The sequence below is a fragment of the Melanaphis sacchari genome, unplaced genomic scaffold (genome assembly GCF_002803265.2).
Source record: "Melanaphis sacchari strain LSU unplaced genomic scaffold, SCAv2.0 Contig7_pilon_pilon, whole genome shotgun sequence".
In the NCBI taxonomy this organism is placed as follows: Eukaryota; Metazoa; Arthropoda; class Insecta; order Hemiptera; family Aphididae; genus Melanaphis; species Melanaphis sacchari.
Window position 1 is genome coordinate 2,638,194 of NW_020271560.1, and position 72,089 is coordinate 2,710,282.

The 72,089-nt window shown below is 23.8% G+C and overlaps 2 protein-coding genes and 1 long non-coding RNA gene across 4 annotated transcripts; 2 read left to right on the plus strand and 1 right to left on the minus strand.

The window, feature by feature from the left end:
* Nucleotides 1-6,424: 6,424 nt before the first annotated feature.
* Nucleotides 6,425-15,098, minus strand: LOC112601720 (alpha-tocopherol transfer protein-like). Its single transcript, XM_025349469.1, has 6 exons — nt 14,733-15,098; nt 14,006-14,168; nt 13,216-13,465; nt 11,868-11,978; nt 11,633-11,738; nt 6,425-6,780 (listed from the first exon to the last, which is right to left on the minus strand). The coding sequence occupies exons 1-6, from the start codon at nt 14,878-14,880 to the stop codon at nt 6,626-6,628; spliced, it is 933 nt and encodes a 310-aa protein (XP_025205254.1). The 5' UTR covers nt 14,881-15,098; the 3' UTR covers nt 6,425-6,625.
* Nucleotides 15,099-25,954: 10,856 nt separating this feature from the next.
* Nucleotides 25,955-35,412, plus strand: LOC112601895. Its single transcript, XR_003115066.1, has 3 exons — nt 25,955-26,250; nt 26,416-26,529; nt 35,249-35,412. It is a non-coding gene; the product is annotated as an uncharacterized LOC112601895 (long non-coding RNA).
* Nucleotides 35,413-40,752: 5,340 nt separating this feature from the next.
* LOC112601806 (pancreatic triacylglycerol lipase-like) lies at nt 40,753-45,302 on the plus strand. 2 transcript variants are annotated; one of them, XM_025349590.1, is made up of 7 exons: nt 40,753-40,883; nt 41,766-41,895; nt 42,040-42,179; nt 42,375-42,632; nt 43,500-43,676; nt 44,420-44,603; nt 45,151-45,302. In XM_025349590.1, exons 1-7 carry the CDS (start codon nt 40,865-40,867, stop codon nt 45,254-45,256), a joined length of 1,014 nt encoding a protein of 337 aa, XP_025205375.1. In that variant the 5' UTR covers nt 40,753-40,864; the 3' UTR covers nt 45,257-45,302. The 2 variants fall into 2 exon arrangements, with proteins under 2 accessions (XP_025205375.1, XP_025205376.1); XM_025349591.1 differs by having other exon boundaries at nt 40,753-40,871.
* Nucleotides 45,303-72,089: the final 26,787 nt, after the last annotated feature.

Genomic DNA, 72,089 nt, shown 5'->3' on the forward strand with positions numbered 1-72,089 from the left:
GCTAGATCTCGACATAGTACTTACCATCATAGTCAGTATAGCTTTTGAGAAAAAGCCACCATACTACTTTATAGCAAACCGGTTTAAAATAACATAATATTAATCATATAAGCGAATTAATTAATATTTCAGATTTATACAAGGATGTCAGCATTCAAATTTAGCATACTTCACTATAAATACGATGTGATATTGATTGTTTTGTTCTCTAAAAAAATAATTAGTATACCTAGTAATTATGTTGTAAGTTTTGAGTAAAACCTATATTGTTGGATGTATCAAGCATATCACAAACCACTATGATATCTAATAAGTAGCATATTAAGATGTAGTTCATTAATTTTATTATAATAGAACTTTGTTTTTTTTCAAATAAAATAGGTATTTCGGTAGAATATGTGTATGATTAAGGATGTTATAACTATGAACGATTTTTTGGTAATAGGATTAAAAGCACTAGGCTATATTTGTTTCTAACCTTGTAAAACTGACTACATTTTTTATCAAATAATTTAGAACGATATTTATTCTAGTAAATAGTGAAAATCAACTTCAAAATAATATGTAAAAAGTTGATGACCTAGGAAAATAATCCAAGTAGTTTTTTTTCTATAGTAAATATTTATGTCACTTAGAAGTTCACTATGAATTTTTAGTCGTTTTTAAAGTTAATTAATTATAGTAGAATAATGTAAAAAAGATGTTCCCCAAAAAAACTAAGAAAAAAAATAGTAAATATTAAAATTAAATATAATATAACGTCATGCAAAATTCTATTCATAAGATTATGTTGTCTGACGCTATCTAGGAATTTAAGTATAACTAACTTACAAAAATGTATTAATTATTACTAGCCCACAATTTAAATAGGCATATTTTTATAAAATTTTAATTATTATAACATATGATTATGACTTTTAACGTTTCATTAATACAATTTTCACCCCCCTCCATTTATTCTTTCAATAATACATTTATTAAAATTTTGATTTTTATAATTTTTAAATATACTAAAACACCATAATTTCAGATTCGTCGTATTATTTAAATAATTTTTATATCAGTGTAGATATAAATTTCCTTTATCCGAATAAAAACCTCGTTTTTTTCAGTAAGTTATTTAATTGATAATTTTTTTGAAAATGTTGATGTACCTAAGTCAAAATTTTAACAAGTATAGTTTATTAGTTTTTAAAACGTTTATACTAAAGATAATGGTTATAGTCAATAAAATGATCTTACGAAAATATAAAAATATAATATTGGATAGAATATAATATTTAGACCTTTTAAAATAATAATAAATGTTGATATATTAATATTAATCACTCACTTTTCAAACTAATCAAATCATCACAGCCTCAATATTTTTCAAATCTTTTAGCATTGACATCAATATATTAAAATAATATACATTATTATATTATCTAAATTTACGAAAATTATTTGACGTTCTCTAGTTATTCTATTTATTATTATTTTTTACAGTTAATATAAATTGAATGAAACACATGAATTATAAATAATATGTACTAGAAACAAAGTATAGTCAAAACATACTGTATTAAAGAGCTTTGAAAAAATTATGAAATTTTCTATTTATTTTTCTAAATATAATTGTAAAAAATTTGTAATTATTAATTTATGAATATGTTTCGTATTTTAGTTTGATTTGGATAAAAATAAAGCGATATAAGCACAATAAAAAATAAATATTTAAAAGTGTATCAAAATATAAACTTTAGTTATTTTATTTAATTTATCTTTTTTTTGTAAAAATATTTATTACTGAAATATGATTTGTACTAAAATGTAAGTACGTAATTTAACAAAATTATTTTACTTAATTTCAATACTTTTTAAATATTTACTAGTCAAAATAAAATATACAGCACAACCTTATAAATCGTAGCACATACATACAAATTATATATTATACCGTCTGATTTATAAAATTATTATTAAAAAAAACATATTTTTATATAGCTGTTAAACAAGATATAAACACACATAGTTATATATTCAGACATATCATTGCATATAATATTGTTATAGTAATAATTATTTTATCAATATATGTTTCAAGGCAAAAATCAGTCATTTAATTTTTCAGAAGAAAATGTTCATAGAGTTAATTCATTATGAACTATAATTAAATACATTGTTATAAACATTTTTGAATAATATTTTAATCGAGGTAGAAAAAAATAAAAATATATATTATGATTGTTTTAATTAATCAGTTACAAAAATTCTTACTTAATAATTATAGTATCTGCAAATCAGTTATCCTCTTTCCTATAACCTTAATTATTTTAAGTGTTTAAAACTCTAATTTTTGATTTTTATTGTTCTTGATACGATTAAATTCGTTGGAAAAGTAGGAAATACCTAATGTTATTTCTTACTATAAATCTAAAATAATTATTTAATGTATAATATAATAACTAATTCATGTAATCACTATGTTAACAAACTTTCTTGTTTATTTAGTTAAGATCCTAAAATTCTTGAACGTTTGAAGTGTATACTCACTGGTAGGGTATTTTCAGTTATAATTAAATAATTTGGTATCCCGTTAATTTATCATAAATAATTTACCGAACGACAATTTATCGAAAATTACCTATATTAGTACTTGTATAGTAACGAAATAAGACTTTTTCATAAAACTCTCGGATCTGCAAAATAATTACCAACATGACCTCGAGTTTTCATAACGAATTTGAACGCTACTAGAATTAGCTTTTTTCCAGAAACTGACGTAATAAAATGTTATAATACATGACTTTCCACAAACTATTGCACAGATAAATGATAATGAAGACCCACTGGCACCACTGTTAGATTATTTCTAAAATACTCGTATAGGAAAATTAGATAGGAGAGAAGAAAGAAAACTACTAAAATGTGCAATCAAAATATAGGATTGGAACTAACCAAGGTTTAGCTAATGCTATAGAAGGACGGTATACAATTGTTTCACATTACTTATAACTGAGTATTAAGTTATACGCATTCTTTGATTTGGCGTTTTATAGATGCATTACAAAAATAAGGGAGCATTAACAGATTTATAGTTGAACAACATGTACAGGATTACGACTAACAAGCTTCTTAGAAATAATATTTACTAAGATAAAGCAGCCAAAATAAAAAAAAATATATATATATTATATGCACCAATTATAACAATAATACAATAATACTAAGAATTTTCTTCGTGGCGCTGCATACAGTTATCAATTGAAGTATTTTTAGTATTTTATTTATAATAAACTTAGTTCAAGGTATTTTAATTTAATTGTGATAAAAATCTAAATCTAAATGTGTGATATAAATGGGAAACAATACATGTGTGACCAATCATTTGGGATAGATTGTTTACGATAAAGTGACGTGTATCCGAATAATTTATTTTTTTAAATTATTTTTAAGTCATTAAAATATAGTATACTTAAAAACTTACAAGACAATAACGATAATGAACACATTAAGTCTTGGTATTTATTCTATAAATAATTAACTGTTAGTTACACTTTAAAGCTAGTATAATGACAAAAATACGATTGAGTTTCGCTTCTGGGATGTATCGTTTATAGGTGATATTATATAATATAATATATGGTTTAAGTACGGACTTCGTAAGTATTCACAGTAGTAAATGTTTAATGTAGATGAAATTTCGTCATATTTTTATATAAAAAACTGAGTGGACATTGTTTTCAGCGGTGCAACATGATTGCGCCCGGCTTACTTTTTTTCATTCAAAAAATAAAACACCATTGCACCCAACCAATTAATATATGTGTTCCTTGTATAATATATCATATATAACACACACACACATACACACACACACATATATATATATACATATCAGTGTTTCTGAATTGCGCGTGAATATCATTATTTAGGATGAATAAAATTTATTAATTATTAGTGCATATTTTTGTTATTAGCTTCTATTTTTATGCACTCTTATTTAAATAAAAAATTGTAAAATATCGTCAAAATAAACATAAGTTTCAAAATTTTCCAACGTATAATAAAGTAAGCTAAAAATTGTAAATATATAAATAATTGTGTGTAGCAATACATTAAAATAATATAAAAATTTGATTAAAAAAAACTAATAAATATACAAATGATTTAAATATATATATTTATTTAAATCATATACTATTTATACATAAATAGTATAAAAAGTTATAAGTTAAAAGTTAACAATAAAATATTATCTAGATTATTCAAGTGCACGTTTTAATTAAAATACCTAATTATACATATTGGGAAACCAAGTTTAAGGAAATTTAAATCCGATTTTCAAATAGAGTATTGGAAAATTGTTAGAATATATGTATATATTGTATATGATATATATATATATATATATATATATACTATATATATATATTATATTGGAACTCAATCGTGTAAAAAGGTAAAACAGGTTCGACCGTGCTAATTGGTTGGGAGCAATGGTGTTGCATTTTTTGAATGGAAAAAGGTAAGACGAGCGCAATTGTGTTACAGCCGTTTTTAGATGATGTAGACATTAATTATGAAGATTATTATGTAATTTTTACAATGAAAAATAGTAAACGAAAAATCGTTTTTAATCTCCAATTTTACATTCGTTCAAAATCAGAACTTATAACGTAAATGAGTTACTAATAAAAGTTCTTGAAATTTACAAGTTAATCTTTGAATAAAGCTTTAAACGGTTATTATAGTAACTTTAAATTATCAATTTATTGAATATTATAGGTACATAATACATCATAAACGTTTTATTAATATCTTGTGCAGTGTTAGTTCTTTGTCGAAAACGGATATTGAAGTTCACAATGAAGGATTATAAATTTGAAATAATTAATTAAACATTAAAATCTATTGAAATTGAAAATTCGAGATAAAGACGGATAAAGATGTTGTCAAATACTTTATTTGATATTTTAGTATACATCATAATTGATTATTATACTTATTTCAAACTGTTAATACATGATGATTTCAAACTATAATATTAAGAACAATAATAATCATAAGAATAACAACATCGGTTATTTTATCGAGAAATGTATTTTTCTGACTCTAGACATCGGCTTAATCATTATGTCAAAATAGTACATAAAGACATTATATATTTAAATGATATGATTCCCATTGAATAATTTTACAGTAATATGTGATTGATTTTAGATAATATATTGTTATTATTTAAATACGTTCGATGCGTAATAAATTTTTGTCTGTGTTATTATTTCAATAAAAATTAAATCTTGTTTAATATTTCGCTAAAACGTTAACATTTTGATGGTATAAAAAATGAACTTCATAATAAAAAAATTTAATCAGTTGACAGTGACAGTTTTTATTTTATTTTTTTAAAGGAAATTGAAAACTCGATAAAAGGACGTATATATTTTTTTCAAGAATAAATATTGTATACATAAATTAGATTAACTGTATATTATTAACTGAATGAATCGAAAATTATTATTGTTCTAAGACGTAACAGTGCTGGAATTGGAAAAATAAATAAAGGTGAAAATTTGGAGTCTCGTTAAATGATTAAATTTGTCAAAATGTTTAAGGAGAACAACCATCAACCTTTATATAAATAACTCCTATATAGAAATATGTCAGTGACCATTTTTTATAAGTGATTAAAATAAATAATTCTGATCAATAGTAATTTATTCACTTTAAAATAAAATTGAATTAATCAAATATATCTACAGACATTTTTACATTTTTTTTAAATTAAAACTATACTATATTTTTTAGTTATAATACAGCATCTTAACAATAATAGTTTTTAAAACTACCAAATTGAATTTAAATATTTTATTAAATAAAATTTTTGGAAATAAAAATTACAAAAACGATTAAAAATATGTTTTGTAAAAGAAAACATATCATTCTACAGTTCTCATAAAAAGTATTAGTTGGGCGTGTTCTTAAAATAAATATTTTTAAACAACGGTGAAGTTCTTTTCCTTCTCCTCACGACAGTTTGAACTCCAATGTAGTCATTAGGATAAAAAAAAATAAATAAAATAAACATAATTATTAACATTCTAGAATTATCTTTTGAGTTTTTTTTGAGGTTTAAGACGATTTCAAACAAATATAAGTTTTCGCAGTAATTTAAAAAAATGTATTTCTCAAACGCACGTATAGTTGTTAAGTTGGTTTTTTTATTTATTTAAAATTATGTAATATATTGTGCTGGATCTTAGGTTGGTGCTTACGTGTTGAACCATTTGTATTCATATAAACCCACAGAAATCGTACAGCCCAAAGCTATAAATACTTATAACTGCATAATGGTTGAACGTAATAAAAATGAACTCAAAAAAAGTTAAGAATGGTACACACTATAATTTTTTTTTTTTTTTCATAGACAATCGTATACAGTTACTATTTAAAAAATAATGAAATATTGACTTACACCACTATGAATAAATTACATTAAAAACGTATGTTATTATCACCGACGAAAAAGAGTTACTGTATTTAACGTATTAAGTCTATGTCGGGTAAACTTAAAAATATCAATACAGAAACTAAAAAAGAAAAAAAAAAACATTGATCCTAAAAATAAAACACACAAATTTTAGTCAACTTCGAGCTTTCTAAATGAGCCTTCAACTCCAGCTAGCATGTTCATCTTAACGGCGGGTTTCTTTGTTCTTTTGTTTTCATCACAAACGACCGAATTTTGAGACAGGTACCAATCTCTGTGTTTTATCAATTCTTCTTTCCAGTCAACTGTAAATAAAAAAAAATATATTTATATATAAAATAATAAGATCGGTATAGATGGTTATATTAGAGTTTGGCATGTACCTATATACTTGTAAAACGTTAAATAGAAGTTGTTGTAAATTAGTTATTATTTTTAAGATACCATCAATATATTTCCATTGAAAAATACTGTAATGTTTTTTTAAATAATGTCAACACAGTTGTTTTTTGTTATGATATGTTTTGTTTTTTGTTTGATGAACGATCTAAAGTTATTAATTTTGAATTTATATGAGAAATCATGATTATGCGTTAGAGAAACATGTTATTGCATTATTATATTTTTATGATTCTAGTTAAATTATTATTTTCTCGATCGGGTCCACGTGCTGTTTGGACATATTCTAAAAACTAAATAAACGGATTGTAATAATGTCATGCGCACGAATCGCGTAAAAACGGCACGTTTCATAATAACGGCGTGGTTAAAAAATTCGAATACCGTATAATATATTTTATATATATATATATATATAATTGTGTACAATATATATATTGATATAGCTGCTAGTACCTATATACAAATGATATTGTTGTTAGGTTACACCGAAACGAGTAAAATAATATTGTCATTGTGGATACAATACAATATTATTGTTTTAACAAACAGGTATCCGAATTCTGAAGCTAATAAACTGTGACACGCTTTATTCTAGATGTGATCGTAAAAAGTTTATACACTGGCAGCGAAACAAATAGTAATGTATAGGAAGTGTATGAAACATAATCATATAATTTGGCGTCACGTGAATATAAAAATCGTAATACACTATTATTCACCACGTACCTAGCGTTTTGTTGAATTTAAATCCTAAGGAAACTTCTACCACTTCGTGCAAAACAACGAATAATTTATGGTAGGTAATATATTATATTTAAACCGCTATCAATAATACCGATTGCATGAAATACAATAATTCTAAATTTAAATTATCAGAATAATACCGCTATTAGCTATTAGATTTAAATAATTAAAAAAAAGGTTGTTGAAGCAAGCATTAGAAATCTAACATAATAAAAACCAATCGTCACATCGTAGTTTAATAATCCCCTACTCTCATTGTTGTTATCCAACAAAAAAAGTATATACACTTTAAATGATAATTTAAGTTGCAATTACACTGAATACACACAAAAAAAAAAATGTATTTTACTCATGAAAATAAAAACGAATCATTAGACCCCTACAGCTTAATTGATGAAAAAAAAAAAACGCACAAAAATATATCATTTATAATATAAGAAATAATTTTCTAAAGAACAGTGATTTTAATAATGGGTGTTGTGACTTTATGAATACGTCATGATAATCTATGCGCATTGCACATGTATGAAAATAATATTTTTTGATGTCATGAAGAAATTGATTATTTCATTTGAGGTCGTAAAACATTGTGAATCGCTAGTATTAGCCTATAGAGAATGTATCAAGCTAACATTTTTTTTCTCATCTACGGATAAATCACTTATTTTTTTTTATCTTTAATTGTTTTTTTGTTGGACGAGTGGCATCATCTGTGCTGGAACTGTCGTTTATCGCCTTTGTAACTACAAACCAAAACATGCAGTATTTATTGCATATTACATCCCCCTTGACCATTCAATCAAGTTTGATTTAATAATTATACATTTTTGACAAAACAATGTTTTGCGCACTCGTTAATATTTAATTTAGTACCCATAACAGACATCCAATAATAACGTTATCATGTCTATCTGAATTATTATAAATTCCGTAAAAGACAAGTAATATGTGGCAATCGTTATGGCGTGCATTGTTCTTGCGTGTGTATAACTTGGTCGATCTCATGTTTTTGTTTATGCGACCGGCGGCCTCGTCATAGATATACGTAATATAAAATTATTAGAGTAATTGGTATGCGGATTGCAAAGTCTATGTTTTGGTTTTGATTTTTTTAGAGGAGAATGCGGAAAAAATTATGAACATGCGTGAGTGTAAATTATGTAAACTCATAAGTAGGTGCATATCGTTATTATTATTATTATTGTTGTAGTTGTTCCGCGTTGTTAAATTTGCAAATGAACCTTGATCTTGGCGATTTTTAAAGATATTTTAGATATATTTATACTTGATTCGATAAAGCTTATTTAGTAACGTTATTGGAAAATATTATCATGCGATCACTATAACGTTGTAGTACGTAATATAACATTATTTATTGTTATAATGCATTTCAATGATTGGTACTTGCTATTAATAAAAATGTTTCCTGCACACTATCATTAAAGCCACTGTATAGCATAATAAATTTTAAATAGGTACTAATTCTTATGATGCGCACGTAGTTAAAATATATATTTAAGCGTTGTGGTATGTTTTGGTATTCGGCAAAGCAGTAAATACAAAATATAATCAAATAGGTACACACAAAAAAAAACACTTCCGCCCCGATACTATTTATGTTCTCTGCGCCTCTCAAAAAGTGGATAAAAAATATACTATTTTCAAGGACTTAAAATTATTATTTTCGTGATTACAAATACCAAAAACTAAAATAATCATAGTATTACAATCTAATGTGGAATAAATGACTGATTAATTAATATTGATGAGCAATCAGGCAGTCAGACGAAATAAACTTTATTGTACGTCGCAAAATATATGTAAAATCTAAAACCAAAGTAATTCTTCACTGTTATTTGTTGAAGTGTATATAGTAAAATATGGTTAGTATAATATAATGACTCACCGTCTCAAAACAACTGAAAAATGTAATCGGCGTTTGATGATTGTTGAAAAATATTGTTTGTTACGGAAATCATTAAAAATAACAGATATTCAAACACGTTAAAAAAGTAAAAAACGATATTTTATTTTATTTTTTATGATTCATGAACAGCATGATTTACAAAAGTAATACAATTCTTTGTCATCTACAGGTTAGTCTGGTTATTAGATACCGTAGCGTCATCAGTTCGTTGAAATCCGGTTTTTAGTTTACAAACGAGAATATTATTATTATTATTATTGTGGTAAAAAACAGCGAAAAAAATATATAGAAAAAATATATCTCATAATGTATAATTTTAAGTACGCAATGGCTGTATTTACTATTATTTGTTCACAAAGCAACAATAGCCATATTATTATACCTAAGTCGTTCCAATGAAGCGATACACATCATTATTGTGTTCAAGATACATGTCTCGATAAAATATTATCATTAAGGCACTTAGTAAAATACACTCAATAACAATTATTCTATCCTATAGAAATTTTATTTTTTTATTTTTCAAAAAAGGAAAATATTTTACAGTAGTTTACTATGTTTTTCAATATCTTAGTCTTAAACTGTAATACTATGTATTTTTAAAAATATTGAAGTTAAATGTGGGCTGTAGAAGTCTGAACTTCTTTCAGATAAAAAAAAAAAAAAAAAACTAACAAAATCAGACAATTTTACGGGTCTGAAAGTTTTTCGCGTGAATTCATTTTTGTTAATGTATATAATACTGCATCTATTTTCTAATCATAAACATATACCGGGGGTATTTGATCAATAGAAAATAATTATAATCAAGATTACAATTAAAATATAATACCTACTTGATTTTTAAATTGTATTAAATTGTGGAGAATTCTGAAAATTTGTAACGAGCTTATGGTGAAACCTATAAGCTGTCAAAAACAAATAGTCGATAACCCCATGTACGTTCATATTAGTATCTCGACAACCTATCGTTTTATATTTACTATGTAAAATATCAGTGGAAATAAACGGTCGATCGTGAATATTATAATCAATGCATGTGTTAAATGGTGTTATCGTTTGTCTGCGTGTAAAATATAACATGACATACAAATACATATCATGTAATATTATTATTATTTACAATAAGTACGGATTGTTAAACGTTTAATTTGTTTCGTCAAGTGGTCACGAAAACAACATTTTTCTGTTAAAATTATTATTGTCCAAACAATAATAATTTATAAATAATATTATTGTTATTGTTTCCACCAATTAATATTTAATTTAACGACGTAAAATCAATAGTAGGTAGTAGGTACTATACTGCAGTAAAATTATAATATGTAGGTAGGTCTATGGTATACGTGCGACTGTTTAATACCACCTTCGACACTCAATTGTAATGCGATATAACGTATCAACAGATTAAAATATTGTTAATTACACAGCGACACCGTTTTGATATGTATGGTACGAGGTACATGTTTTTGTTCTATTATTGTTATAAGTTCGGGAAAAATCAATTTGGTGACGATTAGTCAATAATACTGTTAACGTCCACATACAAGTATAATAATATACCTACGTTAATCATTAACATTGAAATAATATTATAATAATAATATGTTATTCACGGCTATATTATGAGGGGGAGGGGGTGGACTGAAGCTCAGGATCCTCTAAATTGTGTTATTATTTAATAGTGATCACTGCAAAAAATGTATATCTAACATAAATATGAAATTGTATTTTTCAATATAAAAATAAAGTCGCATATAAAGAAGAAATTATTTTATATTTTACGTATATCTAGTATACGTACCTACTTGTATTGTGTAATAACACTTATTAAATAAATATAAAGTTGAAAATAGTCAATGTTATTAATTAATAATCAAAATATATAGTATCCTGATTATTTATTTATAGCATCCACAATATACTCCGCCTAAAGGCAATCCATATTTAAATCTACACGTGTATTTACCATTACAGAAAGATTCAAAAATTGATAAGAAATTAAAATAAAATAAAAACTGTTATTGGATCTTTTTCTTATAATATAACTGTTATTTCTATAGAAATATTAAAAGTAGACTTACCGATTAATTCTTCACTAGTTTTCGGGAATGTACCACCATAGTCCAGTGGAAGAATGTCCGAATTAATGTGCTTCTTCAGGTCTTCGATACCGTTGTGAATTTTAATCTATAATGGGTGGCACAAAAAATGACGTTACTCAGGATAATAATTATTGTAAATTTTTTGCTTAAAAATACATTGAACGTTATTAGTTATTACACAGGCATTAGATAATGTCAAGTCGGTTTAACTCACTCTGTTGGCAATTTTCTTTTTCAAAACGCCCAACACCATGTTGACCATCGTTTGAGCGTAGCTGGGCATATTAAGTATGTGGATTTCTTGAATCCGTAATGGATAGGCCGTCTGAAAACACAATTACAAACGCATTTTTAATGATTAGTATGATAAGTAAACCATGCATTCTGAATAAATCACCAATTTTTCCTAGCGATATAGCGTGTTTATACAAAGATAATACTACTTATAATGTTTGCGAAAAAACTACATGAATATTGAGATACTTGAGATTAATATAATATTGATAATTAGTTAAAAATTATAACCAATTAATATTAAAAAAATTCACCCAAGTAGAATAGTACATTATTATCCATAGTATATTATTGAGTGTGACTTATCTAAAATTTGTATTTCTGGTAAAAAAAAAAAACAAGAAAGACTTAAAACTTAATATTATGTCCTAGCCCGTCATAATTATAAGAAGGGTATGCATAATACATTAGGCGGAGAGATTTGAAGCGAAAATATTTTATTATATTAATTATGAATACTGACGCTAATCAGATAACAATATTATTATTAAAAACTGGTAAAGCTATGCACTACGGAATAAGCCACCAAACAACTATTATTATTATTATTATGTAAAGCAATATGTTGTATTGCATTAAAATTATTCGCTTTCAACAGTAGATTCGTAACCTTGATAATGAAATCAACAAGTTCCGGTATACTGCAAAATTAAGGACGTAGCAAAACCGATCAAACTAGTTTCATGTTTCGATCCATACATTTATCACAAAAATAAGTGAATACTTGCAGCCGTAGAATTCCGGCAAGTTTATTCTCTTTGCGTACATGAATAATACTACTCGAATAATGTAATTATGACGATAAATCGTATTTTTTTTTTTACAAAATAATATTATTACCGCATTTTGCATATTATTATTATAAGTGAGCGTATTTAGAACAAGTATGACCTACGCAGCAGGTTTTTTTGAACTCGTGGAAGTAGATAACGATTATAGTTAGTTTACGTATAAGTTAAATCGAAAAAGATATAGTTATTTTTTGTCAATACGCTGACTAGGTAAATGTGATTTTATGGCGAAAATGATCTAATTATTATTGTATGTATTCTTATCCAACTCAAATACCATTTGGTAACCATAATTTATTATAGAACTCAATTAAAAATATTCAAAAACAAAACCATTATCTTTATACGTTGTTTAACATTTAGTTTTATATTTACCACCAGCCCTCTGCCCATTGTGAATATTTTTATAGCTCACGTGATGTTTATTTAAATCCATAACAATGTAATAATGTATAATTTTATTAATTGTATACTCACTGTCGCACAGTAAATGAACTTCTTCATCTGAGGTAACATAGCGGTCAGATGAGCCATGGTGATATCTTTCAAGTCGAAGACAAATATTTCCTTTTTGAACATATCCAATTTAGACAGCCTAATATCAATAGACATAAAGTTGACCTTCACGTAGTCCGCAAATTCGAAATTATCGATTTCTGGACATCTGATACGACTTAATGAGATTCTGTAGCCTTCTGGCGTCAGTTTTGGCAAAGGAATGAAAAGTCTAAACATCGAAAAAAAATAATTGTTTTCAATTATTTATTAATTCATTTTTAACAAATTAAATTTTTAGGAATTTACAAACTTTTATTTTTACAGTTTATTATTTTATATCAACTATCATTGTAGTAATTTAATGTTAGTATCTATAAATACTCTTCAGGTAGTGTTTAGCTACAATCTACTTTTAATTGTTAAAATATAGTACACAATGACACTAAAAATCGTTTAAAAATGATTGAAAGTTCATAAATATTATTACCTACCATTAAATATTTGTTAAGTAATAATATAAATTGTAAAATCGATAGTTTGCGCAATTATAAAATTAAAAAACAACAAATTTTAATATATTTTTAAAACTCTAAATATCCCACTGTGAATACAAAATTACACAATTATTATACGTAGTGAGCAAGAAATTTTGCGTTTAATTAGAAGTGTGTATTTTATGAAATTAACTTATCATTTTAATACATCATATTTATTAGGTCCATAGTAAATAATGGTAATTAATAAATGCACGTGTGATATATGTACTTACGATGTTTTCATTGATCTTAAAAGTGGTTCTGCAGTAGGATCTCTGTTACCGAAAAATTCTGGAACCATTGACTTTAATGTATAATATTGATCCAATGACTCTTTGGTCCTTTCCAAACTATTTTTGCACAAAATTAAGAACAAACGAATTCTCCGTTCGTCAACTAAAAATATATAATATACATGTTTTAATTAAATCTCATAAGAATGATTATTGGAAAATCAATTTTTTTTTTAAATACAATATATTTAACCATAAGATGGAATTATTGTAATTGTTTACTTTGAAGTTGTTTTAGTGATAATTTTAAAACATATTTTAGGAATTTGTTTTTTTTTTTTTGATTGTATAAAAAACTCGTTATAAAAAGTTCAAAGTTAAATTATTGACGGTTACACGATATCAACAAATATATTTTTAGTATTATATTATATGCATTTAAACATTTATTATTATTACAAAATAAAAAAAAAAAATGAACTATTTTATGATGTGATCGAAATTATTATTGAAAATTGACAAATTTTTAATGTAATATTATATTAAACTTATGTGTATCAATAAAATAATTTTATACTGATTATCACAGTAATAACAAAAAAAAAAAACTTTTAAAACGTAGAACACTTTTCAGTTATAACTAATTGCTTTTTTCACGATGTCATTAATTTTCATCATAATATAAACGTATTGTGGTAAAAACAAAAAATATTTTATAAATTATTACCGTCAGGATTGGGGAGATGTGGCTGTTTGCGCATCCATTCCATGATAGTCAGCACGTCTGCGTTTATCTTTTCTTCGGTTGTGCCCAAGTCCTGGTAAATTTCCTTCAACTTGTCCGGTGAGGGTAACAATAAGGTTTTTGTGGCCATTTTTGTTACTACGGGCTTAATGTGGGCTGAATGAATATGTTTATATTTAGACTAATATCGGCACAGGGCTTTGCGATACGGTTTCGAACGAGATCTGCGAGTCGGTAACGAGATTGATATTGATTTTATATTTTTGTAATTGATGGTATAATTGCTGGGGTACTCTTCGTGACCGTCGTCACCGTTGCCGTATCGATAACGACTTGTAATCTAAGAGTTCCAGCTAGGTTCATATATATATAAAATGCAACGGCGCGGGTACAACAAGCGGGTTTTGTCCCCTCCCAGTCACAGTTGTCGCGGAAAATCTACCACTTACCCCCACTATTCGTTAGCGATATGTAACAACTTATAACTAGTTGTGACGTGAGCGGTTTTCACTGTGTTTGATCAGCGATCTCGGCTTGCTTGGCTGAGACTCAATTACCGCACAAAGGTCTGGAAATGTTTTTAATTTATTATATATTTATTTTTTTTCACGACCAGAATGACGACGACGACGACGACTATACAACTACGACTTTACATATATCCTTGGGTTTTTATACAGATCGTACCAATAATATCACGTGAACGGGTTAGCTACACCAACTAGTAGCACTCGAACAAACCGATCAGATATAGGCGTCGTTAAGTCGTGCCAGTAATTCCAGACTCGATGGATCTATGGGTAAAATATTGTTTAAGTAGACATTATTGTCGGTGGTGCATATAGTTATGGTTATATTTTAATACATGTTATTATTATATTTTATATATTTTAGTCATGCTGTACTGGTGTGTGACGCGATATTTTATTAGTTGGACACCTTATTCATTATAATTAATCAGTAATAATTCATTTTTGCACGGACAGTAAAATTTAAATAGAACTTTATTCACTTGCATCAAACACAGCTAATGGTTGATTTTTTTTATTATTATTATTATTACTATTATTTAGACCCTCGGCACTCAGATCATTGAGTGAACATGATATCGTATAACAATATTTATACATATTTATTTTTTGCAAGAAGAAAAAACATTTTTAAATTTGGTTATGATGTTGGGCGGTGACAGTAAATTTGTTAACGGTAAAAATTGATTAGGATGATGATTACTCAATATTTCGGTATTTATCTAGAAGACTTAGATTTGGTTTGGTGTTGTGAAAAGATTAGTATTCTGTTAAAAATATATATTTGGGGGGTAATAAACTCAACGTGTGCATTTTATAATTTACTGAACTATTAAAATGTTGTTAAATCTATATTTTAAAATGGTATACAAAATTATATTATAAGTAATATAGTATTAATAAATAACATCGTCTTATTTTTAAATGTTTAAATATAATTTTTTTTCTATTTTTTTGCCCTTCAAAACAACTTATAGACTATTATTAATTTATTTCTACAAGAATAATATTGAGGTAAGCTGAAGAGTTAATATTATATTGAGTAAAAAAAAAAAAAAAAACAACATAAATATTAGTTATTAAGGTATCTGGATAGTATTACAATTGAATTAATATTTTGATTACGTACGATATAATACTATAATTTGTAATTAATATTACAGCTCGAATTGGTTTTCATTCCATATTTTCATGATACAAATTATTTCAATACATAATATATTATCGTTTAATTAAATATCATTTTTTTTTCTTGTTTGGGTGAAATTATTCGATATGAAATTTTATATGAAGATAATTGTGAACTATATTGCCTGATAGCTGAAGTCGTGTATCAAATTAATTTGATCATCTTATAACGATTTATACATGCATATAAGTAAAATGTACATATATATTACATGGATTATACTTGTAATAAATTCGAGAACTATAAATGAGTATATCATAATTTTTAGAATTTTCTAGAATAATAGATTGTATTGAAAACAAAATAAGTTAAAAAACCTAAACAAACTATTAACTATAATAAAGTGTAAAACTTAAGCAACTTAATGTTAAAAAATGTTGGGTACAAAATTATACAAAACTTATATTACATTTTAAAATTAATATTTTAGTATAAAGACAGAAAATGTATTGATGGTGAGTTTATAGGCGTCAAGGCTGCACAATTAAAAAATACCTAAAATGTTAAGCTTTAATTAAATTTTTAACTAAATGAAATTTATACATAGATGTAATTAATCAATTAATTATATTTTTATATTTGATAAAATGTATAAAAATTATTGTAATATAAACATTAAACAAGTATGTTTATTGTAACAAAACAATTGCATAGTATCAGTGTGGTATAAAATCCTACAACTGTATGTAAAACTATAGAAAATTAATAACATAATAATTGTACTTAATATAATATAATATACTACCTAACAAAGCTAGAATAAAACAGGAAATTTAACTCTTAAAGATTAATACAACTATAGTCATATTGATCAAACATGTATGTAATCATATTTTTTTCATATAAAACTTACGTAGTCATTTACATAAGAAAAATAGTATCTATAATAAATAAAACTGACTTAATAAGTGATTACATTCATATATATTTTTCAATTATTTTATACATTAATTTAAATAGATATTACTGGATTTTATCTGTATCAATTGATACAGTTTTTGTTGTTTTTTAGTTTTTTTAATATTATCAATCTGTATTTGTTATTAGCAATAATATTTTTTTACTATACCTAAAATAATAATGGAATTTTAAATTTTAAAATAATTTTAAACATTACTTATGATAGACATAGCTTGATTCATGATTTAAATATATTGATTTCTCATTATATGAATTAAAATTTAAAAAAAAAGTATCATCATTATGCGTGTTTAAAGTCAACTAATACTAGAAATAAATACTTAGCCAGCATCATATTATCTTACCCATATTTTATTAAATTATTATTTCTTGTAAAAATATTTTACCAATTAAAAATATTATAATAAGAAACGGAGGATTGATTCTAAAAATTGAATTGTATAAAAATTCAATCATTTTAGAAATATATAGATAAGTAAAATTTAAATATTTCTGTTGTTATTTATCTCATAAATGTAATAAAGCATTCACTAAAATAATCTCCAGAGTTATACTAGAAGTAAATTTTCCTATAGACGGAGGCAAAAATGAATATTTTACTAACCCTGGATCAAAATACTTAGATATTTGTTTCAAATTCTTTATTTGATCGTACTCGGTAATCTATAACAAATATGTTTAGATAACTATTCGAGATACTGGTATTTAAAATATTAAATATTATCATAAGTGTATTATATATGTATATTGTTTTCCTTATTATAATTAAATAAGTAAATGTCACAGCACAAAATACATTTAAATATTTAATTAAAAAATGTTTTAAATAATAATGTAAGATTTGTTTAGAATGAAAATAACTTATTTTGAAGATATATTATTTATAATCACTTTCATATGGCTATTTTACCATGATATTTTCATCTTCCACTATAAGCACCTTACCTAATTTATTCATATGGTTCATTTTTAATGATAATTATTATTAAACAAAAAATATCATTAGTTACTTACGGTCTGAAAAAAAAACTAGTCAAGTTAGAATAATATGTTAAACATGTAAATACAACTTGAATATTCTTTTGCAAATATCTTCACTAATAATTAAAATCATTTGTAAAGTAATATATAATGAAAATAACCTACGGTGCATATTAATTTGAAGGTTTTTCGCATAGTTCCATTGATTTTAATGAAATATTTATTAATTCCGGATTTCCGATGTGTATGTTAATATAAATAATAATAAATACACTAAAACAATTTTTGTATGTATATATTATTTATAACAAATATTTATTTTTTAAATATATAATAAATATATTATTAAAATCGACTTAAAACCACTATGTTTATTAGTTTATTACTATGACATATACAACATTATATAAATATATTATAATGCATAATAGCCTGTGCTCTTCTTATTTTATTATTTACTTAAAATAATATATTACAGACATTTTCCTTTTAGAGTTTAAACATTATGTGAATAGAAAACTTCAAGTTTTAAATAAAGTTGACCAATATTTTGCAGAATATCCTTGTACTATTTCGCTCATCGAATTAAAAATATTTAAATACTCGTTCAATTTTTGATTCTTCTGGTATAAAATTAAAATAAATAATAACACAAATATATGGTTTTTTTTTTCAATAATTTAAAACATTAAAAATATTTGCATGTTTCAGATAATCACTCCAAACAATCACTGTGTATTTTTAACGGTAATACAAATATAATTAAATACATAATTGTACATAAAATACATATAAATAGAATAAATTGCATTATATTTATTTGCATAGCTATATATCATAAAAAATAACCATAAAATGAATTTGAATACATTTATTTTATTTTTAAAAATTAAAAAAATATGTGAGTTTATGTAATTGATACTAATCTGTATGTTGTAGTAAACTGTTAAAGCCTTTGTTTCAGAAATTCCTGATTATTAGTTTAAACTTATAGACAATACAGATCCGCAAACATAAAAATTGTATATGAACAAAGAATTGGGAACTATATACGTGATACTTCTTACTATTTACAGAAGCAGTTTGACATTTCACAGTCCAAATGGCAATCTTGTGCGCGCATGTGAAAATCATCCCGTTAGAAACCCATTCTTGAAAAAATAAAACTTTGAAAAATTATTGTTTATTTTTAGGGGCTGTAAATAAGATTCTTAAGGATAGGACTAGACCTACATTTTTTGATTTGTCCAAAATCGATTTCACCGTATTTGAGATATAATCACTCTTAATTCATCATTATTATAATAATGAAATCACTGAATAAATATTTACATAATAATCTATTCGATATCACTGTGTATATATAACATCATAATAAAGTCATAAATAGTATTATGATTTATGATATGCGTTATAACACATTACTGTGGTACAATTATAATGTAGTATTATAATATTATTATTAAAATAATATTACAGACGTTAAATGTATTTGCTCATAATTATTATTACACATGGAGATACACCAAATATGCTACATAACCATTTTAAATTCTAAGTAAAGCTATTTATATATTGGTTTTAATGCCTTTTATACGAATAATTAATTTAATTATTGTCTAAAACATTTTAAATTGAATATTTTTTTTATTCAATCTTCAACTTGTTTTCTGGTAGAAAATTGAATCTTATTAGTATACTTTGGGAAATCAAAAATGAAAAATAGTAATAATTACTAGTAATATTTTATGAAATTATATACCTAATAATTATTATTATATAATATTATATGTGTTGTATTTTTGGCAAAAACCAGTTTTAATTACTATTATAGTACTTATGGAAAATACATTTTCAGTAAAAATATAAATATATAATGAAAAACCGTAAAATTATGTATTTTGGCAGATCGTATCCGCTCTGAATTATTTTTTTAATACAATAATTTATTAATTATTACTGAATTCAAATTAAACGTATGTTTTACAGTATGATCTACTTAATTACACTTAGGTGGTGATGGTTTTATTAATAATTAATTTACTTTCTTAAATTTATATTTTTTATGCTTTTAATAGCTAAGTGGATTAAGTAGGTTATATTTTCAAATACTTTGATTCTTTATAAAATTTAAGAAATGTCCTGTGGTGATTTAAATTTTTTATTTTCATTAATAAGCTTCTCTTTTTATTGAAAATAATAATGCATTTATTTTAAAGTTTCAAAGATTATTTTTAAAGTTATTAAGTTTTAAGCACTTATTGCTCTTAATTCATAAGGTTCAATCAGAGTGGAATCATATTAAAAAATAAATAAATTTTTTTTACTATATGATACTTCTTAAATTATATAAACAACCAAAACAAATAAGTATTTGAAAATATGATATCTATGTTTACTTAAAAATTAAATAATTGGAATTTTACATGTTAAATTGACAAAATCATTTGACAGGTAAAAGCATTATTAAAATAAAAATAATTATACAGTATTAGTTATACTGGAAAATAATACTGAATATTATCCCTTATTAATTTTTATCTATTTAAATAAATACAGCTAAATTGCTTATTGTTACTATGTACACACACATATATATATTAAATGCTATAGTATACTTTTTTAATAAAAAAAAATAATAATAAATAAATACATTTATACGTTATATATTTAAAAAAAAAAAACTTAAAGCGAGACAGACACCGAGGCCAACATGAAATTAAAAGATTATTATTATACTCTTAAATCTTAATAACTTATACACACACATCGGACATTTCATGATTTCTTGGAATTCTTCACTAATGAATGCATTGTTTTATCGATCGATTTGTCGGTGTATCTAAAACCTGCAGTTATTGTATTCTGAAAACGTACTAAAGAGGTTTGAATATTATCTTCTTGTGTAGTGTAATCAAATATTGTACACAAACTGCATCAGAAATTACAGTTGAGAAAGGAATGGATTTTATCTGTATGATAAAAAAACGTTTACCATATTGTGACGAAAATGTAGTGTTCGAGTTATAATATTATGTCAAAATTATCGGCAAAAAGATGAGCGCTGTAAGAACCTAACTTTTTATTACAACCATTTTTGCTATACCTATATACATTTATAAATCAACTAATAAAATTATTTTAAGACACATAATAAATACTTCGTAAATGTAATCAAAAAACATGAATTCAATAATGCGTTAGAAAAAAAAATATATTTTATAAGTTATATTAACAATATATTGCGGAAACACACTATATTAAAATAATATACACTATTGACGCATATAACACTTCCTGGTTTCTAAACGTATAATTTTATATGTACGGTTTTAAAATACGTTAATAATATAAATATTATGTTAATATAGTAGTCTGATCAAGTTAAGTTTATAGTCGAATTTACATGACAACATTAAATTAAACAGGTCTACCAAATGTAGATAAAATAATTTATAATGGTATATAATAGTAGACTATATGGTTTAGTTACCTACTGTTTTGGTATAACACTATTATGGCCACTTGGGAATACACATGGAAAACAACCTAAGTAGAAAATCAGTTTTATTTATATATCATACACATATATTGTATTTTATTAAATACTTTAGTATTCGTGATCGTGGTAATAGTTTACATTTCGTGACCGACCATCAAAAACTGGCATAATATTGCGAAAACTTAAGATTTAAGTAGTACCTACAAACCATTGAACCATTAGTGCGATTTATGCAATATTCTTTATAATTAGCATCGTATCTTGCGTATAGTCACCTATTTATATTACTTATTTTTTCTCTCTCACACACGTTGTATAATAAATATTTATTTGTATATGCGTACTCGGTGTCTGTCAGTATCATTATATTTAAAGTTCCTACTATACGGTAACGGTAGCGGTCGTCATCGGATAAAAAAATAAAAATGATGGATAATCTGTGTAATTATGCACATCGTATATGAATTGTTGACATAGTCAAACCTCTGATGCATGGTCAGTAGATACTAATGTATCTAATTTATTAACCTTAGTAATATCATAAAACTAAAACAAATAATAGCAAGAATAAATCACTAAAATGTAGTTGATTACACAAAGATAAATTGTGTAAACCGTGTTTGTTAATAATAGTCAATATAATTTTTTGTTTTTCACTGACAATTCTCAAAAATTTAAATTTACTTGTAACGATACGTGTTACATTCTATGATTGTGACCTTGATTAGTGTAGGTATAAAAAACTTTTTTACCGAAATAATTATATAGGAAATTTACTTTTAAGTTCCTATAATATTAATATGCACATATTTCATACTATATTATCTACTTACCTATACTCATATTGGACATCCAATATTATGACCATCGCGACTTTCATTGTAAATAGTATGTTACCAATGTCATCGTCGATTGTATCAACAAATAAAAGAACCGTAATAATTAATTATTACATGTATTTGATTCGTTTGAAATCTATGAAAATTAATAGTTATTCTGTAATATATAAATTTGTATAGTAATTTTAAAATATAACAGAAGTAAAAAACTATAATATTTTGTTATTATGTATTAATTTATCGTTATTAATATTACTAAATACTCGAATTTAAGTAAATTTATCTTCATTGTACCTGAACATTATGTAATACATTATTATGATTAAATACGTATTCCCGATGTAATATATAAGTCGTATGACTTAGGATGATTTATTGATATAAAACATACTCAAAACAAGTTCTAAATTGAACATCACATACTATTATGGTCTTTTTTGATACATTTTTATATTTAAATTTCCATTGTAAGCGTTATAATAAATAGGCAGATACTAATCAAAGGTATAAAAATCATGAACATTGTGTATGAAAAAGGACTATCATGTTTATATAATATATATTGTATTTTGGTATTTTAATTCTCTGAAAAGTTTACTATGATAGGTTTTTATAGTTTTAAAAATAAAAATAAAATATAAATTTTAACTATTTGGATCTACTTTAAATCTAAGATTAATATATATATATATATATATATATATATATATATATATATATATCTTATAGTGAGTAATACTCAATAACGAAATACAATTAAAACTTATTTAACAGTAAAGTATTTTTTCTTTTTTTTTAGAGCCATTATTTTGTTTCAGTTCAATAATAATTATTAATGAATATGCAATTGAAAACAAAATATTTACTAAAATGAATTAATATCAATAAAATAATTATAATCAGGAACCATAACAATATCAATACTGATGAATGGTATTCGAGAGGTAAGTATAATAAACAAATATGCAGCGTTCATATATTTGTTTATTTAACTTAGACCCAAATAACTTGATTAAATTCGGATGCGTTGGTGTGAGTTTATGAAATCTGTTACGACACCTTTTGGTTGCATTATATCTTCTATGTGAAATCATGTCGACTTTATTTTATTGAGTTTACTTTCACAGATAATTGCTATTATTGCTTTTTTATAATTTGTATACAATATATTGTATGAATGTACTAACTATTTTTGCACATTATTACCCATGATAAATTAAATAACCGTCGATTTATCTCTTCTTAAATTACACGTTATATTTTTAACATATTAATTTCGGTGATTATGATCAAATTCAAAATATAAAGTTGAAGTTATATCCAAAAATAATAAATAACTATTTAATTTTAATTCTTTGTAATCAATGGAAAATCTATTTAAACAAACAAATATTCAGTTTCTGTTTGCCTAAACAAAATCCTTGCATAAATCCATCTTTAAAATTCGAAATTCGTAAAATTCTGTTTTATTACATATTTAAAGAATTAGATGAATAACTAACCATTTTGTTTTTGAGAAGTTATAATTATTAAGTGAGTGAGTAGTATATTTGATTTTTTTACCTCTAGGTATAGATAATAAAATTATTATATATATTTAAGACTATTCAAGATATTATATACTATATTTTATTTTGTTATTAATTTTAGTTTGTCTATGATATTAAATTAGTAATTAAATCTTCTACATGGCCATTAATTGTTCCTGACAAAGTATAAATGAGAATAATTTAATCATGCGAATTTTACATAACTTACTTGCTTACGCATGATATAGAAAATATTTACTGTTATTTGTATCACGTTTCATTATTTAATAAAGTATAGGTTTATTGTTATCAACATAATTATTAGTTTTAATTTTATATTTTGAATCAGGAATTTGAAGCTTGATATATATTTATATAAAAAAAAATTATTGGTAATGTTTCATTGTAAATGAATTGTTACCTATAGTAACCAGAAACTCAATTTTTTATTGTTTACATGTTTTTGTTTAAATAAAACACTATTTTGTTCGAATAATTTGTGTATACGTAATAATTTTAATTAGAAAATGATATAGTTTACTGTAATAATTAATGATTATATAATTAATAACAAGTATGTTATGTTAAAATGAAGGTTATTAACGTGATGTTATACCTGGAGGTATACCATATTTATCTGTTCAAATACATCTGTGTTGACTTGTGTAACGCTTATAATTTTATTTATATTCTGTTTTAATCCAGGTATTCTATATTGTACTTAGTTTAAGACTATAATCGTTTTCAGTTTCAAACAAAATTTTAAAATTTGGAAATGAATCATTGCGTGACCAAAGTTATTCATTCGTTTATGAAATTGAACAATTCTAAACACCGTAATATGTATACTATAGGTTAATCCCGATCAACTTTTATTAACAATAGATATGTAACAGTGTCTCTTTCTATTTATAAATTTATTTTAACCTCGGATAGTTGGATAATGGATATATAAATGTTTTATTGGATACACATTATGTCACTATACGATCGAAACGCTTCCCATAGGAATAAGGAGCATGCATTAAGCTGTTAGTTCTCATTTCGGCGGTAAGCTATTTTCAGCGAATCTTTCTCCAACGGTCCCAATAAAGTCGTCGTTCTATTTATGAAACGTTTTTACATAGTTATATAACATAAATTACACAAAGTCTTAATTCATAATTACCAACTAATATTTCAATTTTTTGGACATGTTTTTGCAGTATTGCCGAGATTATTTTATCTGCGTTGGAGATTTAGCAGTGGGTTGAGATTGTTTATAGAATTATAATTGGTAAATAAGTTAAAACAATATCGACGCTTTTTTTTTTTGCATATCTTTGTAATTTTTTATATTCACATTATTATGCCACAAAGCTTTATAATTAAAAATCATAATAATATTATTCATCATTCATCTTAATGTTTAGTAAATAATAATCATATCCATAAACAATATTATTATAACAATTAAAATTATATCATTAACACTTATATTCATAATTATACTATATTATATTACAATATCTAATAAATTACCATTAACACCCAATAAACATGTGTATTTACAAACTACAATCATATATTAAAATAATCACCAAACAATTGGTAATAATATAATTTTCATTTGTCAAATACTTTATATCATAAAAAATATGTTTTTAGAATACGAATGCATTTATATAAAATAAACAATAACAAATTAAAATGGAAAAACAAGTAAAATATCAAGTCTATAAGTAGAACCTCCATTCTGACATTAAAGTCAGTCATGTCTCCATCAAGAATTCTGTCTCAACCGAGTAGTCTACATCCGGTCACCAGCCTTTCCTCACAGAAGCTCACCACCGTTATTCTCAAAAGCAAGAGAGTATTAATTTAACAGTCTAAATTGATTTTTCACTCGTTGTTAAGTTTTAAGATAGTGTCATAAACCTTATTCGAACTATTGTTTTTATTTAATTTATTTAATGTATGTTAAATTTACATTTTAATATTATTGACATCCGGTTATCAACGCCTATCAGGTAAGAAAATATATCTTTATACTAAAGTACATTAAGGATAGAAAGAATATTATCGTTTCAAGTAAAAATAACACACGTAGACTCCGGTGTTACAAAGAAGGTAAAAATAATCTATAATTATAAATCTGTATTCATGATCCTGAATTAAATCGTAATAATATATAGGCCCTAACACGTGATAAACGAAGAAGCAAAAAGACGTGCACACTCTTGGCTCCATCATTTATGTTTGAAAGGACCTAACTATAAACATCTAAAAAGTTAATACATTATTATAAGGTAAAGTTTCACTAAAAGCTTTGACCAAGCTTATTTTTGATTAATTACATCTTTTGACAAATTTGTATACAGATTTAATACTGTGGTCAAAGCTTGCTATAAATATTATATTTTATTAGTAGATATATTTTTTTTTACTTAATGCAAAAATGTATTTTTAAGTTATGAATAACTATATTAAAAGTATAGAACAGATTATTATATTAATAATAGTTAAAAATATTTAATTTTTATTGTTTTTAAATTAGCGTCTGATTTCTTGAAACTGTTCATTATTGAAAATATCCATAAATTTGGACAGTAATCTTGAATATGAGCTGAATATTCATACATCGTAAAGAAATTTGTTCAAATTATATCCATTACAGTTTTAATTATTTTTTAAATTATATTAATAACAGACATTAATTATCTTGAATATTGAGTACAAGCATCACTATAAAACTTTAAGATTGTCTTATTATTTAGATGACTCAAATTATATTATATTTTTTTTTGCATCTAATTCAACTATGTCAATATCTAGTGACTTAAAGGGGTGACAATACAACATTTATTAAACCATATGAAAGATAGGTAATACCAAAATCATAATATCTAGATGTAATAAGTGGGGCTTAATTAATACATGTAGTTTTAAATTGAACTAATATTTTAATTAATTTGATTAGCGTTAAAAAAATATATTTTCAAAATGTTCGAAAACATGTGATATATTTATAGATTGAACAACATAGCTTTTTTAAATTAAAGTCCAATTCAATCAGAATTAAGTCTTAATATTTTAATTAGTAATTTTTTTCATTCAAAATCTGAATATTTCTCGAGGTATGATGCAAATAGTTAGATAAATCAGATCTGATACCTTAAAGAAATTAATAACAAAAATAATTAATATTGGTTATTGATAAAAAAAAAACTACATTAAAATCAAAAATCTCTTTTATTTGAACTATGTACTATATACCAGGATAGAATAGTATTATGTATTATTATAATTACTCATAGAATAAATATTCCAAATCAATGCGCATTACAGACATGGTTAATTATAAAATATGTACGCTTTTAAATTGTATATCAAAATTATAATACGACATTTATAAAAAACGAATAAATGTAACTAGATCCATTATTGTTTAATATATCTAACCTTTAAGCGAATTATCTAATCTAATATAGAAGAGATTTGTTTAGTTAGTACCTTAGAACACGTTATCTACACAAACTGCGAAAATTCACCGGTACATAAAGCTCTTTGTGAAGTAAAATATATCTTGTTTCATAACTGCAGTATAAGTCATACAATATATTATAAAAAATTACTACAAAAGTTGGATTATTTACTTATTTTAATGATAAAAATAAATTAAACAAATTTCTTGGTAATCGAGGATTTGTTTTTTTTTGTATTCCAAAAAACGCATAAACGATAACGTACTAACTGAACAAATGTGTTATCCAAAATTATAATAATTAAGCACATTTAATTAAATTTATCGTGTTTTATTATATTAATAAAAATATATTGAATAATACATAGCTTAATATTATGTATTATAATAATATAGTTCTTATATAACTATAGTGATAGCACGCAAACTGTTGTTGATTTTACTTAATATATTATATACAAATACTACATAAATACAAAAAAAATAGTATATCTACTATTTTTTAAACGTAATTTTAACTATTTTTGGACATTTTAGTTTAGATGGTTAATAGTTTTAATATTAGATAAGTAACTTATTGTGCAATAAAAATATCATTATATTACTATAAGTACTTAAAAAAAAAACAAAATACTTGTAGGCCTTATAAAAATCATAATTAATATCGATTTTAATTCATCTTATTTGCTGCTTTGTTTGAGAAATTAGTATTTGTTGTAAAAGTATTCTTACAATTAATATTTTTGCTACCACTTATCAGTATTATATTATTTCAAATATGGTGTTAAGATTCCTACATACATATAAAATAGGGTGACCATTTTTATAAAAAATGAAAATAAAAAAACGGGACAAACAATTTTTTATTAATGTGATAATTTTTTATGTTTCCAATTATATTTAAGTTACAATTAATTAAAATAATAAAATAATAATTATGATATGTTGTTCTTTTTAAAATTTCTTAATTTTTTTTAATACATTGATATTTTTTTACAAACATTATTTATTTATATGGAAATAACGGGATTAAAACGATATAAAAACGGGATAAAAAGCGTTCTGTTCGAAGTTAATCGGGACAACGAGACATGATGATTAAAAAAGAGACAATCCCGTTTTAAACGGGACGTATGGTTACCCTAAATAAAGCCAACACAAGGCAAAGAACGTTTATAGAACTCATCCACATTGTTGAATACATAGCCAACCATAAGAAGAATTTAGCTACTGTCGTTAGTTCTAGAAAAATTCAAAATTATCAACTGTAGAAATATTTGATATCATTGATGCTACGCACATTATACAAGTTAGTTGACAACTAATTGAATTATAGTATAGTATATGAATGTACAATTTACAAAATTATAAATATAATATCATCCATGGTCTACTGTACTTGTAACGAAATGCGCACATATAATAATGTCAATTCTGATAGAATTAAAAAAAAATTGACTGAAAACAGGTAGTTTCAAAAGTCCTAATATATAGGTTTTAAATCAATAGTCAAGTTAGGATAGAAATGTATAAATAACCAAAACAATGAGGAACTAGATTTCAATGGGAAAAATAATTTCTGATATTTGTATAAGCTAGAGCAGTTGGACATAAAATTTACTAAACATTAAAAATAGTTATAGGTTACTATCACATTTTTAGATAGCACACTTTAAAGTTCTTGATTCAGCATCTAAACAGTACAGATCAAAGAAAAACTGTATGTGAAGAATGTTGACTAATATGACTGTATAAGTTATTTACATTTATTTAGTCATAGTTTGCGTTGAAACATAATTGAAATGGTTTATGTTCCAAATTTCAAAAACAATCAATTTTTCAATCAAAAAATATAAATTTATAATGCCAAAACCAAAAATATGGCTAAGGTCACTTTTAATTATATATATTCATAAAACATACTTTTTTCTTGGTATAATAATATCGAGATAAGCCATGTTCATATTAAAGAAACAAAGTGTGTGAATTCATGTGAGAAGTTAGAAATAAATTGCTTATAAAAGATATCACAAAAGTACAATACTTTTTCACTGTGTATATTTTTGAAATTTTAGTCTTTTAACTTGAGCACCGCATAATTTAAGATAAAGCAAGTTAAAAGATATCTTTGTGTATAGTTTGTGTTTTATAACTATATTTAATAGATATTATTGTCTATAAAACTTTAAAATAATAAAGATACTAAAAAAAAAAAAAAAATACTATGAAGATTATATATTTATACATTAAATAAAATCAAAGTAAGATTTTAAGCAAATCCCAACTTTAAACTTTAAATTAAATTTGTATTAATAGTTGAATGGTAAAATATGGAATGGGTCTAAAAGTTAATAGAATGATAAAGACCTTCCAAAAGATATTTGTATTCCAAAATTGTATTAAAGTTTTATCTCAAAGTGAACTTAAAATAAATGGACACTTATAGTTCATAGAAACGAAACTAAGATACTTATGAATAGCAGTTTTGAGACTTGTTCGAGAGGTTTTTATCAAGTTTCTTCATTCGCGTATGTAAGTAAATTATTTATAAAGCAAAAGCTTTATCCAATCGTTTGTGTAACTATACGTTTTGCTTTTGAAAAAGAAGTAATATCAAAATACACTTGATAATTATATTGTACTGTGATTGGCAATTTGTAATGTATTTACAGCGTTGAGTAACATTCCTTGCGGTTATATTATACAAAGTTACTTTATTATAGATATAAAACACATGAACATATGATAAGAATCTTCTAGTCTAAGTTACAAACAAAAAATGTTTTTAAGACGTTAGTGTGAATGTAATGGAATATTATCAACTTAAAATAATACATTCTACATGAGTTTTTAAAATATTCCAATCGATTAAAATATTATACAAACAAAGTGTTAACAATTTTTACACATAAAAATGTAACTTGAACTATGTCGAAGTATAATAAGAACCGAATTACAGCCTGCAGCCATAATACAAATTATTGGCAGACATTTTGACAGTTATTTGACATTTTAAAAGTACGATCGATATGCTATTTCACAACAATAGTTCTCGTTTGCATAAAAAGTTAATAATATTGAAATAACGTTAGTTTTATTTTTATTTTTCACTTTTATACAGAACAAATTGGTATGACAGATGCCCCGTACATAATGTCTTACCAATATAGCTATGGTAAAAATTATACACGGGCAGCAATAATATTGACGTGCTGTTAGTACACACAAAATAGTTGTATCTGATAATGCTTTTTTTTAATAACTGATTTATAACTGATTTCAAAAATAGAGTAAACAATGTATATACATTACAAAAAAAAAATAATACATATTTGTGCCAAAGTTAAATAATATGCAATAATATTGCTAGACACAATTGAAGGAAGTGAAAACGTTAAATACAATTAAATTAAATAAAAAATAAAAATGTATTTATTCTTAAAAAACTCTTTTAACTTCTTTAAGTTTGAATTTATTATTTCATGTAATAATGTAACTGATCTATTAGATAATTTTATTGTGTTTTATATGAACCATAAATAATTTAACGAATATTTCTTTTTGTAAAAATTAGTATTTTAAAAAAGAATAAAATAAAATAAATAATATTTATTCACGCAAAATTTATAATTTTGTAATATTGATATTATATACTGCAAATTCTAAATTTGAGACGATGGAAGTATTGAGAACACTATTTTTAAATTTAAACTCTGATAAAACTAACGAATATAAAATATATATACAATTTTATATAAATATTCGTATATAATCTTACTCAAACACATACATTTAAAATATCTTAATACTATTGATAACTAGGTTATATATTTAAAAGGAAATCGATGCCACATGACCTCAAAAAAAAAAAAAAAATTAATTTACCAAAAATAACTTAAATAATTAATTTATTTAGTTAGTAGAGTCTATTATTCTCGGTCAAATAAATATATTTTTTCAATTTGAATTTAACTTTTATTTTGTCTAAATTAACTTAACAAGTTAAAACAATTAGTTAACTGATCCATTTTTGATAATAATACGTATACTCTATTCACTATACAGATGACATAATATCATTACATCATAAAGCACACAATACACGCTACACTACTAAAGTATATTACGCATGGCAATAATTGTATTTAATTGCTATTATAGCATAGATTAATGACAATAAATTAGATATATTCATCGTAGAAGGTCACTTACTACTTTAACGAAATGGTTATTAAAATTATATAAGCTTCTGCGCAGTGACAAAGTGTGTGTGTGTGCACACGCGCGCACGCGTGAAAAGCTCATTTTAATATCGCGATTGAAACAATAAAATGTGAAGTTTGTTGGTATTTTATATATTTTACATTAGATTAACATCCACTGTTACATAAACGCAAGCAATTTATCAATTTTTGTGAATGTTTTCGTTTTTGTGTTTTGCACTCGGTGCTCTCATATATTATACATAAATCAAAACGTCCGAGACAGTTATTATTTATTTATTTATTTATTTTTTTTTTTTTGTCATCGTACACCGTATTTTTGTGTAATCCAACCTATGAAATTACTGTATACGTGGAAGTATAAAATTTTATATGAAGTCAGGTGCTCATGGCAATGCCATAAACATTGAAAAATTTACATATTATTTGTTGTTAAACAAGCCTGGTAATCAGAATTATTATATAAATATGAATACCAAAGCACAAGTTGTGTTTTAGAATTGAATTAAAAACCGACTATTCGGCAATGCAACATAATATGGTTCTGAACTAACTCAGATTTCAATAATTATATGATTATTTAAGAAAATAATTAAAATTCAAATATATCATAACATTTTTAATACAGTTTTAATACGACAAACTGACTAACAAATCATTGCGCTATCTGGCTATTTTTTTTTTAATTAATGATATTCTATATAAAACGGTAGTTCTCAAACTTTTTATGAAGTAACGGATGATTTTCACACCCACTGATTTTATCATCACTCTAAAAATATATCCTAGGTTATAGTTGTCCAAGGTAAATAACATATAGTAGGTAGGACATTTTTACTAGTGGTAAAATTATACTAGGTTATATTTATTCTCGGTAACTTTTATCTAGTATAATTTAGAAGGAGGAAGTAAAAACTATTGAGGGTTATAGAATCCTGATGTCGTGTGTACACTGATTAGCGTTATTTACATTTTTAAATTGCATAATATTCATGTTGCAGTGGTGTATTTAGAATAGAATGTTTTTTGGAGGGGTGTCCAGATAATTTAAGTATAAACTTTTTGTTAATTGGTTGCAATATATCTCTGTTTTAAATCTACTACCACTAAGCTCAAAATATACTCATCAAATATTGTAATGAAATATTTTTTATTTATTTAATTAAAAGTAGAAATGTTTATGTAATTTAAATCATACAGGTATAAAATACCTACTATAAACATAATTTTAATTAAAAAATAAAAGCAAATAATAATATGTTTTAAAATAAATATATATATAAATATTTAAAATCCAATGTATTTATATATTAAAAAAAAAAAAAAACATCATTGTAATTAATATCTAAATATACATAAATTTCCGCTGGAAAAATAAGTAACACAGACACATGAAGGCACGGAGCCGCAAAATAAATATATAAATTGTATGTTTACTGTAATAGGATAATAATAATACAAAATTATTATACATTATTATTACACATTTGTTACCATAATCGGTCACAATAATTTACTAATTATTACTATATATTTCGTTTGTTATATTCGATACCAGTGGTGCTATAAGAATAATAGTTGATTGAGCATTGTTGTTTCATACAATTATTGTTAAAATGCTATCAAGTGTGGAAAGATAATGATAATAAAAATTATATAAGAAACGCTGTTCCTAAGATCATATTTGATCACAGTATTCGGCTGTATTTTTTTATTTATTTTTTTTTAATTATTGTGTATAGCTTTTCTGTAGCAAACCTCTGTTTACTTATATGCTATCCTGATGCAATATTTTTAGTTCTTGACTATTGAGTATTGATTGAAATTTACTTTTATTACCTTTACAAGTACCTATAGTATATATATATGTTACTGGCATTATGGATAATTCAGGTATTTTGCAAAATGACTAGGTATTATGCATATTGCCGACCGGTTTTAGTCAATGTAAATAAAACATAGGATTTTAAATATTATTTTACATATAACTTAGGTATTTTTTTAAATACCTAGGCATTATGTAAAATTCCATTTTTTTTTTTTTTTTGGCAAAGTAAAAAATAAATTATTTAATGTTATTATATTGTGTATATATATATTATTATTGATATTATTATTATAGCTACTTATTACAACATGTTGTTGAAAAATAACATTTTGATGTGCATAAAACGTTATTTTTTAAGACAAATGCACTTTTTATTTTGACACTTGGTCTTACAAAGGAATTTTAAAAATCCTTGGCCAGTTCCTGTCGACTGTTCGTAACGCTACTTTCTGTGTCTGATGGGACTTCGTCAATTTGTAGTAGATTTTTTTGACATATTGTAAACTGACTTCTGGCATACAACTGATATACGTTTTAAATACGGCTCAAATATTTACATTTTGTATGGTCACCTCTTCTTTAGGCAGTTCTCAACAATTATTGGTATATATTCTTTTCGGTGGTGTAGTCATCGAGGCCGACCACTTAAATCGTAGGAGCTTCGTGACTAAACAAGATGGTACCCAATTTTGTTTATTTTTATCATATTTTCTAATTGACGTTTGGCATTATACATAATGCCTAGGCAAAGCTCGTATTATATATATTGTCGAGTGATTTTCGGCATTTTACATAATGTCTAGGCATTTAAAAAAATACCGGATTATTCATATTGTCAGTAACATATATATATATATATATATATATATATATATATAATATTAAGTATTTTTTGGCATTTAGTTTTATTATTTTATTTCTATGGCTAGCTGAATTACACTATATAATCTTCAAGATAGGATTTGACCACATTTGACCGGATTTTAACTTTAAAAGTATTTGACTCAGGACTTAAGATTTTAAAGTGCTAACATTTGAAACATAAAGTTGTTTTGTTGTAATCCAAACAAAATAAAAACAAAGAAAATAAAAGAATAATTGAACCAAAAAGCCTTGAAATGTATACACATACCTAAATAAATGTATAGTGTAAACACGTAAAAGTATCAGCATACCATTTACACTTGTATCTAAGCATATAATTACTATAGAAGGGAAACACGACTATGGTATTTTGTAAATTGCTTATACGTTAAAACTGTTAATCATCATAGATTAGGTCAATTAAAAAAAAATCAACAAAATAATTATAATTATAGTTGTATAGTTAAGTTATATTTTATGTGCTTTTTTTTTCTAATTATTTCAAAGTAGATTAGGTAAATTTAACATAAAAACAATTTAATTTTAGATATTGTTACAAATATTAATTATGACTTAAAAAAGCAATTCAAATATATTTTAATGTATGTAAATGACTTGGTTCTTTACAGGATTAAGTATCAAGTTCAAGAACTCTAGTGTTCTGATGATCAAGTTCAGTTTAAGGATTCAGAGGAAGAAGCACAGTTCTTAGGTTACAATGCTTGAGATTCTTTTGAAGCCTCTAATTTCATACCATAGATTTATAATATTGTAATTTGTACTTTAATATTGTGTGAAAAAAAAAATAAACTAATATGTTTAATTGTTACTATGAATACAAATATTTAGCATATTATGACAGCTCTTAATTTTCTTCTTGGTATTTTATTTTGTTGTTAGAGTAATGACAAATTTATGCAATATATATATAACTCGTGATCTAAAAAAAAAAAAAATAATGTATTTCTACTTTAAGCTAGACCAGTTTTATATGAATCATTTAATGTTTTATAAAAATAAAAATATTATATATTATAGAACATTTTTTATATTTTATGTAGGGATCTCTAAAACTTGATTCTATGTGCTCAATAATCTTAATAGGGTATTTACCATCAACATTCGGTCTGAATAAAAATCATGTGAATTAGTCAATTTTCTCACCTTACTCGACTATGATTATGTGTAGAGTTAGACAGAGACAAAACTGAAAAAAGTATAAGTTATTGTCAGAGAGTCCGTTTAACTAAAAATCATAACATAGTACTAATTGATAGCTGTGTGTGTGTCTATTTTTTTGTTTTTAAATGTATAATAAACAATTTCAGTTACGTTTTCTTCTGTATATTAATGTTTAAGATATATACATGTGATGATACCATTCGTATCATCACAGTTTATGAGTAATAGCATTTTAAGACCTGTCGCTTCTGATCACAAGAATAAACATATTAAGCATTTAAATGCTTGTAATGTTCGTCTTAAATATTGTGCTGAGATATGTACATACACTTAACTGCCATAAAAATATATTACCACAGTATTTTACTTTATTCGTAATATCCATTTTCTTCTTAAGTATTATAATCATCTAGACTAAAAGTGGATCATGAGATTGTTTTAGGATGAGGTCAATTTTCATAAATAAATTTAATGGTGAATAAGTACCTATAATATTATAATACATTAAAGAAGAATTTATATTATATATATATAAAATATGTCAAGTTTAAAATAGTATTGTAACCATATTATAGAAAACTATAAAACATTACAATTACATAAAAAAAAACACTGCTTGAAGAGTAGACAAACAATCGTTCTATTGTCACTTGTTTCATAGACACCACAGACCTGGACATTTGATTACGTAATGAATTGATTTAACATATTATATATTTTACAACATCTTTAAGTCATTTACAGGCTTATAATCCTGCAGTTTAAATTAAACATTTGTGGTATCATATACATAGTCGCATATGTGGCCCTTTTTAAAGGATTTCAAATAACTATTGTAACAGTTAAAGCAAAAATTGACATCTCTTCCTATTCACTTAGCGGCATAAATAATGTTAATAGTGGTGTTCTAATTGTTTTTTTTTCTTTAAAAATTGACAATGTTATCCATCAATCCAATAATTTAATACATCTCAAATGAACAACGAAGACCTGAAATATAAAAGGTACTTTATTGTAAAACTGAAAACACAATAAATAACGTAAATTATTGTTGGAACAAAATAATTGTCATCATTAGTTGACGTAAGTAAATACAAATATAAACAAACACTGGGCTATTCTCCAGATCAATGTATGGCACAATGTTTTGGAACACAGTTTGAAAATAAAAACGGTTGAACTCTGACTTAATCTTATTAGTTGAAATTAATTAAATGAGAAGTAAAATTAGATAGGCACAGCACTTTTTACACCGAGTATTTCAGTTATGCCATATGGAAATGAATGAACCTCTATTGAAATGTACAAAATTACATAAATATACATTGTCATCCATTGACCGAATTGGCAAAAAAATAATTATCTTTGACAGGAAATCCATATGGAATTATTAAATCATTTTAAATTTTCAATGAATTAATCTTTATGTAAAAAAAAAAATATATATATATATATATATATATATCAAAATGTATATATTATTATTAATAATTAAATATAAGTTAATAACCTCGAGTATGCTCTTAAAAAAAAAAAAAAAAAAAAATAGTTGATGTTAAGGTTCTTTAAATGGCTTTAAATTACTTTTAAATTTTGATTATTTTGAAAAGCTTCCTCACAAATGTTGGTTTGTGATATTAGAGTTTCAATACTCTGTACTTGACTTCAATCTTTTAACTATACATTTTACTATAAATTAAATTATCTAACCAGTCAATTATCAAAATAGAGATCAAGAAGTGCTATTTTTTCAATTAATACAACAATTTACACTTATATACTATACAATATTAACAGTCAACGGGTTATTTTTATTTTTTTTTTTTTGAATAAGGATATAAACTTGTTTATCTTGAACATAGTATAATATAATTTATTTTACAAACATTTAAGACTAGTATTTTTTTAAATTTTTTTTTTAAGCTATTTAAAACGTGGTATAAATGCCATTTTTTTTTTTTATTCTGTTGCATAAAATATAAAATCAATGCATTAATATTAATTGTTTTTGAATTTCTTTTTTCAAATAATGACAATTAACTATTTGTTTATGTTATATAGTAAATATTTTAAAATGTATAAATTCATTTTTTTTTTTTTTTAAACTCATAAGTATAATATTAAAAATAAACATGTATTAAGGGTTATTATTATATTATTCTTTTTTTGAGTGTTATATGAAAAATATTTAAGAATGTGTCGTGCAATATTTAATGTTATATTTAAAATTGAAAATTTACGTTTTCATAGCATTTTAACATAACATTACATTATAATTAAGATAGTTATTTAACAATAAACTTTCTATGCACCTACAATTTAACAGGAAGAATGTTAAATAACTGTAATAATTAAATTCCTCAAAAAAAAAATAAAAATAAAAAAAAACATAAAATATGATAGCCTTAACATAAAATTAAAAAAAAATTACTGAAAAATGAAAATATATAGTAAAACATTTCAATTGTTAATTTATGATGATAATTGTTATAAATATATCAAAACACTCAACTTAAAACAGTTTCGTAAGATAAAATTAAACCTAATTTTAAAATTTTTCACGAAAATCTTATATATTAATATTTTAAAATAATTTACAATTATTACCTAACAGAAACTTTAAAGCTATCTTAACTTTGAAGAAAATAAGCAAATAAATTTTTGCTTAGACATGTTAATTATTAATAAAAAATGTTATTATTTTATTTATAGTATTAAAATTTGTTTCATTTTTGAAACTTTATAACCACTTTTGTGTACTTTTAAGTTGCTTTTATTTTATATTTTTGTTGCAAAATAGTTATAATTGTATAAATATTAGAACTATGATTACTCAAATAGAAATCTACAATAAAATAAAATACATTACGATTATCATTTATAGGAATAATATAACGTACAATGTACTCAAGTAATTAAGTCATCATAATTATTTTAAGCTAAATATAGTATCAAGTATATACAATATGCATTAAGATATGTTTACAAATTGTAAATGCTAAATACAACAAAATCATTTATGTACATAAGCTTTAGAAATTTCAAATTTTAAATATACAGATTTTCGACAAAGAATATATTTTAAGTTTTGACTAATTTGATTTATCTACACTTTATTGAAAAAAAAATATAATTAATCTACGATACACTGCGATGAACTAAAATTTATTTTCAGTAAAAATGTCTTTAAATTAAGAAAGTATATCATCATTACCTAATATTAAATTTCTACCACGCCTATCTGATATCGTTTGTCATAAATACCAATATTATAGATTGTTAATCTTGAAAAAAAAATGTTTTCAGTTTAAATTATGAGACTGCATAATTTACATTATTTTAAGAATTTAACGGTTATAAAAAACATTTGCATAGAAATCAATACACACAAATAATTTATAACTAACAAATAATTTCAAAAAAAAAAAATTACATTGTAATTTTTAGAACATATTTTTAAATTGATTTAGCTTGTATCTATGCGTTTGTTTTTTTTTTTTAATGATAATGGATCGATGAGTTGAAATAATAAAAAAAAAAAATGTATCAAAGATGGTTTACTTATTTTGTACGTGATATTTTTTCATGGCAATATTAACAATGCCGATGCCTCTTAAGCACGCCGTTGTACCAACAAAAAAGTCAACTTTATATTTTTTAAATATTGACAAATCTTTTTATAATATATTCTGATGATTATTTTTGTAAAATTATTATTATTTGCGTCGTCCTAATCATGCATCGTATTCATCATTAAAACAATGATTGCCGAAATTGTATTGTCTTGTTTACCATACTGTGTAATCGTTTGATATTACTATACTTACATTATTTCAATAACTTAGTAATTTGAAAATAAATATACATATAAATCTTGTAGTTATAGACAGCTATTATTATTACGACAAAAATGGGTTATATTCAAAATTACATAAAATGAGTTAGTTTCGTTTGTTTGTCGCATTATTTTAACGATACGATGTTCCTATAATAATTTTGCATCGGTGAAATAAATATTTACACACAGAAACTAATTATTATCTATAATTTTATTTGCAACCAATTGGTATTATAATCGTATTACATTTAAACGATTACGATTAAACGATTTACGGCGTGTAGGTTAGGCAGATTTTTAGTTGATATAATTTGATTATAATTTATAATACTACTGTAGTGAAATACTTCTATATTTGCAAACACATATTATTACAAAATAACTATTTTTTTTTTTTTTTTTACTTATTAGTTTTTAATGTAATTTTTTTTTTTTTTTTTTTTGTGAAAGCAGGGTAATAATATCAATATATATTTTTTCTTTGCGTTAACATCAATTAAAAAAAAAAAAAAAATGTAATTAATATAAAGATTCAAAGTAATCATAATAATATGTATAATTTCTGTACAATCCTATAATTTAACAAATTGTAAATATTATAATAGCAGAACAACTTATTCTATAAAAATAATTCATATTGAAAACAATTATAATATTTCTAAGAAGATCAACCACAAACATAAACATTGGTTTCAATATTGCCGGTAAAAATTATAAAACAGTATATGTACAAGATCATTTTTTTTTTTTTTTTTTTAATAAAATAACATACGAGTAGTTCAAAGAGATAATTTTTATGTTTAATTCTGTGTTAAAAATTTAAAATATGAGGTTTTTAAAAAAAGATTTGCTCTTTTTTACTGTAAACTGTTAAAATAAAACTAAAAATTGTATCTTTTAGTGACTAATTTAAAAAATATCTAAACTCTGCATTTGCAGTAACAAATTACATAATTGCCGTGGGTTTGCTTGATATGTTATATTATATTAAATCATTGTTTACTAAATATTACAAAAACCGTATGTTTGATCACGTATGAAGTTTAATTAGTCAAATAGATGCATGTACATATACTACGTGTTGTCGTTTATCATTATGCCACCTATCACCAAACCAATTAGTGGCCATTTTTCGCATGTAGGGATACATTTTTTTACAGATATACTTCGACGCTGACTACAAAACTTTTGCTGGCGTACGTCTTTTTTTAGCAGTCGAGTAATTATGTCAGGTATAGAACAAGGTAATCATGATAATAATATTAATTTTTGCTGATAATATAATGACAATAATTATTATTCATATTTATTATGTATAGTAGTCGACTTTCAATAGTTTGAATTTGGAAAGAAATATTAAAATCTTTGAATTACTGAGTAATTGAATTTCTAAGAAAAAAATTAATGTATATTATATAATAATCACGTATAGTTTAATAATCATCAATAATAAATAATAATACAGTATAATACTAAATAATATAAATAAATTTTACTTATGTATATATACAAAGCGATACGAAACATTGAATACAGTTTTTTTATATATTTTTTTGAATCTATGATATTTTTTCTGCTGTGTTAAATTTAGTTTAGCTTGGTTAATAGTCTTTTGAAAAAAAATAGGTTTGAAACCTCGGCACCGGCCTCTGTCTAGAACGAACATTTTCGTTGTTTTTCGAAAAATAAACTTACATTCTTGTACCTAAATGCATTTTTTATACTCGAACTACCACAGAATTTTTATAGGATCGACAATTTACTGCTAAAATAACCAACATTTCAAAATTATCAAATATTTTAATTATCGAAGGTTGGCTGTCCAATATGTATAGTGTAATTATATTAAATATAAGTATTACAATAGTTGGACCTTCATAAATATTTTTTTATTTATTTGTTTGTTTTTTAAAGCGGTATAAAAGAATATTCCATTATTATATTATAATATTTTTATATCGTTACGATTTTTTCTCAACATAACATTTACTTTAAGTTTATGTATAATATGTATATACTATAATGATATTTTTAATTCTATTTAAACTGTATAGGTACCGAATACTAATGATTCGTCAAATTTAAATGAACAAATAAAACAAAAATTTACAAAAAAAAATAAACAGTTTTTTCAGGTTTAACTATATTGTTCGTTATCCTTATATGTGGAGCAAATGCTAACAGTGACACAAATATATGTATTGAAGCGACTGATAACTGTCCAAACGAGTATATTAAATTATATTTTTATACAAAGTACGTAAGCTTATCGATCTTACTTAAACACACGTGCGAACGCTCACTCATGCACACACGCGCGCGCGCACACACACACACACACACACACACACACACACACACACACACGCGTGTATATTTTTATATATTTTATGTTCAAAGTAAGATTAAAGATGATCCTGTTGAGATTTCGGAAGACTCAATCAAAACCATACAGTTTGAAATGGCTTCTAATTTAAAAATATTAATACACGGAGTCAAAGGATCGCGAGACGACGAATTTAATAAGTTATTGAGAAACGGTGAGTTTTTGTCACGAAATAAGTTAATTGTCTTAACGTAAATTGAGACATTTTTTTTTTTATTAATGGCATCACTTTAAATTTATTATATAATTTACTGACGATATTTTAAGTTAGCCTTTAACTTGTAAACTTCTAATTGGACACATTTAAGTACATTTGACGATTAATCTAAAAATCTGAACATATTTTTAGCTTATTTCTCACAAGGAAAATATAATATAATCACGATAGATTATCACCCTTTGGCGACTTCGTTAAAATGTTACGACGTCGCTGTTCGAAACTTGCCAATAATCGCCAAATGTATAACACAATTTTTGGTCGCGATCCTCGAAAAACACGATCAATTTCAGTACGTACACGCTATTGGATTCAGCTTAGGATCTCAAATCGCTGGTCTTGTGGGGAAACTATTGAAAGAAAAGAATAAAAATTTGAACAGAGTTACTGGTAAGTAAAAATCACTATTCGTAAAATGTCGATCGTGATCATTTATTACAAGATTAGAAATTCACAAAATATACACAGTGGTCCCATCAAGTACACTTAATCACATTTTATCTTTTAAAAATACATTTATTTAAATTATGATTTTTGAAGCATATTCAAAACTTATATTTTCCAATATCCACAAAAATTTTTTAATCAATATGTTTTTAAAAAAGTATCCTGTACTGATAGTATGTATTGTAAGTTTGATTATTTAAAAAAATATAATATGCTTATTTAATTTTTTATGTTACTCGTATCAACAGTTATATCACTTGAATATTCAATATATATTTAAAAAAAAAAAAAAATAAAATAAAAACATTTTTTAATTATTATATATTTAATAAAAATTACTATTTGTTTAAAAATGGCAAAGCTATTTCATTTTATGGGAGAAGTGTAAACTGACGCACAATAATCTGGGTTTAATTTATGTCGATACTAACTTATTATTTGTTGTATTTAAAATTTTCTTTATTTGTTGTAAATTTTAATCAAACATATTTTTAAAAATATCAATATTTTAATCGAAATATAAATGAATAGTTTAAAGTAGTTACTCGAATTAAATTCTCTTTACGAAACCTGAGCATTAAAAATATGATAATAAAAATCCATAATTCAAATAAATGCTTATTTTATTGAATTATAAAATAGTGATTGCCATCATAATTGATTAGTGGATCATACTGTTTGTAAATATCTACAGTTTGACATGCTTAATATTATATAATATTAATAATAAAATATACTGATATACAAATAATAATTATGAATACTGATAAGTTATAAAACCGATCGTCACAGGATTAATTTGAAAAACAGGCCTTGATCCAGCTTTACCTTATTTTGAATACACGTGGAACAATTTGGACGAGAATAGTGCGACTGTAGTAGATATCATACATACGAATTGCGGTTTTTTAGGACAAGTGCTGCCAATTGGAACTGTTGATTTTTACGCTAATGGTGCAATTACACAGCCGGGATGTGCTGATAATAGTAAGTATTCCATTCATACATAGTTTTATTTAATAAAAATGTATGACTTTCATATAATAATATCTTTAAATACCATTCAATATGTATTCAATATAGACTGAATTCAAATATATTAAATATTGAGCTGAAAACAAGATAAATATAATAAAATATAATATGTGAAAAGAATCAACAAAATATTTTATAAATTAATTATATTCTGTTTATAATGCAAGTTTTTTTTTTTTTTTTTTATATAATTCTAAAACTCACAGTGAAAGGTTTGTGATATATTTAAGATTTTAAATTATTGTAATGTTGAAAATGTAATGAAAGAAAATAATTGAAAGAAGAATGTGATAAGTATGTGATACATATTATATGCTTGTAGCGTTGTAGAATACAAGGTATATGCTACTTAATTTATGTATACACGTCTATAAAATCAAAGTAAGAACAACGATGAGATTAAAAAGAATCAGAGCAAAAAAAAAAATAAAGAGATAATGATCTTAAGATCAATGTACAATGAAAGCTTTTTAATCAATCAGCCGTGAAAAATAAGATTTAAAATGTCGTTTGACACAGGGAAACCAAAATAAGGTTATTCAATTTTAAATAGCCATTTGATTAAAATAGTTTGCTATTTATAATATGAAGTTTTTTTTGGTATCAATTTTTTTGTAAATAATTTATTTGACTTATAATTAAAAACAATATTATATAATTTTAATAGTTGTTTTGTAAGAATTTCTTTTTGTCAGAGTATTGGTACTTTTGTAGTCACGCAAAATCATATATGTATTACGCTGAGTCAATTTATCATGGGAGAACCATGTCTGGATTTTATGCGACGACTTCGAGCTCTTTAAACCAGCTGTCATTTTTGGGAGGTTTTAGTAGTTTTCCAAGACTAAGTATATTGGTTGGAGAATATCTTGACCCCGAGTAAGTATTGATTTTAAACTATCTAAAATATGATACATAGTGATAGTATTAGTATCACGCTTACTCTGATAGTATTCGGTTAAGATCACATTAAGCTCAATGAACTGGTAATAAACATTTATAATCAACATAAAAAATATAAATAATTATGATAGTAAATATTAAAAGCCTATCAGTTTTTTTCATTGCAAATTAAAAGTTATTATAGGATAAATATACCTTTTATTTATGTCAGGGAACTGGTTTGAATTTATTATAATATATATCAACATTTACCGATTAATTTTTAGTATTTTGCAATATTATTAATATCTGTTATACACTATATTTATACTCTGAGAACTTTAAAACCAATCATATTGTATAATATGGACTATCGGTAAGATACAAAAGTACCCTTTATTATTATTACGTTTGAATATTAAACTTATATTGTATTCATAATAGATCACAACCATTTGTTAAAATGTAAAGAATTATAATAATCAATATTTATTTTTTACGTAGTTTATTCTATATATTGCCATATTTTATGTTTAATTTTTAGGATTAAAGGAGTATACAGCTTTATAACCAACGATAGTCCACCTTACGCTCAAGGAAATACTAGAATTCAGGAATTAATAAAGCGATTTTTATCTTATTTCAAATAGTTAAATAATATTATGTATATTATAGGTAATAAACATCTTTCTTTTATAAAACAAGTAAATTGAATTTATTATTAAATGTATGATGAATACAATTAATATTAAAAAATAGGTAGTATTGTGTTGTTATTTTTATTATTTTATTATCCTTATTACAATCAGTGGAGATGCCAGAACTTAATGATAAGTGAGAGAGATTTAAGTGTATACTTAAAAAAATGTATACATACCAATAATTCAATGGAATTGAGATGTTATAATGAATCTTTTTTCTGTTGTTAAATAAATTAATATAATATTTGGAGGTTAGTTTATTTTCAATATTTTAATAAAATTTTACAGTATTTTGAAGATGTTCTATATTTTTTTTTGAAAATTTATGGTAAAATATAACTATTATTTTTCTGATTATCTAGCTTGGATAAGGTTAGATGTTATAGTATACATTATTGTATAAGACCTATGGGCCAAAAAAAAAGTAGAGACAGATAAAATGTTTAAGATTTAACGATATATGATTGAGTCAAAGCTTAAGAATTTTAATTTTATATTAATATTTTAGTTACAAAGGTTATTTGAATATGATGTTACAAATGTTACAAAGAGTATGACTATTCGGACATAAGTACATTAATTATGAAAATAATTTAATCATTTTAATTAAGACAATTAAGATAAACAAAAAAAAAAAAAAAAAATGAGTAATTATGATCACCAAAGCATCGGATGGTTCGTGACCAGTGACCACACTAATTCGGGTCTACCAGTATGGGTCTTACTAGTGCTTTCCATTACCCGCACACGTAAGATCCAACACTACACAAAATACACAGTCCAATACATTAAAAAATGTTATGATCCTGTATTAATATTTAATATTCCATAACCTATTACGATACAAACTCATTGAAGTTCATGTAAATTTAAATTACTATATATACCAATACATTAATAAATATTATGTAAATAAATAATGATAGAATAATACACAATATAAAAAAAAAAATAGTTAATTTGCTTTTTTATAGAAAAGTTGTCAAGTGTTATATTTTAAAATTGCATTAGTCACTGTAATGACGTGTTAAATATTTTGAGTCAATGGTAAATCATTACATACAGTAAACGATTTTGAGTGGAGGTAATCAGTCCTTCATCATTATTATGCTTTAAGTATATTATTTTGTATTTTTAGTATATTGCTACTTACTACTAGTAACTATAAAAAAGTTATGTTAAACGAATTTTCACAAAAAATAAATCATTTATATTATATAATCATTATTATAATATTGATAACTAGTATAATATTAACTTATAAACAATATCATCGTAACATAAAACAATAATGGTCCCACTGGCCAAGCTATTGTGGGGGTTTATGAAGTGTCATTTATAATAATAAATAAAAAATAACTTTACATAAATAATTTAATAATTATTAGTATTACAAGAAAGTCCAAAACTAAATAAATATAACATATATTATGTACAGATAAACAAAAATAGTTATAAATATATACTCGTATATTATAATAAGAGGTAAATTTAAGTGTAGTGGATTGTAAAATTAGAGCAATATAAGTTAAAGTTTGTTGAATAAATCAAGTAGCTAAATTAATTTAAATATATTGTAATTTAAATTACGTAATTCTTCAGAGACGCTATTCAAAATACTTAGACTAATATATGTAAAAGTAGCTTGAATAGAGGATTTATAGACCTTATGAGTACGTATATATGTTATATTGTATATAATACTTATATTATTATAATTTTAAAATTGGGTCATAATAGTTTTTGATTTACTATTCTATATTTCAGAAGCGATGACAATATTTTGTTTTGTAGAAAAGCTCACTAATAGTGTGAAAATTAAATAATTCATACAGATTTTTAATAGTAAAAACAGATTTTATTTAATATTAATCCCAAAATATAATTTCAGGAGATTCGAAAATATTTAAGATTTATATTGCTTACTCAATTCCATGTAGTTATGTCATATTATGAAAGTGAAAATACCACCAATGCATTGTGTATAATTTTTATTTTGTTTTTGTTTTAGTTGCTTAGAAAGTAAATACGTAAGGGAGCTTTATTATTTTTACTAATGAATTAATATGCTCTATACATTTTAAATAACTGTTTATTTATATATCTAACTATTTTGTAGTCAAATCATTTTTAACTTGTTATAACACGAGCATGCGTTTGAGATAGTTCAACTAACTGAATGTAATAACATTTGTTAGTTTAAAAAAGTTTTTGAATATTGTTTGAATAAAATCTTCACTATAAATAGTTATTTACCTACTCTTGACATTTCACCGTTGCTCAAAAAAAAAAAAATGCTTTTCTTTGAGAATCATGCATATTTCTAGTTATTTATTTTACCTTTTTAAATTCCTCGTTTGTTTGAATAAATTACTTTTCTGTTATCGAGATTTTACAAATATCAAACACGTTGAGCTTATACCTTGCTATTTTTTTTTTTTAAACATTTCTGTTTGCTGTTCTAGATTTAAAAAAAAAATGAACGACAAATCAATTTAACAACTAATCTATTTTTGCTGTACCAATCTATATAGTTTTTGATATTATAACAGCTGTTCATCATCTATTTTTATATTTAATTAACTTTGTACAAGTGTAATGATCTACATTATATTTCAATTTGTAGTTTCGAGAATACTATCGATAATAATATAATTAACCATACATTTCTACTCAAAATACATAACTTTTAACTGTTAAATATAATTTTATTTAGTTAGTGAAATATATTCAGATATTACACTAAATTGTTCGTTGTCTAAATTTTCGAAACGCTAAAATGATATCAAATTTATAAGAGGAAAGAGTGGTAAGACTATCATTTAAACTTTAAAGCAATATTATTATACAAAACAGTGTTAAATTACCTTAGTTAGTTTTACAATCTAAACGCATAATTTGCCTTTTACATTGGTATTTGTTTCGTAAACCTATTTTATAGTTTATGAATCAAATTAAGTTATATCGTCTTTTGTTAAATTAGAATAATTTGCAAAATCAATTAAGTCAACAAAAGATGTAAGAAATAAGTAAATCGTTTGTAATATTTAAAGAACTATTACTACAAACTAGATTTTTATCAGAAATATTATATCACTCTTATAATTACAAATATTACCTTAGATATGTTCTCTAATAAAAATAATAAATATTTTAACATGTTATCTTAAATTTTATCTATTTATAATTTGTTTCTGCTAGGAGACGTGGGTACATATAATTTTATGGAATTAGTATAATATTATAATTAAAACTTATAAATGATTAAATTAATTAACCAAATAAAATTTTTCGACCAAACCATTTACCATTTTAACATCGACTATTTTACATTTTAAATACTAGAACAATAATATTCTAAAAAAAATGAAATGAAAAATAACAAAAAAATCAAAATACAACTTTAACAAGTAATATTATAATAAATTATTTAGATAATCGTAATTGCAATATTGAACAAAAGTGACTACGAACCCTGAACTTTCCACGGTCTACAACTTTTGTTCATACAATACAATGGTACAATATTATAATTCAAATAAAATCATACAACTTGAGCTATTTAATTTTACAAACTATGGTAGAGGGATGGTCAATCGTTAAGGAAGTTCAAAAAGTTTATCTTATAATAATTATATGACTAATAATTATCATATTGTTCGTGAGGCAAATTTTTGTCGTTAAGGTTAAAATATTAATATCAAATATGATTAATGCTTGCTAATTGGTGCAAGTGCGGTTTAAGTTGGATAATTTATAATTTGATGAAGTTAATATACGTAATTGCATCCTAAATCAAACAACCACACATAGGTATATACTATTCAAATATCGTTATGTTGGTTCTAGTAGCATTAAAAAAAAAAAAAAAAAATTAATATATTTAATGTAAAATATGTTTAGTATTTATTGAAATCATTGTTATGATATAAAATAACTATAAGGTATTTAACGTATATGATTTCATCATTAATTTATTATTGAATGAGCTTAGAACTAATTCAATATTGAAAAACCAAACAAAATTAATGAACACATAATATTATGTAAAACTATTTAGATTTCACTTATATTACATAAATATTTGAATAATTATAACGATAATATATTAAAAATAATAAATATTATATCAATCACTAAAATACGTTATTTCCAGTAATTTATAGATTGTTTTTTTTTTTTAAATTAATGAGGTCAGTAGTATAAAATATGTACTCGCTATATAGTAAAGTTATAGTGGCACATTGAAAATTTTTTTTAAATTGTTTTCATATGTTCAAAATCTGAGTTTATTTAAAGTATCTTAATATTATTATCTCAAATGTGAATATGAGCTCTCAAACAGTTTTTATTTTTTTAAATTAATTTACGAACATAAAAAAAAACAACATTTTTGAGCTTCATCAAGATAAATAGTGGTCAAATATATATTTGTAACTATATAATATACATAATTAATTAAAACATTATTTTACATTTTCAACTAATAAAAATAATGAAGTAAGTAATAATAAAGTTAAAAGTATTTATAATACGATAAAATTTATTGCCATAAATTTAAATTATATATTTTAATCTTGGGGTTTTAAATAAAATATAGTTACTTTTATACGTAATAAAAGTTATACATCATTAGTAAAATATAAAATAAACTAATTGTTTATATATTCATATTAGAATTGTAGTCTTCGGTTATCGCAGTAACATAATTATTTTGATTCAATAAAATAAGTTACTTTATTTTGTACTTATTATTTGTGTAATATTATGGTTTTATTGTTGATATTAAATTCACCGTACTTCAACAAAAACAACATAGGTAAGTTGTTTTTATTAAAGTTTAGTCCGAGATTTTCCATTTAACAATATTTTTAATTTATTTTTTAAAATTTGAAAATATATTATTCAAATTATATATAATAGAGTATACTAGCGTTGAATATATATTTTATGGTTAGATGTGCATCGAAGTTAACATGGATTTCATTGAACAACTCTGGTAGATAAAAATATTTTCTAAATAAAGTGTATTTAGTTATGGTTATTTTAAATTGTAAAACAATATGTTAATTAGTCATATGTGTTAAATGACAACAAATAAATTGCACCATAATATATTTTACAGAGTTCACATAAAAATCGATGTATCACACCTCTTTTTTTTTAGTAAACGACTCGAATGTTAAAAACGCACAGCAAACTTAAAACGATGCCATATATCGATTTGTAAGATAATTTTACAAAAAGTACAATATGACTATTTATTTTCACGTTTAAAATAATATTTTTAAATTAATTAGAATAATGATACAGATTTTTAAAGTAGAAAAAATTTCAAAAATTTGTCATAAAACTAATTTAGTGGTACCTACGTTTATACTACTGAGTACTGACCTCATCTATTTCAAAAATTCCTTTGTAATTATTATAACGTTTTTTTAGTGACGAGTTTTGACTTACATGTTACAACTAATATAACAATTTTGAGATTTCCACCAATTACTTCAATAATAAATATGACTTAAAATGTTTCAAAAAATGGTGTTTATCAATATGTTTTTGTATAAGGTTCTTATATATGAGTGTTCTTTAAATCTATTGGGACTTAGGTATTTTTGATACTAACATCAATATAATATTCTCAATAATACCCCACATGTATACTTACAGCTATGTTATAGTATGATAAAAATAAATATAACTTCTTATTTATTAACTATTAATAAAAAATATTAATATATTGTATAACAACTAAAATAAAAAAATAGAAACCTTAATATTATGGTATAAATTGTTGTATGCAATATAGGTATCATATTACTTTACTCAAACAACTAACAAGGTTTATGTTAAACGAAATAAAAAGGTTCTGAACCAATACTATTTGATTCATGAATACTTTTAAATCTGAAAAATATCTAATATTTATGTAATATATATATATTATAATTTATAATATATTGTTGTTTCTTACTTAAAAGTTAAGGTAAGTGAGATGAAAATTTAGGTTAAATCGGTTTTTTTGAATTCATCAGGTTTATTTTAAGAAATTACTTTAAGTAATTTTTTGCATGGCAACTTTAAGTTTTGTTCTAATTAACCATCGTTATTAATTTAAATTATTTATAGTGTAAAATATAATATTAAAATTGTTTATAAAATTATTAAAGACTGTGAATTTGTTAAATATTCCTTTTTTTTTCAATACATTTAGTGATCAATAATTAAAAATAATTTATTTTATTTTAACTTTTAGTATAAAATAGATGTAAGATAAGAATTAAGAATAATTGACCAAATTATGTACCTAGGAATAAAAATGTATATAAAATAAAACATATGTGTGTAAGTAACAGTGCCATTGACAATTTGATATTTAATTTTGAATTATTCTTAAATTTATTTGAACTTGTTTGAACACTAAATAAACTATTGATGTATTCTACTTATAGTTTTATTTTTAAAATATTTTTAGTGCAAATAAAATTATATTAGTGAATTAAATATTGTATAATAATAATATAATTATTATTTTCACATCAAATCTTTTTGTGTTTATATCAAGTCAAATCTCAAAATCAAGCTTAATGCCAAAATATTTATCGGATAAATAAAGTTTTGAATTAATGTTAAATTAAACTTATTTAAACAAAGTTTCAATTGAAATCATTTGTTTATAGTTATAGTGGCTAAGGTACATTTTTATAATATATATATATATATATATATATTTAGGCAGTTTTCAATTATAGAGTTTCATTTTTTATAAGTGATTTGATGTTTTTAAATTCAAGATTTTAGATACTATAAGTTAGAAGATTTTTTTTATATTAATATTAATATTAATAAAGACAGTGTATAAGATTACATTTAGCTATTTAAATATATCTTAATAATTATCTGTATGATTTAATCGATAAGTAGTAATATAATACAATTTTTATTTATTGAATTGAGTTTATATTTATTAAATTTTTAAGTAAATAATAATGAAAGTAGTATCGTGTGTTTAATTTTTTTTTTTTTTTATGTATAAAGTAGTATAAATGCATTAACTCGAAACTACTAAATACTGAAAAATTAAATTGACATATTAAAATGTAGTACCTAAATATTGAATCAAATTTAGTTTTATAAAATTATATTTTTTAATGTTTTTTTGTTTCATTAAAACATTTATAATAATAATTATTATTATTATTTGTTTTATATTTTAACTCAAAAGAATATTTATTTAAACTGTTTTTTTAGTTTGAAATTTAAAATTATTTTTAGTGTTTTTTTTTTTTAGGCACTTGATCTCTACTCTTAAATTGCTTAATCATATGAATTAAACCCAAGCAAACAAGGTAAATTATTGCCATTAAGTGTTTTTATAATTTTACTGCCATAACAATGTACGAATAATTACTTTTTCTCTACTTAATTTGTACCTTTATTAAGTTTTTTATATAATAATTAAAACATAGTGCTGTTGAATAGATTAATAAATCTCTATTTGTTATTTATTTAGTTAATTATCAATGAGATCCAGAATCAAATTAAAATTAATTAATAACAGCTACATTACAAGCAAATGTATACTAAAAATAATAATAACACATTTTGATTAGTAATTTTGCGATTTGTTGTTTACATTTATTATAGCTAGATCGGTATTTATAAACACATTAACAACTTCAAAAACAATATTACACCATTTAAATAACTGAACATTTATCCCCTGAACTCTATATGTTAATTCATGTAAAGCTTAAAAGTATAGACCCTTACTATTTTTAAAAACAATGATAATGAATAAAATTAACTGAATTCTTGGTAGTATATTTGTTTTTAATGAATTTCATATGAAATATCTCGAAACAATTGAAAACAACTTAAAAACAATCAACTATTAATATTATTTATCTCTTAGGTGTTGCTTACTTTATATATTATTACCGCTGTTTATGATTAATTATTTTATTTTTATTGTATCAATAATTTATAAAAAAAATGTATTGTAAAATTATGCAAACATAATTATTTCTTCTTTTGAATTTAGTCCTGAATTGGTTTGTAGAAATTCTCCACTTTTTCCTGTTTCTTGCCTTCTTTATTGTTTCTTTGTTAGACCTTATACCTTTATTATTTGTTGTATATATATTTAATTCGTAGTCTTTCCCTAGCATTTTTACCTTCTTTTCAGTCTTCTATAACTAATCCCAATAATCCACTATGTTTCATTACATGTCCAATCCATTAATTTCTCATTTTTTTTTAGAGTTCTTTACTTAGACTATATTATTTAATTATACTAAATAACTACATAATTTTTTACCATATTCGTCCAACTTCATTTAAACATTTTTTTGTAATACCACATCTTGAAAGCTTCTATTCTTCTCTATTTCTCTTAAGTTTGGCAATCGTCCACAATTCACTGCCATACAGCATTATACTACTTATGTAATCTTCAGAAAATAAAATATCTTAGTGTGTATACTGATATTTCTCGAAGTATAAAGTCTTCGTTTTTTGTAAAATGATATCTTAGTTTGACATAATATTCGCTTTAATATTTCTTTTTTTTACTCCTGCCATCTTCATTTATTTTGCATTCCAAATATGCGAACTCTTCTATTTACTCTATTTATTGGTTATTTTGTAGATATATTCTTGCCTTAATAGTATTGTTCCTGCTACATAAGAAACTATGGTCATTTTTGTATTTATTTTTATTTCATTCATTAAGCAATGTTTTATTCATTCACTAAAGCATTTTTTGCAATTTTTTTTTTTTTTTTTTTGCTATTTTTGTTATATATTTTGTGAACCGTAGAGTATCAATTTTTTTTTCATTCATCTTTATACCCAAATGTATTTTTTCTTTTATGTCAATCGCTTCTTGGATGTATACATTTAATATACTAGGTAAAAATGTATAATTCTACTTACTCCTCTTCTTATGCATACTTCCTCTTTAATTTTTTTGGCAATTTATGCCAAAAAGTATAACAGCTGTTTTCTTCTGGTATAGTTTAAAGAGTAGTATTCTTTCAGTATATTATATATCCAATTTTTTTAGCATCTTGAATATTATTGAATGATTGTTATTGTCAAACGCTTTTTCTATGTCAATAAAAGCTATCTCAATCATAATTATCTCAATAATTGTTCTTGGGGTCAGTTTTGTTTCCCTTGTACTCTTGCTCTTTCAGAACTCAAACTGGTTTTTTTTAAATAAGGTTTTGATCTTATTTTCCATTTTTCTTGACATAACCATTTTCAATATTTTTGACACATATGTTAGCAAGCTAATTGTATGATAATGATTACTTTTGTTTGTAGTTGCTTTTATCAGAATAGGAATAATATTATACTTTGTAAAGTCCAGAAGTTTTTATAAGTTAAATATTTTTTTTTATGAGCTTAAAAAGCTAACTATGTATTTTTTTTCTAGATTATTTTCTATAGTTTAAATTTTTCAAGTAGTTATTCTTTTTCGATTCTTAGCACTTTTTTCTTCTTCAATGTCCGCACCCGAAGATGAAAACGGTGGACTATTTTACCTCTTAAATATTTTACTTAAAAATATATCATGTTATTGATGTATGTTGGGATGGTTTATACGGTGGTCTCCCTTTACCTTTTGTATCGCCGTCGTGCAGCCATCAGTTATCATACAGTTCCAGTATCTGCTGGTTACTGTTTAGCATATAATTGTTTCTGCCATAGAAGATTACTTGCAGCTTTATCCAATATTATAGTTGCTACTACGCTACTATAAGTCCATTTTAGTCGCTTTTTATAAAAGGTAATTTATGGTCTATTCTATTCTAATACCGACCAACAGGGGTAAATAGGTTATTATTTAGTTTTTATCAATTCATAATTCTATGATTTTCTTTATTAAACTACAATTATCAGTTTATTATCACAAAATATATCATAATATCAAATATTTAAATAATATTAAAATATTAATCGGTTTAAAAAAATTAAAAATATTTACTTATGTTTTTTTTTTAATTATTTATATACACTCTAGCAAATTATTGAATAATTTATCTTGGATTTTATAACCTATTTAGTTAAAGATTTAATACGATATAGTTTTAAATAATATTATGAGTTTGGAACTCTATTTCTCACTTAAATTTCTCACTTAAAAAAAAAATAAAAAAAAATACTGTTTATTGACATATTTAAAAAAAATATTTGTTAAGCCAATTTTATAAGTATAAATATAACATATTTTTGATTATGATTGGTAAGACGTGCAAATAAATATTAAAATTATTAAAAATCAAATATTTCGTAGCTTAATTACCTATCTACTAAGTTTAAATTCTCAGTTTCATCCTATTTTATCTTTAAATGTCTTCATTCCCAAGATTGGTTTCTTTGTTGAAAATGCCTAACAATTTATATGATAATTTGTATTAATTACATATTTATCGTGTTATAATATTGCTTTTAAATAATATAATTATTTAAGTTATTTATTATGGTTGTTTGTTTGTTAGTCAATATAATAATATATTAATACTATGAAAGAAAATAAAAACCTTGTGGATTATTTCATAGGAATTTATATAATACATAGAATTGCAGATAGGTGCATAAAGTTAAATTGTCGACATTTTCGTAACCACTTATTTAGTATATTAATGGATCATACTATATACATCTTTAACAATATACATATTATTATTTTATTGGTTAATAATAAGGGCTTTTGATTTTGGTTTAGTGGAATTCGCGTTCCAATGTTTCATATCATCAGCAATACCGAAAAATTACGTGAACTCATGCTCAATGTAATAATATGTGAACAGTTTTCAATTAATTTTATACTGATTATAATTTATTATTAAAATGCTTTATTTCGTTTTCAATTTAAATAATTTAATATTTTAGCTTTCCGAGATATAATATTTAATTGTTTTATAACATTTTGTTTTTAATTATCGTTATTATTTACTTATGTTTTTCCACTGAAGTGTTTTTATTTTCTGTGTTGGTACGTATTATTTTTAATATATTTAATCACGGTGTTAGTTCGCAAGATTTTCACTTGATCCACTGACTATGATTGATCTGTTAAAAACATAAACAACTCTGATGCAGAGCTTGATAATGTTATAGTAACAGTATAATTATATAATTTTGTTTAAAGAGAATATTAAAAACCAGATTCAAAATAAAATTCATGAATATTAATTTGATGACGGTTAACAAAAAAATGTTTATAAGTTGTCATAAATTTCAATAATTAATTTATAACATTAATCTTATCGAATGTAAACATCGTTGTAATCATGAACAAAACAATCTAGAAATATAGTTATGCAATTTAGTTATAAATACATTGAATAATTATTTGCAGTTAACCATCGAAAGTTTTAATGTACAGTCAATGTGATCATAGTAGTTGTAATAAAACATTTACATTCATAAAAAAAATAAAAAATAAAAATAGTTATTTCCTTGAAAATAATGTTTGCACATAGTATTTATGAAGAAAAAAAATGAATTTATTTACATCGCATAATTAATGGTAAATACAATTATTTATAATTACTAGTACTTGGTTAATTAATTATACTACAATAAATTATAAAAAACAAACAAAAATTGTGGAAAGATAGAAAAAATTAAAAATGTAAAAAGAATAAAAATTTTTAATACATATAATTTTTAAAAATATTATGAATTAATTTTATAAATAAAACATTGTTATCACTGTTTACATACTTGTTGAGTGTGAATATGATTAGATGCTTTTGGTTTCATTTTACTTCATCAATTAATCACTAGTTCCATTATTATAGAACTTATATGATATACAAAAATCATGTACAAAGTTTTGCAAAAACTAACAGAAGTTTTGTATCAAATCTATGTTACACTCGACTATCACATCGAAAACACGTTAAATGTGCATTTTACGGGTGAAAAATCGGTACGGAAGTTATGACAGTAGATTCAAAATAATCGCTTTCCGGTTGTAGGTTCTGATCGAAAAACGTTTACCGTACAAATAAAAGCGAACATAATTTTCAGCGAATGAACATGAAAGTATTATTTTTCTTTATGTGAAAATATAATACAATAATATATGGTTTCCAAAAATATTTACGATTAATAACATATATTTTGTTTTTTGTGTCTTTCAAATGTCTAGGTGACATGTTTTCAAAACTAGATCCTTCAAGGTTATAAGTGTTTTGTACTAACTATTAAATCGTTAAAAATAGCAATAAAATACTTTTTTTTTTTAAATTCATTTATTTATAGTAACTTATAAGTAAACTCCTGGCAGTCACATTATACAGATAATAGTAATGTAGTTTAAATGCAAAGCGATATGGTAAATATATACACCGTGTTTTTTTGTTTTCACAAAATTGTTTGACTTTTGTCAACTTAGGAAAACTGATAACTCAGAGGCTCACTCTGTATATTGTGTATACTATGTGCTATTAATGTATAACTGTACTCCGGGGGAGTAAAGAACACCAAAAAAACACGTTCTACTGCTATTATACTAAAACATACGTGAACTTTTTATTACACTTTCACATAATGTTTATCCCAATCAACTAACTTATGTTAGAACATAATGTATTTAATAAGATACATAATATACATATGATATGTACATATGTCTTATTTGTCATGCCATTTCGTTCTTGTTGGTATAATAATAAATAAATAAATTGAGAGACCACAATTTTGGACTAAACCAATAAAAAAAATATATAACTAATAACGATAACGCGTTTGCACTTGTATTGAGAACAAGTTATCCAGACTATTAATCGAGTAGATATTTCATTGGTTTTTGTCATTTTAAAACTTATCAGAAAATCATGAATTATAGGACACAATTTTAAAATCCTCCCTTTTCAATATTTCTTAGAATTATTACAACTTGTCTGTGTAATAATAATAGTTTTTTATTGCATTGAGTAAAAATGAAAATGTATTTATCAAATGGATTGTAATTTAATACATACATAATTTATTTAACCATTAAGGAGTCTATAAAACTGATTAATCGTTTAGGTAATGGTGTTTAAACAATATAAAATTAAAAGCACTTGTAAAACACGACTATAATAAATAATGTAATAAACTTATAATAAGTTCATGCAAAATGAAGAGTTTAAAAAAAACAGTCTTAGAATTTAAACAATTAGATCAAAGTTTAAAGTTCTCAAGTTCTAATAGTTTTTCATCAGTTAAGAATATTATACTTCTAAATGTATAAACAAATTAAATAGACAGAATTGTTTTAAAACAATAAATTTACACACGTTAATTGATTCAAAAAAATAAAATAGTAACAAAACATAATAGATAAAAATTTTAATATTATATTCAATGGTAATCAGAGTATGATATTAAAATAATATAATGGATGATTAAATAAATATGATATAATTTACATTAAAACATAATTTTTTTTTTTATCTGTGATAAAATCCTTCAAACAGCTTCTAAATTAAAATTTAATTACTCAAAATTATGAAAAATAATATTCATAATGTTTTATTTCCTTATAATTAAGTAAATAATAAGTAATAAACTTTATATAACTTAAGAATAATCCATGTTTATAAAAATAAACATTAACCAATTATGTATACAATTCTTAGAAGAATAAATTATAAAATATTTTAAAACTTTCATCATATTGACAAAAATAAACCATGAAATTACATTTTTATTAAGTTATTATTTTTTTAACTGTCTATAGGCTATATTAATATGTATTAAAAAAAAAAAAAACTTATTTAAGTTAATAGATCAATTATAAGTTTTAATATAATTCTTTACTTATCTGAGTTAAAAAAAAAAAAAAAAATATATGTACTGTTAACTTAAAACTTTAAAATAATTTTCCATCAATTTCATTTAACTGAATTAAAAAATCAAAATGCTAATACTCGATTCTTTGTTATCGTTTAAATATCTAAACATTTACATAGATAACGTATTAAATGCAGTTTTTATGTTTTGATTAGTACTTTTCTTTACTGTCCTTGAGTATGAAAAATATCCAAATTTTATAAAAAAAAATTTATGTATAAAATATGGTGTGCACAGTACTAAAAAATCTATATAAGTAATTTTAAATAATAACTAAATAATGCAATATAGTCTGTAATTAATATTTAAAGTCTAAATAAATTTTAGATATAAATTTAAGTTTATAAAGTAATGATAAAAGTACAGTATCTGTATTAAAAGTGTGTTAACTATCATTTTTCACAGTTTCACATGTCATTAAAACAGATCCATTTTGTCATACTAATTACGATTTACGATCTTTATTAAGCAGAATTATATACAAATATACAATAGTGTTGTATAACATCTAAACATTAATTTAGATAAATGCATTCAGCTTGATTGATTTTATCACAACCAATCAGAGAACCTTATTTTTTTCCTAATTATTTTTGACTGAATGATCTATCTGTTTTCATATAGTCTATGACTGTATTAAAACAAAGTCAACACATACTCGGTTATGAAGAAAATCTACAAATAAAATTTCATTTTCATCTTAAAATATTAAAAATAAAAGTTCTATGAATACATTTTTTGTATAAAAATGAGTCCAAAGTGAATCACGATGTACTGGTGCAATTTTCACATAGATCAAGAAGATAACAAACATTTGGAATTACTGAAAGGAGACACTCCAAAAAACGACATAGCTATGTACACAATAATATAATAACATCATAAATGAATATCAGAAACATAATATAATATAATTGTATGTAAAACGAGCGTTGAGTACTAAGTTAAGTGATATATTATATTACTTCGGGTGGAATCGCTACATGTTACTAGTTTGAATATCTCAAATACTACTATGAATACTACTATGTTGGTTGCTAATTTATCACTATTTTAGATGAGAGACACTTATATTGCTGATAATACACATTGGTCAAGTTTTGTAATATAATGCATATCTTTGATTAATCTTAAATTACATGTATTTAGGCCCTTTGTTTAGCGAACTTCGTTGGTTTTGTCTCAAGATAATCAATGAATTAATTTGATTATTAGGACTAGGTATCGACACAAACAACATCCTATGCAATAAATCCTGCTTAAGATCTAACTATTTAAAATACTATCAGTTTTTGTGGACAGAGACTACCAACCATGTTGTGATAATGTTATGTAATTTTTATTGGAAACGTGTTTGTATACTTGATTTTTACCCAGAAATCTGTTCCGTTCCATTGGACCTTGAAACTATTAAATATTTAGCAGGGGTGGTCAAACTCCGGCTCCCGTCATAGACGTCTTATATGGCTTGCATCTTATTATAAGATATAAACATTATTAAAAAAATATATTTTTAATAATATGAATTTACGGATTTAAAGAAGTATAATATTTAATTACATTTCAATTTTTAGAAAAAAAATTATAAAAATAATAATGTTTTTGATACAATATTTAAATATTTATATCAATATTTTTATTTTTAATTATTAATTATTACCTTGTATTGTTTCGCATTTTATACATTTTATTACAATTTATATCTCATCATTTTTTTTTTATACAATAATCATATACATACATTAATATGAACTTTTTTTTTTTATCTTGGCTCTTCCAAATTTATTAATATATTGGGCGGCTTGCAAGTCTCTTCTTGCTAGCCACTCTTGGTGTATAATGTAACTCGTACTAGTATCAGTAAAGCATTTGGGATTGAAGACGGTTAAATCGTAATCGGATAACCTGTTTCGTCATTTGTCGCATATATATATGGCCCGTATAATGGTGTGTGTATATATTGTAGCCACTTCGTGAAATCGACTTTTTAATGAAAAAATGGCAATTTCACAAAATGGTCACTTTTTTATGAAATGATCATTCAAATTTAACATTGTGTAATTTTTTTCACAATTTGGTCAAATTGAAAAATGTGCAAAAACGAATTCATGGAAGATGTTTGTGGTTTGTGTAAAATAAATAAAACAATACATGAAAAACATAATGTTGGGTATGCAGATCAAAAAAAAAATCTGTCAAAAAAATTTTACAGGTAATGAAGTATAAATACAAATGTATGATAGATAATAAATTAAATTAAAAATATATTTTTTGTTTTTGATACAGAAAAGCAATGATGTAATTCAAGAGTTAAAAATTAATAACTGCATTACAACTTCTGTTCCAAAAGTCAACAGAGGATCATCGGACCTTGCTTGCGTAATTGCTATCATTACTGAAGAAAAAAAATGAGTTATACAAAGTAAGAACTACATATTATGATCTTATCAAAGAATAGTTCAATTCTAGAAATATGCAGTATGTAATTACCTTTATTTTAGCTGAACAGGCTGACAAACTAAAATAATTAAACTTGCATGAAACTATCCAAGTTGTATCTTGAGGTCAAGGATTCCTAAGTTGTTCGTATAAAATTGCTTGTTAAACCAAAATATGAATTTGTTTTAAAAGTAGCTCAAAATTTTAACAGTCATTGTCATAATTCATTTTTCTGCCCTAATATTGTTAATAAATTAATATAATATGAATATACTTAATTACTAAATTTAATAATTTAAGTTAAATTTAGATGGGTAAAACAAGTTGTAAAAGATATAATTAACTAACTACTTAATAAACATGAGTATTTTAAATAACTAATAATGAATCTAATCAAATTTGAAGTTTTTGTTAAATGTTGTATTTTAGTACAAAACGTGAACGACCACATTGTGAAAAAATTACACGATGTTAAATTCGACTGACCATTTCATAAAAAGGTGAACATTTCGTAAAATGTTTTCAAATTTCGCGAAGTATAAAAATCTGTTTCCATTTCATGAAATGGCCATCTTTTCATGAAAAGATCGAATTCACGAAGTGGATACGACATATATACGACTTGAATTCTGCGATAGTTATGTCGAAAAGGTTGTCAAAAGAGCGTAGTGTGGGCTTGAAAAATATATCGTTTACAATAAATCACGACCGATTTTCAACACGGAGGAAGGTTCCAATCGCGCTTGCCGGCCACCACCACAGTCCTGTCCGATTGAAATTTGCATAACATAAATCGCGCGCGAGTAATACTATTATAATTATATAAAGTTAGCCCGACCGATACGTACGTGCGATTTGTGAAATATTCTGATTGTTTGTGAGCGCGAATTTCCGAGAAATATTTCGTTGTCTCCGCAGCCAGCTCATATAATATTATTATAATAATATAGTCGTACCCGTCCACTAGGTGGTCCAGTTCCGGGTGCGACAAATGTGGGGTTGTGGGGAATGCAGACGATCGTGCTAGCGGTAGCCAATGTGGTATACGACAACTATATGGTGATAATAATAATAATAATAATATCGTGTGAGCGCATGCGTTCCGCGTGCGGGTCTGAAATGCCGCCGTCTCCGACTTTTGAAAACGGCATTTGTACATCGTCGCGCAACGTCGTGGTTGTAATCCGTCGAGTTCGCGTTCACGGGGTTCATTTTTTTTTTTTTTTTTTTTTAATTTGGTTTTAATATTTTTCGTTGTTCTTGTTGTCGTTCCTATTCGTTACGGTATTTTTTTTATTTTTTTTTTTGTGGCGTACTGACCTGATCCACTTACGAGTTTCGAACGAGCTTTTCCCCGACGGAGGGCAGACGCTTTTCTAGAAAAACGATATTTAATAATAAAAATTAAAAAAAAAAACACTTAAATTAAAACAACTCCATAACGATCGAAAAACGTCGCGGTCCAATTTTTTGTTTTTTTAGAAGTGTCAATTACGATTTTCCTACATTTGACTATTTCATGAGATTCCGTGGTTTCTCTAAAGTTTCCGTTTAGTTTGCATATTTGTTTTGTTTTGTTTTGTTTTTTTTTTACTATGAAGTTATACGAACATTTTTTGTAAGTATATAATATAACTATAAAATACTATAGCTAATTTAAAAACGGTTATATAGTACATAGAATTAATGTTCAACTTGAAAATGTATGATTAAACGTTTACTCTGATAGCTTGAAAAATATTTTATCGTACGAGTATCTGTGTGAAGAGTAAGATTTGTAAAATACTATGATTATACTAATGCTCATAATAACTAATGATCACTAGTTTTCAATTCAGAATAAAGATCAAATAAAACGAAAAAAACTTTGTATAAAAATAAATCCCGATCATAGAAAACACGGAAATAATATGATACAAAGCTTTGATATTTTAAGCTATTACGTTGTAACTTTTACAAAGTCAGGTGTTTGTGTAAAACTTTTAAAAGAAACTGTAAATTTACATGAACATATTTTATTTTATAAATACTATTTTTTAGGAGTCAAAAAAAGTGTTGTTGTCAGTAGGTTTACATAATTAATTATTTTTATTTAAATAACTAAATAAAGATACATTTTCAAAAATAAAATTGAAATTGAATAGGTTCCTATATATGTAATAAAATCTTGCATTTTTGGTTTTTCAACATCTTTTCAATGTTTAAAACTAACAATTAAACACAATTGGTTATCGGGAATGGTTGTTGTAAGTATTTTTATATATTTTTTTTTAATTTCAAAAAAATACTAAAAAATACGCAAAAAAATTTAAAATACTGACCAAATTATGAATTTAAAAATTATGTAATTTTTAATTAACGAATAAAATTTAAAATTTAAATATATGATTTGTTTGTTATTATTTCTGATTATAATGTTGCATAATATCTTAATTAATTATAATTGAATTTGTATTTCAGAGGTTTGATATATTTGTATAAAGTTAGTAATGTATTATAATTATTATTTATAACTTTAACAGATTAAAATAGTTTTCAAATTTATAAAACTGAACTGTTATAATTATAACAAGTGACGGATCCAAAGAAGGTGAGGGAAAGTCGAGGTGTTTGCATTTCCTCCGCTTAATTATAATATATATGTGTGTACGTTTGTTATTTTTTTATGATTTCTATTTCCGTGTAAAAATGCATAGAACATCCAAGCTTTATTTTGGTACCGATCAACCCACCTTATGTGTATGAAATTTTATTTTTTTGTTTATACTAAAATTAAAAAAAATATTTTGAGTTTGAATTCTTTTTATCCTTACCTATATTGTATTTATGGACATAGTATGTATTCAATATGATATTTATAAAATATATATAAACCATAAATTTTAAAAAGATATAAGCTTACGGTATTAAACCAAGTTCCACAAAAAATTGTTTATATAATGCAATACATTGCTTTTTAACTTACAAAAATAAGAAGAACATTACTCGTTTTAACCGAAATTGTTGAAACAATCAACATACAATCACGGTTGTATCACGTCCATATAGTATTTATATGGGTGTATATAATACGTGCTAATCGCGGCTGCAGTGAAGTTATAAGAGAACAATTATACAACAATGGTTCTTTTAACAATTTTTAAAACATTTTTTTTTTTTCATTAACATTTACTATGTTTCTAGTTACAGACAAGTATTTTCAAATTTTCTGCATAGCATCTCAAAACTATAATTTCAATGTAGTACAAAGCTTCTAAAAATATATTAAATCTAGATATTTTTTTTTTTTAAACTATTCATTGAACTTAATTTATTGAATGATTTAGTCTTTATTACGCCACTATTAACAAATTAAAGCTCACATCGTTTCATTTGAAATTTAATTCCATTTTTGAACCTGTTAATAATTCTTAAATAAGACATCATTGAAATTAAGTTATATTTAACATGTTTTTGACGTATTCTATTTATGAAGGGATAATGATTTTTTACAAAATAGTGTGTCAACTTCAAAGAATATTTTATTTAATCATATAAATATTGAATATGAATTGTAAATTATCTAAATTTTAATTTATTTTTATAGAACTAAGAATTATGATTTTTTTTCGTACAAAAATAACTGGTTATAAATTATGCAAAGTCCCTTTCTATTTTGAATGCAAGTTAAAAAAAAAAATTAGAATGAAACTGATACAATAAAAAACAATTTGTGGTTTTTTACTCACGGTACATTGCACATATAAACCTCTGTCGTAAGGTTTTTGAACATCTATCTAAATCCACAAATACATGCAAACATTGTAGAATTTAAGTAGTTATTTTCTTTTATTTAAAAATGGGATCGTTCATATTTACGTACTGTATCAATTCAATACAAATAATCCGTTTATTATTTACTTTGGTTGGTCTACTTTTAAAATATAGAGGTACAGATATCATACCATTTTCAATAAATTTACTACAAGTTACTCCTCGTGTTTGTTTAATTCATTGTACTTATTCTGATAAAACTTTTTAGGATTTGTTCACAAAATTTTCAACAATCCATATAACGTTGGAATTTCATCCTATGTATTGTAATTGCAACAGTGTAATAATAAAATATCTTCAATTAAAAAAAAAAAAAAACAGCAAAATAATGTTTTTAGAAATTTATACAGTTTCATTATTTGGAGTTAGGATAGAGAAATGTATTCATCTGAATAATACTATGGGTAAATATTTTCAGTGTTTATACTATAACATATTATACAGGCATTGTGAAGCTTGTTATCATACATTCCAAAGCCTTATAAAGCTATTTAATTTTCATGGAGATATATCGGTATCCACGAAATAACTTAAGATATACTAATATAATATAATAATAAATAGATAATTATTTTTCATAATTTTATACTTAAGCAAAAAAAGATTATTTTTTATTTTTCGGTTTTAACGGTAGGTAATAATTTGGTAATATTGTAGACATTGCGTTGCTACACGAATCTAAAATACTTAAGCACTTAAAAAAAATGTATAATATTATCTATTATAAAATATACTATTGGTCAAAATGGTAATTTTAAATATTTATTATGATCTCAATGAACAATAGCGTACGCCTGAAACGGATGCTGTGACTACTAATGTCGTCTCAACAATGTGTTAAATAATAATAATGATAATAATATAATATAATATTACTGTCATCAAGTGATTAATAATGAATAGTTTACCAATGTATGATAATAATTCGTTGAAGATTTTGTTCTCTAATTGTTATTCATAATGAATAAAATACAACATATGCTCAAGAAATGTGTGTATAAAGTAATCACTAATCAACAGTAAATAAAATGTATATTAAACATTTTATACGAACAATATCCAATTTAAATTAATGCATAAAATCAATTACTTATAATCGTAACTGAAATAATAATTGATAAGTATAATATAGTCACTAATAATTGTCGTGGAAATATAATATTGTGTAAATGATTTTAATTATCAGCAGAACTTATTTCTATTGCAAATGTTATTATTTTTTTATTAAATATAAAATGTACGTGAGTGAAGTTTTGAGTGAAATCAAATAAAAAAACCACATCGATCAAAATAATTGTTTAAATAATGTAGTGTTGGAAATAGAAAAACGATAAATGGCGTGTACCTAATAAGAATATTTGTGTACTTATACTAAACTACGGCAGCTGCTTTTATACTGGCTATTGTATATGTAACATGTAATACATTTAAAAATGGGTAAAATTGTAAAAATGCTTTTCAGTGGCATGTAATTTATCATTAAGGTTCGAAAAATAATGAAAAATTCGCAATTCTCAAATACTTTAATAATTTTAGAGTTAAATTCGGATTGCAGAATTCTCACAAAATTTTGAATTTACCTTTTTTACGCCAAATAATTGCAAAAAACAAAAAAAAAGTATTAAGTTCTATAATTTCTAATAGTTTTCTCACCTCACACTACTTCTGGAATTTAAAACACGGAGCTGTTTTTATACAAAGATAATGAAAACCATTATCACGATAAAATAATATACCTTTTATGTTGGGACAGGAAATTATTCATATTTATTCGGCCAACTAATTAATATCGTTCAGCGATTCGAAAAATGTACGGACATATTATTAGAAAACGTTGAAATAACAACAGCAATTAAAGATCATAAAACTGTCACCGTAATCAAACACACGTAATATTTGTATCGTTAGTGATTGATATTATGCTATTACAATTAATAATGACCACCAACGATTTATTAATTATTCCTAATGATAAAAATATAAATTTCGATGTGAAGCGTGTATTATAAAAAATATTTCTTATCGCATGAATCGTGTTGAATTATTTGATAAGTAATCAATCGTGTCATGATGATGATTTTTTTTTACTTTGGTATTTAATATTGCACACAAGCGTATTTTATATCATTCACATTCGGAATAAAATATCATTAGAAATGTGGTATAAAGACGAGCTTTTATATTTTAAAAACGTATCCCAACCTATTATAGAATATTTTCTACAAAAAAAAAAAAAAAAAAAGGGAGAAACATTGATTGGATACATACTAAAATTGTAATTTATAATAAGCTGAGATAAATAATTATATTTCACATAATATACTTTTAATCTAATATTAAACATTATCAATATTTTGTTAAATCCGATATAATAATTTTTGAAGTATGAAAAATAATTATTAATATTTTTAAACGTTCATTTTCCTCGTAAAGTTATACAAAAATAAAGTTTAGATTGTTATACTGTCGAAAGAATTTTTTTTCTCCAAAAAAAAAAAAAAACACTTATAACCATAAATCAATATACTTTTAAACTTTTGATTAACTTAAATTCTAAATAGATTATAATTTATCAGTGAAAATTTGCTAGTGACTTAATACTTAAAAATACTTGAATACGCTGTCTATAGTGATTATGTGTTTTTCAAAAACAGTTAAACAATTATCCCTTTCTGAAAATAATAATTTATAATTAAGCAGGTAGATTTTATTTTGTATAGCTAAGAAGTTGTATAATACTAATATTATCTTAATATCTTAAGATTTACAATTATTAAGCCTTTAAATGAATTGTTATATTTATAAAAATTGAGTCAAAACTAAAAATATGAAACTCTTAGTTGATTAAAATTTAAAATAACAGTTTAAACAGAATAATATTGCTTCGTAAAAATTATATTTTTGATTTTGACGTTTATCTTATCAATTTTTTGGTTGATAAAAGAAAACGATTAAAGAATTAAATTTTAATTAAAAATTATTGACTAAAAAGCAGAATATTCTTTGTAATAGTAGTGTTTTAATATAAAAGCTCAGCTATAATTCAGCCATTTAAAAACCAATTAAATAAACTTAAATACAAACCAAAATACAAAATGTTAATATAAATAATTAACATAATTTTTAATTAATTAATTTATTTTTATTATTAAATAAACACAATAACAAAGTATTGATCAAAATAACAAAAATTATCTACACATTTAAGCTGAACTTGCGGTGAGGTGAGGATTTATAGTACAAATAAGATTAATCTATTACACATATGAAAGAATAACTTTAAATATGATATAGTAGTTATAGATAATAAAATATAAACTTATTTCTAATAAATTATAAACATTTTACATGTTAATTAAATTCGCAAAAAAAAAAAAAAAAACATTATATTTTATACAATACTTGATATTAGTGTTATCGTTAAAAATATTCATTTTTTATATTAATTGGAAAATAGTTAAAATGAATAAGACTTAGATAATTAATGAATTTTAAATAAAACTCATGTAAGTATATATTATTTTAATATATATCTCCACTCATGGATTTATAATTTTAATTTTTTTTTTTTATAAATAATAAATTTAATTGTTATGTAAAAACAATATAGCTATTTTTTAATTCAAGCGGAAGCACGAATTCCTTATAGTTTGAATATAATGAGATTTTTCTTCCTTAAACATAGACGAATTATATTATTTTATTGTTCCCTTAAGGGATTAAGATCATTTTTCAGGCACTGCTTGAATTACCATACCATATTGTTATATAGATTAGTATAAATACTATCAACAATATTTAAGGTGAAATTATATATTTTATTATAATATTACTTTTAAGCATTATAGAACGAAATTTAGGTATCAGATTATTTATATGAATTTTTCATTTCCATTTAAGGCTACAATCAAAGAAAAGTTCTAGATATTTGATCCTTTTAATGATATTAATTTTTGAACAGTTAGTTTTATATATATATATATATATATAATATTATGTATCATTAAACGGCGGTGAAATATTATTTATTAAAAAAAATTATAAACATTGTTTTGTTAAAATTTAAAGATAGTTTTTTTCCATATTCAACCACTTAATTATTTTACTAAAATTCAATTCAGTTTTTGGTCTTAAATTTTTCCAATTTGTTCCAGAAAATAGTATATTATATGTTTTATCAACATAAACTACTATTTTACCATCAAAATTTAAATCATAAATACTATTTACAAACATAATACATAGAATAGAACCTAAGACACTTCCATGTGGTACACCATATATAACTTTAGTTTCATGCCCCAAAACACCATTGACATTAGTAATTTGTTTCCTCTTATCATAATAACTTTTAAACTAGTTTAAACATATTCCACTTATACAGTAACTATTGAAGACTTTAAACAACAAGTTATGATCTACAATACAGTATCAAAAGCTTTCACTAAATCTAAAAATAAACCTTATGCTTTTTCTACTTTATCAAATGCTTGTTTTTAAAATGCAGGTACACAATATAAATTATTTTCAATACTTCTCTTAGATCTAAAACCATAATAGTTTTTTGATAGGAGATAATTATTTTCTAAATGATCCATCAGACAAAAATTAGAAAATATATATTTACTAATTATATTATTCTATGTAAATACATAGAATAAATGTATTTTCCTTATTTTTATTTATTTCTAATATTTTAAGGCCGTTTTGGTATTACAACTTGTTCTATTGATATTAAAAAACGTTATTAAATATATCACAATTATGTTCATTTCATACAAAAAATGTTTGATCATGATCTTAATTTTAATTTATTATACTTTTATACTCACTACAAATTGAAAATCATTGAATAGTGCTGTATAACTGCACTTATGTAATTTAAGTTATAATTCTTCTAAAAAATGTCATCATATTATTCATTCTAAACAAAAGATTTTTTATTATTATTATTGCAATTTTACAGTTAATTCGAAAACAAATAGCTTTGGCAATCGTACAAAAGTTTATTTTGCCAGAAATCGCCATACGTATTTTTCATATGCTATATATACGTATAAATTCTCTAGAGAACATTTTTTTTCCAACATCGAAAACAAAAAAATTGTTGAAATATTACATATCGAGTTTTTTGAAAAATGTCAATAGACTTGTAATTTGAAATATACATTATCAAGTTACACATGATGTCAAAATGCGTATGAAATAATAATTAACAATTTAAAATACCAAAAAATGTTTATTTTTTGTCAATTATCCTAATAAATTATATTATAAGTAATAATTGCACTTTGAACCACGTTTCACTTAATACAAACCGAAATGCTGTTATAGTGTACAAATTTTCTTGTAAACAGTATATACCTATATAATAACTAGGTATATTATAATTATTGGGTATTATGTCAACAATATAGTGATTTCCATTTCAAAGCGGTTTGCTCCCCCATGATCTGATTAAATTTAATCACGAACTAAATAATTTGATATTAAATTTAGGGGTTAATTAAAAGGGCTTAAAATTTTAATCGGTGAGAGGTAGGGAAAGAGTTTCTTCTTAAGCCAGCTCAAAGGCGTCAAAGGATAACTTTTAACACATTAGGCCACGTGAGTATAGAAACATCTACCATGATCCCTTGGAAAACGTAGTATTATAATGACAGACAATGGACTAAATACACACAGCACGTCATATATATTATAAATTAATAATATTATGACACGTATCGATTAGAGCGATAATCGACATTGAACATCTATTGGTCAGCAGTCAATGTTAATTATATAGCCATACAACTATGTTATGTCATACATATTATTGTCAGATGGTCAAAATTATTTTTAGAAAAACAAACCATATGTGACATAATATTGTTTATTTGCGTGTAATGTAATACATATTACTATGATGGTACTGATCCGGATAGTCGAGTTGCAGACATGTAACGTCTTGACGGTGGATTTTTCTGAATACTGTATTTATTTTTTTCAATATTTATTTATCTGTTTCGTCGAAGTCTTTTCTCATTTCTAGTAAGTCTAGTTTATACTACGCAGCTGAGGTTACACAGAATGATCCTATACCATGCCAAAAATTCACGAAAAGCAACCCCCCCCTCCCAAACTGGAACAGATCAACTGACACACAACAACATGGTTTAACTTTAATTTGACACTAGACCAGAAATAAAGCTATTCAGATAGAAACTTTGTTGTTTCACACTGACCATAATAACCGTGATAAAACAAGACGGTGCTAATATATTATGTTACGTTAAATGTGAAATTTCAACGATTTACAGGGCATCTCGACGTTCTAGTATCATTAATCGGTAGTCAGCACTCAGAATAACAAACACCTTTTTTAAATTTATGAATAACATAATTAATTACATTCGTCCTTCTAAATGAACGGCTTAATGAATTAAACATCCTCAATTATTATGACTAACATACTACTAGTAACGCTTCTATTGTTATGGTCTCGAAGATAGATAAATATTAAATCCTTGTAATTTGTAAATCTGCAGATAAAGATTTCATACAAGGAATAATATACGATATTATCGCATTCAGTTTAAATATAAAAATGATATCTTCATTCTCAAAATTTTTTAATGATAATTTTTATGTAAATCATTGAATATATCTCAAACTTGTATAATTTTTT

Excerpts from the sequence above, each read along its gene's own strand:
- LOC112601720 (XM_025349469.1), bottom strand. The coding sequence starts at position 14,880 with ATGGCCACAAAAACCTTATTGTTACCCTCACCGGACAAGTTGAAGGAA. Across the intron at positions 13,466-14,005 it reads TTAAGATCAATGAAAACATC|ACTTTTCATTCCTTTGCCAA; the intron begins GTAAGTACATAT and ends TTCGATGTTTAG. Across the intron at positions 6,781-11,632 it reads AACTAGTGAAGAATTAATCG|TTGACTGGAAAGAAGAATTG; the intron begins GTAAGTCTACTT and ends TTTTATTTACAG.
- LOC112601806 (XM_025349590.1), top strand. Across the intron at positions 41,896-42,039 it reads AAATTATATTTTTATACAAA|TAAGATTAAAGATGATCCTG; the intron begins GTACGTAAGCTT and ends TTATGTTCAAAG. Across the intron at positions 42,633-43,499 it reads AAATTTGAACAGAGTTACTG|GCCTTGATCCAGCTTTACCT; the intron begins GTAAGTAAAAAT and ends TTTGAAAAACAG.